This window comes from Delphinapterus leucas, chromosome 1 (genome assembly GCF_059928025.1).
Source record: "Delphinapterus leucas isolate spDelLeu-1000000601 "Yukka" chromosome 1, BTC_Dleu_Yukka2, whole genome shotgun sequence".
Taxonomy (NCBI): Eukaryota; Metazoa; Chordata; class Mammalia; order Artiodactyla; family Monodontidae; genus Delphinapterus; species Delphinapterus leucas.
The window spans coordinates 74,173,759-74,245,847 of NC_143129.1; the positions used below are offsets into that span (position 1 = coordinate 74,173,759).

Genomic DNA, 72,089 nt, shown 5'->3' on the forward strand with positions numbered 1-72,089 from the left:
CCATTTTCTTAATTGTTTTGGGTTGGTTATTTTCGGTCTTTTCCTTCTCTTGTGTTTCCTGCCTAGAGAAGTTCCTTTAGCAATTGTTTGGAAAGCTGGTTTAGTGGTGCTGAATTCTCTTAGCTTTTGCTTGTCTGTAAAGGTTTTAATTTCTCCATAGAATCTGAATGAGATCCTTGCTGGGTAGAGTAATCTTGGTTGCAGTTATTTCCCTTTCATCACTTTAAATATGTCCTGCCATTCCTTTCTGGCTTGCAGAGTTTCTGCTGAAAGATCAGCTCTTAACCTTATGGGTATTCCCTTGTATGTTATTTGTTGTTTTTCCCTTGCTGCTTTTAATATGTTTTCTCTGTATTTAATTTTTGATAGTTTGATTAATTTGTGTCTTGTCGTGTTTCTCCTTGGATTCATCCCGTATGGGACTCTGTGTGCTTCCTGGACTTGATTAACTAGTTCCTTTCCCATATTAGGGAAGTTTTCAACTATAATCTCTTCAAATATTTTCTCAGTCCATTTCTTTTTTTCTTCTTATTCTGGGACCCCTATAATTTAAATGTAGGTGCGTTTAATTTTGTCCCAGAAGTCTCTGAGACTGTCCTCAATTCTTTTCATTCTTTATTCTGCTCTGCAGTGGTTATTTCCACTATTTTATCTTCCAGATCACTTATCCATTCTTCTGCCTCAATTATTCTGCTATTTATTCCTTCTAGAGAATTTTTATTTTCATTTATTGTGTTGTTTATCATTGTTTGTTTGCTCTTTAGTTCTCCTAGGTCCTTGTTAAACATTTCTTGTGTTTTCTTCATTCTATTTCCAAGATTTTGGATCATCTTTACTATCATTACTCTGAATTCTTTTTCAGGTAGACTGCCTCTTTCCTCTTCATCTATTTGGTGTGGTGGGTTTTTACCTTGCTCTTTCTTCTGCTGTGTGTTTCTCTGTCTTCTCATTTTGCTTAACTTATTATGTTTGGGGTCTCCTTTTCGTAGGCTGCAGGTTCCCATTGTTTTTGGTGTCTGCCCCAAGTGGTTAAGGTTGGTTCAGTGGGTTGTGTAGGCTTACTGGTGGAGGGGACTAGTGCCTGTGTTCTGGTGGATGAGGCTGGATCTTGTCTTTCTGGTGGGCACAACCACGTCTGGTGGTGTGTTTTGGGGTGCTTGTGACCTTATTATGATTTTAGGCAGCTTCTCCGGTAATGGGTGGGGTTGTGGTCCTGTCTTGCTAGTTGTTTGGCATAGGGTGTCCAGCACTGTAGTTTGCTGGTCGTTGAGTGGAACTGGGTCTTAGCATAGAGATGGAGATCTCTGGGAGAGCTTTCACTGTTTGATATTATGTGGAGCCAGGTCTCTGGTGGATTGAAGTCCTGAACTCAGCTCTCCCACCTCAGAGGCACAGGACTTACCTGCCCAGAGCACCAAGACCCTGTCACCCACATGGCTCAGAAGAAAAGGGAGAAAAAAAAAGAAAGAAAGAAAATAAAATTTAAAAATTATTAAAATTAATATAAAAAAATTAAAAAGTAATAAAAAAAGAAATAAAAAAGGAACGAAAGAGGAGAGCAACCAAAGCAAAAAAACAAATCCACCAATGATAACAAGTGCTAAAAACTATCCAAAAAACAAAAACAAAACACAAACAATAACAAAAAAACTGACAGACAGAACCCTAGGACAAATGGTAAAAGGAAAACTATACAGACAAAATCACACAAAGAAGCCTACACATACACGGTCACAAAAGGAGAAAAAAGAAAAATATATATATTGCTTCTTCCAAAGTCACCACCTCAATTTTGGGATGATCTGTTGTCTATTCAGGTATTCCACAGATTCAGGGTACATCAAGTTCCTTGTGGAGATTTAATCCGCTGCTCCTGGGGCTGCTGGGATTAATTTCCATTTCTCTTCTTTGCACAGCTCCTGGGGTTCAGCTTTGGATTTGGCCCCACCTCTGAGTGTAGGTCACCTGAGGACGTCTATTCCCGCCCAGACAGGACGGGGTTAAAGTAGCAGGTGTTTAGGGGACTCTGGCTCATTCAAGCCGGGGGGAGGGAGGGGTACGTAGTGCGGGGCGAGCCTGTGGCGGCAGAGGCAGCATGATGTTGCAACAGCCTGACGTGTGCCGTGTGTTCTCCCGGGGAAGATGTCCCTGGATCATGGGACCCTGGCAATGGTGGGCTGCACAGGGTTCCAGGAGGGGAGGTGTGGATAATGACTTCTGCTCACACACAGGCTTCTTGGTGGCTGCAGCAGCAGCCTTAGCGTTTTATGCCCGCACTGATAGCCGTGGCTTGCGCCCGTCTCTAGAGCCCCGAAACAATGAATCCCCTTCCCTCGTGCACCCTGAAACAATGGTCTCTTGCCTCTTTGGTAGGTCGAGACCTTTTCCCGAACTCCCTCCTGGCTAGCTGTGGAGCACTAGCCCCCTTCAGGCTGTGTTCACGCCGCCAACCCCAGTCCTCTCCCTGGGATCCGACCTCCGAAGCCAGAGCCTCAGCTCCCAGCCCCCGCCCGCCCCAGTGGGTGAGCAGACAAGCCTCTCGGGCTGGTAAGTGCTGGTCGGCACCGATCCTCTGTGCGGGAATCTCTCCGCTTTGCCTTCTGCACCCTTGTTGCTGCGCTCTCCTCCGTGGCTCCGAAGCTTCCCGCCTGCCATCCCCACCCCCGTCTCCGCCAGTGAAGGGCCTTCCTAGTGTGTGGAAACCTTTCCTCCTTCACAGCTCCCTCCCAGAGGCGCAGGTCCCATCCCTATTCTTTTGTCTCTGTTTTTTCTTTTTTCTTTTGCCCTACCCAGGAACGTGGGGAGTTTCTTGCCTTTTGGGAGGTCTGAGGTCTTCTGCCAGTGTTCAGTAGGTGTTTTGTAGGAGTTGCTCCACATGCAGGTGTATTTCTGATGTATTTGTGGGGATGAAGGTGATCTCCACGCCTTACTCTTCCGCCATCTTGAAGGTCTTTCCATTTATGATAAAGGGATGAACAGCCAGAGAAAGAGGTGGAGGGCGAGGTCGGGGAGGGTCCAGAGTCCAGGAGCTTCTGTCACCGTGGAGTTTAGGGTCCGCCACTCTCCCAAATTGTGGATGGGTTCCCCAACCCAGAAGTTCTTGGAACCCCTTTATTTAGGGTTTTTATGGAGCTTCCATTAGGCACTACTGATTAAATCCTTGTCCATCGGTAACAGCTCAATCCCCTGCCCCTCTGCCCTCCGTGGAGGCTGGATCAACAGATATTTGTAATGGAGTTCCTGGCAGGACTTTTCCAAATGCCTCTCATTTAGAGCTACAAGAAAGAGACCTCACATTCTAAATAGAGCTGCAAATAAATCATGGATAGCACAATGTCTAGGTTTAGTCATGGGTGACTGAACTGACTTTGCTATCCCAGCAATCACCCCAGCACTCTTCATCCCCCTTCTATATAAGCAGAAGACTAGGGAGAGAAGAGAAAATCATCAGGATCAAGATTGTTGGAGTTTGGAGAGACCTGTGACTTTCTCCTCCCCTCCTCAGGAGTGTGGTCCCCTTTCCACAATGCCAGATGAAGGGGGCCCTGAAAGTACTACATGAGAGATTTAAGATGTGAAAAGGAAGTGTAGATTAACATCTTACTCTCTAGTTGGGCAGTAGGTCCATTGATCTTCCCTGAGGTAGAAACACGACATTGGAGCTAGATGAAGAAGCAGCCTGTACACTTACTCCTTGACATGTATGAGCTTCCACAGTGGACTCTGCAGACAGTACCAGGTTTCAGTTGTCTTGCCACCTTGGCCACTAGGAAGGCAGGTCTCAGAAGCAGGAGGCTGTATGGTACATCATCAGAGGGAGTTGAGTCGGGGGAGGGCAGGAAGAGGCGAAGCCAGAGAACATCTCCCACATCAGCACTCTTCAGTGGAGAACTCCTTACCCCCACCACCGCCAAGACATTCAAACCCATGCTCCACCAAAGAGCCAATATTCAGATATCTGTCAGAGAAGGCATCTACAGTGGATTAGTATTATCCGGAGAAACAGAGATAACCAAAAGAAGCCAAGTAACTAAGAAAGAGTTTGGCCCTTTCCTCCCTGACCTAAAACCACTTGAGAAGCTGGAAATGGGCGAGGTACAAGAGGAGGGGTGTGGGGGAGTTTAAACCATATCCCCCTCCCTATTATAGACTTTTTGGACCATGAGGCAAACCTGAGCTGGAGTGACAGGAAGAGGTTAAAGGGGAGTTTTACATTGAACTGTACTGTTAAATTACTAGAAGTGATGAAAATGAAACTGAGGGATTTTCCCAAAACATCCTGAAGTGACAGAAGGCAGCTTGACATAGTCCTGATGTAAACGGGGGGAAAAGCACATCCTTTGATGTTAGTGTCCAAACAACCAAGTTCAGACGATTTTAAAAAGTGGTTATATATATTTATTGAGCAGCTGCTATGATTCAAACACCATTCTAGATATAGCATGTAGAAAGACAGACACAGTTCTTGCCTTCATGCAGATTACATTCTACTCTTAGTTCCCCACCAGGGATCATACCTGCGCCCCCTGCACTGGAAGTGTGGAGTCAGCACAGAGGAAAATTGGTAATTTAATTTCAATTATGACAATGAGACAGGTGTCAGATATGACAACTGCTAGACAGATGAGCTTGTGAGAGCTGAGCATATGCAAACCAGGATGACTGGATCTGGTTTTGAGGGTCAGAGAGAGCTTCCCCTTGGAATCAGAGGCTGAAAAATGAGCAGACATTAGATAGGTCAGGGACGGGTGTGTGGAGGAGCCTTTAAGAAAGAGGAAAGGAGCATGAAGCAGGGATGCTCTGGAAGAAAAAACTAACCTGGCTGCTGGAGGGGTCTGAATTTAAAAGTATCTAAAATAAGCTATTGCCACATTTCTAGGTGGGAAATAGCTATCTTGGGCGGTAGCTCTTGAAAAATAAACCCGTTCTCAAAGAATCAAATGTTCCTTAGCACAATAATTCTGGGACTTTAATTTCACAAAAGTCAGGGTCAGATCAATAAGAAAAGTCTTATTTTTCTGGGACTTCCCTGGTGGTCCAGAGGTTGGGACTCCACACTTCCAGTGCAGGGGGTGCAGGTATGATCCCTGGTGGGGAACTAAGATTCCATATGCCACACAGCACCCCCCCCCAAAAAAAATCTCATTTCCCTAATGTGACTGATGTCTGCTTATTTCTTAGGAATACTAGTGAGAAAATCAGCTGCAAAATTTCACTGACAAGGCAACTCAATGAGAATGGAATGGACCCATTTTCTCCCTCACCCTTTAGACTAGAATTTACCTTTCTCCACTTCAAAATCAACTTTGATTGAGCAAAGGAGAATTTCAAGCAATGTCAGGGCAAAGCCAGGGCATTTGTATTTGCAAAAGATGAGAAAGGACTGAAAGGGCAGAAACTGTGCCTCGTGTATCAGCTGGTTGTATGCAAGACACCCAAACAAAAAAGGTGGGAGAGAATCTCACTGAAGGGTTTTGGAGTAAATTGAAGAATCAAAAGAAAAGCTAAACACTGGCATCTAGGTGGCAAGATTTAATGGGCAAATTTTTAGGGTTCCCCACCAAGGTGAATCAGCTTCGCTTGCAGACTTTGTGACATTCTGCTTTATATGGAAATTCTTATGACCGCTGTTTTTGCTAAAGTTCCTTGGGCTTTTGAGATCCCGTGGACAATTCAGTAAAGAAATTTATATACATCCATAGTAGGCTGGGGTGTTCTTTTTATGAGAAAAACCGGAAAGGCAGGAGGTACTCTGAAAAGACCCAGTGATCCCTCTCCAATCTCTTGTGAGGGCTCTGGAGAGGTGAGGCTGGAGGAGAATCAGCCCCATCCTCTTATGAATTTCCAAGTAGAGTCGGAGATAGTTATTGGTACCATCGGACAGATCCATAGACCAGCACCTATAGAGACACTGCTCTAATTCCCACCTCCTCCTGCCTTGCATCAGCACCAAAGATACAAAACTGAATTCAGGAAACCATAATTCATGAGAAGCTTGCCACTCCTGAGATTCAGAATGAGAGAAGACCAGTGTGTCTGGGAAAGCTAGAGAAAGTGTAGCAGGAGACAAGACTGATGGGGTAACAGGGACCATATCATGCAGGGTCTTGGGAATTTTATCCTAAAAACATTAGCAAGCCATTGCTTGGCTTTGAGCAGGAAAGTTGCACAGCCAGTTTTGTGCTTTGATAGGTTGTTCTCGCTGATGTACGGGAAATTTCAAGGATGTTACAGGTATTGATAGAAGTGTTTCTATGTGAAATTTCTGCAGGGTGAGTTGGCAATTTAGAAAATTGTGAAATTTGAAATATTTCATTGAAAAATTCTGAATATTAATTTGTTTTTATTTTATAAAATTTTTTCTAGATATGGGATAATTAATGTAATGTAATACCAAGGTTTTATAGGTAGATGTGTGGGCCTCAGAAATGATCCTGATAAATATATATACTTATATAAATTTTATTATGTATTTATATATGATAATAAAATAATATAAATATATTTATATGCTAAATAATAGTATATTTCTATACAAAGGGGAGAGAAAATAGGTTCAAAGTGTTGTGGCTCAAATGGATAAAATTAGGGAAGGATTTGAAACAAAACTTTAAAAGTCAGTATTTTCTCCCAGTCACTATTTCTCATTATCTTTCCTTATTGGAATATTACATACATTCTGAAAAGTGCTTGGTAAATTTCTACAAAGTAAACATGCCTGTAAAATTAGCACCCAGACCAAGAAACTTGCGTTTAACTTTTAATAAATGTGAGGGATAAATTCTATTGTGACACTGTTCTCAGAGAAAATGAGATGAGCACGTAATGTTGGTAGATGTCCTCCCCATTCTCCTTGACTGCCGAGCAAATGTTCATGCAAGCACGTACACCTTCACCTTCTTCCCATACATCTGATTACAAATATGTCCTCTCTTCCATGATCAAACCATTCTCTGGGTGGTAGAGACTCCTAATTGCTTATTAAATAAATATTTATCTTCCTTTTTTTTCTCAAACTAACAAACCCTGATGTTTAGTTGGATGTGTTCCGTTCATCTAAAGGGTGCATTTCCCAACTCCTTTACACATAGCTAAGTTTTAGCCATTGCTATATAAGCAGAAATTGTGTGGGATTTCTGAGAATGAATGGGAAAGTATTTTTCATTTCTTCCTTCATCCTGCTGCCTGGGACAAAAATGAATGGATGGAGCTTCAATAGCCATCTTGGACCATGAGAACAAGCGTTACAATATAAGGATAGTAGATATCCTAGCGCTATCCCAGATATTCTAGAGATATCCAAAGAATCACCATACTAAAATAAACTGCCTACCTCTTGTCTTCTTTTAGTTTAGTTGAGGAAATAATAAACATGTATCTTGCTTAAAGCACTCTTTTTCAGCCTTCTTCAACTCATCTAATCCTAACGCTAACTGATTTGCCATGTGTAGCCTCAAATGGATTTACCTACTTCCCAAGAGGAACCAACTAAAAGTTACAGCCAACTCTTGTACACGGAAGTCACGTCATGGTTACTGACTTTTCTGAGTTCAGTTGTCCAAATGATAATTATTCTTCTTTTATTTCTCTGTATTATAGACCGAGCTCAATTGTGGATAGAAATTCTAAATAAAATATTAACAAATGGAATTCCTTAACCCAATAAGATATACCATAGGTTTACCCCAGGAATGCAAAGATGGTTTCACTTTGAACAATCTATTTATGCAATCACAATGGCTCATTAAAGGGGAAAAAGCATACAATCACTTCAATAAACAAAGAAAAGATGTAAAAATTTTATGACAATTAAAAAAATCAACCTAGTAGATGACAATCCCCTTAATAGAATGAGAATTTCACACCCCCCCAATTAGGATGTTAGCAAAAATGGCAGAGTATGGACCTCCGAAAATTCTCTCATCTGTAAAAGCAATGAGAAAACTGGGGTGGGGGTGGGGGTGGGGAATGATCAGAATCAACTTTTTCAGAATTCTAGAAATTAACCAAAGGCTTACAACAATTCAAGGAATGTTTATTCAAGAAAAATGGCTGAATCCCAGTAAGAACAGTGAGCTCTGTGGCATTTTAACTTGCCCCATTCCCACTCCACTCTAGCCTCTCTCTTGCCTTTAAAACCAGAAGTCCACAATCATGGTGAAAACTAACAGCCTGGAAGCCACTGGAGGGGTAGAAAGGGATTGGAACTCTTTCAAAACCTCATTCCCAGAGAACTGTCATTATTTGATCTGTCTGGTGGTTCCTTGAAAGACCCCATCTGCAAGCCTGTCTTTATTAAACCTGGCTAGAAAATCACACAGTGTGAAAGTCTTTCCCCTGGGGGTGTTTGTCAAAAACAATAGAGGTAATTAATTAATTCTGCAGCTCTATGAGGTGTGGATAACAGTGTTCTTCTTACCATTTTTCTGTCAAATCAATCAAGAAGAGAAGAGGGCTGTCATGAATAACAGATAAGTAGGGGCTACAGGTTGGCTGTGGCTCTGGATGGTCTGTCCCAAAAATGTCTTTCCATTGCAGTTCCCAGGCAATAGGAGCAGCTCCTTTCTTTGCTGTGCTATATTCTCTGGTAGAGGGCAGAAATCAGAGCAGAAGGGTCTTTTTAAAACACAAGTTTGACTGTGACATCTCCATGCCTACAATCTTCAAGGATAAACTGTTTAGAGGGCCTCAAGGTTACTAATTAATGTCTACATGACTTGGCTTCTGTGGATGTCTCTTGTCTATTTTGTAACCTGGCTCCTCCCTTGCAGCAAGTGCTGTAACCTTCCTGAACTACTTGCAGTTCCCCAAACTCACTCAGCACCTTTGCTCAATCTTTTGTACTTCCTGGAATCTCCCCTCCCCCTCCTTGTTTGCCTAACAAACTCCTACTCATTTGTTAAGATTCAAACTAATTGTTGCTCCTCCAAAGCCCTCAAACCACTTCTTAGGGATGAGTTTCTCTCTTTCCTCATACATCACCTCTTTCCATACCCTGTGTGATGGAGATGATCATTACAGAGAAGACTTGGAAATCATCAGCAGGGAAGCCCAGAAAATTTGCATTTCCCATATTTTCTTCAATCTTAGAAGACCAAGAGAGGGAAGTGATATACCCAAGGCCACGTAACAAGTTACCAGCAGAGTTGAGGCTAGAAGTCAAAAATGTTCTCTCCTTCCTTTGGGATTTCCTGATGCCCACTAGGCACTCCCTTGGGCTCGACCCATTACCTATTTTATGTTCATAAATGTCTCCTGGATTCTCCCAGACCCCAGAGCACTGAATTCTGCAGGGTCTGCTAAGATGGGAAAATTGAAAGGCCTATTGGTACCTAGAGAAAGCACTGGAATGGACATGTTTGGTATCCATGCTTATACTTAAGACCTGGAACCACACACGATGGGAGCCTCTGGAAGGCTGCATGGTATGAGGGAAAGAGCATAACCTTTGGAGCCAGACAGTCTTGGGTTTGAGTTCCAAATCCACCAGTTTTAGAACTTCAGGAAAAGTAAACTTTCTAGTCTCAGTTTCCTCATGTAAAACAAGTGGCTGATCTTTTCACCAGGATTAAATAAGATAACCTCAATAAATCATCCAGAACAAGGTCTTAGCCTAAGTTTTTCCAAATGTAGAATAAAAAGGAATTGATTACATGATCTCTGTGCCCCCAAATAATACCTTCTTTCTATTCTTCTTGCTTTTATCAATTTTCCCATTCAGGTCTGTGGACTCCACAGAAACCCTGCCCATGGGTGTGACCTGCACAACAGAGATCTGGCTCTCAGAGGAAGTGAAGAGGGGTCAGGAGGTACCTGGGGAAATGTAAATTTGGTGGCTTAATAGGACTTCTCTGGGTCTGATGATTTCCAAGATGCCACTGAGGTAAAATTTCAGTGATGATGTGGAGAGGAGAGGCCAGCCCTACCTCAAAGAATGGTTGCAATTAGTATGTTCATTCCACAAACACTTTTAACACCTACTGTATAGTAGGCATTGTTAAATTGGGGAAACATAAATATAAATAGAGCAAAATGAAACTCAGTTAAGGAATGGGTACACTGACCCAAGAGACCTGATTTCTGGTCATGGCTTTAAAAAACTGGCCACGTGGCTTCGGCAAATCCCTCAGAGGTGGTAACCTCTAAACCTCAGCTTTCTGAGCGTGAGATGAGGAAGTTTGAAAGGTGGTTTCTAAAGTTTTTCTCCAGATTATACCTCTCCTCTGAAATTCAGCTCTATATATTCAAGTACTCCTTGGAAATCTCCATCTGGGTGAACCAAAACCACTTCAACTGTACCTATCCCAAACCAACAAAGTAATCTTATGCCCTTGCTCCTAATTTTGATCCAAAGTTATCTCCGTCTCCTATACTTCTTATCTTAGAGAATGACATTGCTATATGCCTGGAAACTACACCATAAGTCTAAACGTCACTTTAGAGGTCCTTCTCCTTTAGACCCCATGTCCTAACAGTCACCAAACGCTACCAAACCCAACTATAAAATGTCTGCAATGGACCTCTTTCTCTCCCACCTCATTGCCACTTCTTAGTGGAGACCATTTTTTCTGCTAATCATTTCCCAGCCTCTAGTTTTACCTAAATTTCTCCCACACTATGGCCAAAGTAAGCTTTCTAAACAGAAATATGACCTGGTCACTGACCAACTTAAAACTTTTGGTGGCTCCCATCAAGAGGATGAAAGCCTTTCCAAGAATGTTTTTAACCCTTTGTATGTGAAAAGGAGCTTTGATCAGGTGGGAAGAGGGACATTGCCTCCTGTTAGAAGGCCTAGGTTCACTAGGTCAAGTATCATTAGGAATCAGTGAGAGAAAAGAACAATAGGAAGGGGAGGGAAGTAGCAAATATTGAGTGACCATGCTATATCAAATACTGTGCTTTATATACCCTATGTTGTTTTAACATTCAAAAAATATATGCTATATCTTAGGTCAGTTCTTCCCAACATAGACTGAGATGGAGATGTGTATGCAGGAAGTTTGTTGGGGAGTACTTGTGGAATCAATGCCTGTGGGAAGCAAAGGATGTAGGACTGAGCAGACAAAGGAGTTGAACTCTGAATGCAGTTACAGCAAAAACTTCAGTTGGCTCCATGAGGAACTCTTGACCTGGGATGCTCCTGAAGGGCTGCTCTAAACTGAGGCAGAGGGACTGGTCTTCTATATCCTTTCATTGACCAACTGACCAGTTGTTAGATGTGGGTGGCCTTCAGGGAAGGGACTGGCTGAGGGCAGCTCCGGAAGTGGGACTCAGCTGAGAGCTGTCAGTCACCAATGCTTCCAGCAACTGGGGAATGATTGCTTTTGTTCGAGGAGGTCTGAGCAGCACCTTACAGTATATACTAGGTAACTTGTAGTGCACTACATTATAGGTAGAAAAGCTGCGTTCCATCAACAAGGTGACTTATCCGAGAGGTTATACAAGTAGTGAGTGAAAACTCTATGGTTCAAATTCATATTTTTCTGATCCCATTCTCCTTTGACTACATACACCTTTGCAATTTGGAAAAAAATTTCCACTAGTGTAAAGTCAAACTCAAACCCTCTGGTACTTGGGTGGCAGTATAAGCTGTCACACACATTAATCCTTTGAGGAAGAATTTGAGCAACAGTGAGGTCAAGTATTGAAAGTCCTAGATACAAATACCATACAATATCACTTACATGTGGAATCTAAAAAAATGCTACAAATGAACTTATTTACAAAACAGAAACAGACTCACAGACTTCGAAAACAAATGTATGCTTACCAAAGGGGAAACTTGAGGTAGAGGGATAAATTAGGAGTTTGGGATTAACATATATACACTACTATATATAAAATAATCAACAGGGACATACTGTATAGCACAGGGAACTCTACTCAATATTCTGTAAAAACCTACATGGGAAAAGAATCTGAAAAAGAGTGGATATATGTATATGTATAATTGAATCACTTAGCTGTGCACCTGAAACTAACACAACATTGTAAATCAACTATACCCCAATATAAAATAAAAATTCAATTGAAGAAAAAGAAAGTCCTAGATAGAGATTTCTGAGAAAAGACAGAGTAAGAATCAGGACTTGTGGAGACTCGATGTAAGACTGAGGACAAGGAAAGCAGAACCATGCTTATGGCATGCCCAGAATGAGTCTTTGTAGAAAACTGGCAGCTGAAAATGTTAGCAAGGCAGCAATCACAGACCTGGACCAGTGGCCAGAAATGTCCTGGGAGATGGAGAGCTCAAAGGGCTAATGGGAGTGGGACAGAGGGAGGGGGAGAAAGAGGGAGCCTAAGGTCAAAATGGAGGCAGTTCCTAAGAAAAGGACAGGAAGTACTAAGGAAGTCAAGAGTCATAGATACTTATGGATAAATATATAGAATACAGGGTACAGAGTCCAGAAAGAATGTGATAGAATGACGGCATAGGGTCATAGCCGTTCTCTTCCCCTGATCTCTCCTTATGTGGCCTTCTTGTCCCTAGACATTAAGGGCTTTGATAATGGCTTTGCTAGGAAGCATGTATTCCAAGCCAGTGTGGCAGGAGGTGGTAGAACTTATATTCAAGTGCTATACTTGTCACTTATTTACTGTGTGACCTCAAGCAAGTTATTTAACTCTCTAAGCTTCAATTTCCTCATCTGTCAATTGGGGATAATAATTGTAATGTCTAGGCCTGGTGCAGAGCTCATGGGAGAAATAAGCTGTTTCTATTTTAGAATTCTCATATTCTTCCACGCCCATGACCTAACACACCTGTGTGGACAAACCAAATTTAGAACCCAGGCTCTTAAAGTAGATTCTTGTATTTTAAAGAGTTCAGTAAACAACACAGGAAGCAATATGATTGCCTGTCTTTCTCCCAGCCTTCTGTCCCAGTGTGGGTCTCCCCAAGGGGGAAGAGTGGACACTTTGGGATTCAGGGGGGAACATCTGCAGAAGTTCCTGCTGTCGGCTCTAGCTGGTGGGAAATTTGAGAAGGACAGCCGGAGCTCAAGTTGCCATCTGAGCAAGTAGGACTTAATATCTCAGCCACTTGAGGCCCAATGAGACCAAGATTCAGCATTTTAATGTCTGTTTCCCTGCTCTGTCATCAGAACTGGGAGCTATGAGCCATGCTTCAAGTTTAGAAACAGAAAAACTAAAGAAGGCAACCTCTGTCTTCGGGTACAGTCTGTACTTCTTTTACCCCATAGAATGCCTTCCAAAACCTAACAATTTAAACAATCCTTTGCTCTCTTTTCAAGGCAAGATAATTAACATGAAATTCTTTAAGAAGTCTCTGTTCACAAACTAAGCAACACATATAAAAATACATTTTATGTATTATGTTAAATTAAAAAAACACAAAACTGTTTGCACACCAGTCGTTTTAGTTACATATGTGCTTATAGAATAAGTAGTCCACTGAAGCAAGAAAGTACTTGACTTAAGTCACTGCACAGTAAGGAGTATTCCTTCCACTGTCTCCACCCTGTCTTGATTGTAATTATTTGGAAGTAGCCCAACTATCAGACGTTTACTTGTGATGATACCCAAAGGCATTTTTGACTTGAAATTGCTTAATACAGCAAAAGAATAAATTGAGCTGACCAACCCACACTACAATGAGAACCCTATAGGTATTTTATACAGTTACAGTTAAAATAAAAAATAAATGCAATTATTATACTGTGTGATTTTGATACTGACTTCAAATCCTCCCACACATGAATTTTGCAAAACTGAATCAGGTGTGGCTATGGGTTCAGTTCATATTGTCATTCTGCTTTACATTTTCAGTTCTGATTCATATTTTATTTTATTGTTCTTATTCTGTTTTATACACTGATATTGTTCTTTATCAAATGTGATGGTCTGTGCTGAGAATTTTCAATTGTTTTATAACAGGGCTTTTAAATACTGATTGCAGAAGATCTACATTTCTGTCTTCAATTGCTAAAAGTTCTTAATGGTCCATGATGTGCTTTGTCTCTAATTTATGCTGCAGATTTACCATTGGTCTTATGAAGAAACCCAGGAATGACATCCCTTTCTGGGGTGCCTGAGGCATTCTGTTCCAGGTGTCTGAGTATTGCCCTTGATCTTGACCACAAATAGCACTTCCTGTGCATCACCTGCTGCAGCTACATGAGGTTTGTCATTTAATCACTTATGCCTACTTTCCAGAAATAATGAAAATGACAGATGCCAAATGCAGTATGGCCACCATACTCCAGACACTGCACTGAACACCTTACTTGCATTAGTGTCATTTAGTTCTCCCAACAGCCCTATGAGATGGTTCATCTTAACTCTGTTACTGCTGAAGAAAGAAAGGCTTAGAGAGATTAAACAGCTTGCCAAGGTCACATGATCTATAACTAACAGACTGGGGACTTAACCCCAGGTCTCCCTGACCACAGAGCCAGAGTTCTGAACCAGTCACTCTAGTACCTTATAAACAAAGATTTACATGAGATTTGCAAACTTGAAAACAGTTGTGACAAGATTGGAAAACTATGGAAGATTTTATTTTCTTTCTTTTAAAATTTTCTTCACTGCTGTGAAGAATTTTCTTCACTGCTTCTTCATTTGCAATTTTTAAAAGAGGAGACAGAACCCTAATATTTAAAAATCCCATATTCTAAATGTCCTGCTCTTAACTAGAAATGATATCTGATAAAGTAATTTGAGTGGTGGATAATTAAATGTGTTAGTCCTTGTATGATTACATCATTAAAGGATGTTTGGAGTCATTATGTTTTAAGCCAACGGAATGGTTTTCTCAGGGTAGTGTTGGGGCAGGCAAGTGGATGGAGAAAAGGAAGTTACTGGACACTTCCTCTACCATATTTCATCTGGGGCTGTCCCCACAATTCATTGCACTCTCCAGTGATCCCAGCTAGAGTTCTTCACTGAAGCTTATTAGTCTATAGCTTGTTGTTTTGTTTTTGTTTGTTTGTTTTTTTGCCTTTAAGAGCCCTTCTTTTATTGGGAAATAAATACAGAGTCAAATAGGTGGGCCAGCCAACATCTGTATTTCTGGGGGCTAAGAGGAAGGAGTCTGACTTTCTCAGAACTCAGTATCCTAGTTTCCCTATCCCTCTTGCCTGGACTCACTTCAAGTCAGCCCACTTCTTTGGCATGACAGCACAGGAATCCCTGTTCTGGGCTGCATACATGACCCATGAGCATCTCAGAGCATCATTGAATGACTTCGTGGAGCATGCAGCCCTCATTCCCCAGCTGTCTCTGTCTCCCAGGGAAGGCTTGGTTGGTTGGGGACTGGAACTATTCAGAGACAAAGGAGAATCCAGCTCTGTGCCAGCCTTTTCAGGAATAGTGTTCAGTGGATATACCAAAGAGTCTTCTAGAATGGCCAAAGATGCAGCCTTGGTTTGAGCTTTGTACAGAGGGAAGAACAAGGCTGAATGTGGTTAGTTAGGGTTTCTAGGGTACTTTGCAAATTATTGCCATATTTACCACTCTTGTCTAAGAAGGTAGATCAGAGTTACGGGAGGTAGTTTTTGGTACACAGAAATGGTTTGAGGTTGGTGACTCAACAGTCATGGTTACTGGTCCCTAAACGCTGTTCCTTCCTAGAAGGTGTGGAATGGTAAGGACACTTCCCTCTCTCAAGTGGCTTATGGCAGCAGAAAGCAAGCTAGCCAACTACGTGGCTTGCCATGTAGGGTAATTTGAGGGACATTAAAAAGTACCCCCAACCCTACCAAGAATGTTTCTCAAAGAGCTGTGGAGACTGTGGGGACATGAGAAGTTCAGGGTCAAGTCCCAGGAAGGCCCCAGAAGGGGAGAGATTCCACATATTGGCCCTGGGGTCTGGAAGGATGGCAGGAGCATCAGGAAAGTGACAAGGGTTCGGGGAGAAAATCCTCAGATTACAGATGCTCATGAATCTCTCTCCTCAACCTCCAAACTCCAGTGCTCTGAACCAGATCTGAACCCTGGAGGAGGCACTGATGTGGGAAACCTGGTAAAAGCCTTGGAGTGGGCTTTCTGAGTAGTACAGATTGGGTAAGGTCTGGAAGGCACTGCCAGTGGGCATCATCACAGGCCATACTGGGCTATGTCCCCAGCTCCCTTCCTTGAGCCTGGGCACAGCTATCTGCTCAGGAAGGTGACTTCCTGAATTCTCAGGGGAAAGATGCTGGATAAAACCTGGGCCTAGATCTGAGAGAGAGCCACCTCATAGTCTCATTTTCGCCCCCATCTCCTCTCAACCTTACAACCCCAGCCCACGGCAGGGCTGTTTGGTACACTCGTCTGCTCAGCCTCCATATCAGACACCTGTCCCCATGGGCTTCCTCATCTCACCCAGCAGGGCTGACCCCAGGGTGTTTTTCCCAGTGCTTTCCCCAGGCCAGTTTTAGACCCTGCAATCAGATCTCCTAGGAGATGTTTCAGAGTTTGGGGGAATTTTATACTTTCATTTTGTTTTTGTGGGGTTTTTGTTTTTTGATTTTCTTGTACTTATCCAGATAAGTGTGCTCATCATGGGCTCCACGTGGCCGGGTGGTCTGTGCTGCTTCTCCGTGACCCTTCACTGTGGGGCTGGCTTATATTATAGGGACCTCTGGTCGGAGACCGTGATGAGAACCGTCATTGGCTGGGAAGATGGGATGCTCAGGGGCAGCCCAGACCCAGGCACCTTCAGGCAGGTCACTTTGCCATCCTAGGCTTTAAAATGTCAGAAGAGAGAGCAACAAGTCTCAGGGGGATATTTAGACTCTCTTGTTTAAGAACAGGAGGTGACCTCATTGTGCAGCTCACCTGAGATTGTTTAGGGAGGGGTTTTTCCCACAGACACATGTCCTCTTTGCTCTCAGGAAGGGGGTTCCACATAGCCAAAGGGAAGGAAGTGATGCTTTGTCACAAGTGATGAAGGTGTGGGTCAGGAAATAGTGCTCACCCGGGATGCTCTTGTTGCCTATACATTTCTCTGTGCCAGATGGAATGTTCCACGGATAATGGGTTATTGACCAACACAAGTTTGAAGATTGGTTAAGGTTCTTGACAGTGTAATAAGTGGTATGGTGAGTGGATAGAGCACTAACTCTGGAGTCAAATTAGGATTGGATCCAATCCTCCCATTTTTTTGGCTATGAGCCATTAGATAAATTATTTAGCATCTCTGTTCCTCAATCTGTAAAATAGTGATAAATATGCCTGCTTTTTACTATCACAAAGATTAATGGAATAATGTATGTGGAGGCCCTGGACATTTAGGAAGTTGAGTTAGCAGAAGTTTCCTCTTCCTACCCTCTTGAATATTCATGGGGGAAATTAGTACACTCCAGGGGAAGAGAAAGACGTTCTTGACCCAGAGTCAGGATTCCCAAGTTTGGTTCAGACCCTGCCTTATACCACCACCAGCACTGCCTCCTTCATTGGGCTGCTGTAAAGATCAAATAAGCCTTTGAAAACAGCTTTGTAAATTCAAGGCATTGTCACCTGTGTATCTTTTGCTGTTGGTCTGCCAAAGTCTGTTCTTTATAGCTGATGAAGCAGCTTGATGTACCAAGTATAATAACTGCAAACCTCAGGTTAGTCACCTTGCCTCTTAGGTCCTGTAACTGTTCCCTGTGGCTGCTATAACAAATTACCACAAACTTGATGGCTTAACTGTAGGATTTTGTGGATATTCTTTATCAAATTGAGAAGTTCCCCACTATTTCTAGCTGGTCAAGAGTTTTTATCAAGAAAAACTGTTCAGTTGGTAAATGATCTACCTGGGTGCTCTGGAAGTTTAATCTTCTGTGATCTCTAAGAGTAAAGGAGAAAAAAGAGCTTCTAGATTTGTGCAGGAGGACCTTCAAGATGGCAGAGGAGTAAGACAGGGAGATCACTTCCTCCCCACAAATACATCAAAAATACATCGACATGTGGAACAACTCCTACAGAACACCTACTGAACGCTGGCAGAAGACCTCAGACTTCCCCAAAGGCAAGAAACGGCCCACGTACCTGGCCATGTGGCTGACAGGGTCTTGGTGCTCCAGCCGGGTGTGAGGCCTGAGCCTCAGAGGTGGGAAAGCTGAGATAAGGACATTGGTTCACCAGAGACCTCCCGGCACCATGTAATATCATCGGTGAGAGCTCTCCCGGAGATCTCCATCTCAATGCTAAGACCCAGCTCAACTCAATGACCAGCAAGTTACAGTGCTGGACACCCCATGAGACAGGAACACAACCACACCATTAGCAGAGAGGCTGCCTAAAATCATAACAAGGTCACAGGCACCCCAAAACACACCACCAGATGCAGTCCGGCCCACCAGAAAGACAAGATCCAGACTCATCCACCAGAACACAGGTACCAGTCCCCTCCACCAGGAAGCCTATACAATCCACTGAACCAACCTTAGCCATTGGGGGCAGACACAAAAAACAACGGGAACTATGAACCTGCAGCCTGCAAAAAGGAGACCCCAAACACAGTAAGTTAAGCAAAATGAGAAGACAGAAAAACGCAGCAGGTGAAGGAGCAAAGTAAAAACCCACCAGACCAAACAAATGAAGAGGAAGTAGGAAGTCTACCTGAAAAAGAATTAAGAGTAATGATAGTAAAGATGATCCAAAATCTTGGAAATAGAATGCAGAAAATACAAGAAACGTTTAACAAGGACCTAGAAGAACTAAAGAGCAAACAAACAATGATGAACAGCACAGTAAATGAAATTAAAAATTCTCTAGAACGAAAAAATAGCAGAAAAATTGAGGCAGAAGAATGGAGAAGTGACCTGGAAGATAAAATAGTGGAAATAACTACCAAAGAGCAGAAAAAAGAATGAAAAGAATTGAGAACAGTCTCAGAGGCTTCTGGGACAACATTAAATGCACCAACATATGAATTATAGGGGGCCCAGAAGAAGAAGAGTAAAAAAAAGAGATTGAGAAAATATTTGAAGAGTATATAGTTGAAAACTTCCCTATTATGGGAAAGGAAATAGTCAGTCAAGTCCAGGAAGCACAGAGAGTCCCATACAAGATAAATCCAAGGAGAAACATGCCAACACACAAATTAATCAAACTATCAAAAATTAAATACAAAGAAAAAGTATTAAAAGCAGCAAGGGAAAAGCAACAAATAACATGCAAGAGAATCTCCATAAGGTTAAGAGCTGATCTTTCAGCAGAAACTCTGCAAGCCAGAAGGGACTGGCAGGACATATTTAAACTGATGAAAGGGAAAAACCTACAACCAAGATTACTCTACCCAGGAAGGATCTCATTCAGATTTGACAGATACATTAAAATCTTTACAGAGAAGCAAAAACTAAGAGAATTCAGCACCGCTAAACCAGCTTTACAACAAATGCTAAAGGAACTTCTCTAGGCAGGAAACACAAGAGAAGGAAAAGACCTACAAAAACAAACCCCAAACAAGAAACTGATAATAGGAACATACATATCGATAATTACCTTAAATGTAAATGAATTAAATGCTCCAACCAAAAGACATAGAATAGCTGAATGGTACAAAAACAAGACCCGTATATATGCTGTCTACAAGAGACCCACTCCAGACCTAGGGACACAAACACACTGAAAGTGAGGGGATGGAAAAAGATATTCCATGCAAATGGAAATCAAAGAAAGCTGGAGTAGCAATTCTCATATCAGAAAAAATAGACTTTAAAATAAAGACTATTACAAGAGACAAAGAAGGACACTACATAATGATCAAGGGATTAATCCAAGAAGAAAATATAACAATTGTAAATATTTATTCACCCAACACAGGGGCACCTCAATACATAAGGCAACTGCTAACAGCCATAAGAGGGTAAATCAACAGTAACACAATCATAGTAGGGGACTTTAACACCCCACTTTTACCAATGGAGAGATCAACCAAAATGAAAATAAATAAGGAACCACAAGCTTTAAATGACACATTAAACAAGAAGGACTTAATTGATATTTATAGGACATGCCATCCAAAAACAACAGAATACACTTTCTTCTCAAGTGCTCATGGAACATTCTCCAGGATAGATCATATCTTGGGTCACAAATCAAGCGTTGGTAAATTTAAGAAAATTGAAAGTATATCAGTTATCTTTTCAGACCACAATGCTAGGAGACTAGATATCAATTACAGGAGAAGAAAACTGTAAAAAATACAAACGCATGGAGGCTAAACAATAGCTAAAAATAACCAAGACATCACTGAAGAAATCAAGAGGAAATCAAAAAATACCTAGAAACAAATGACAATGAAAACACGATGGCCCAAAACCTATGGGATGCAGCAAAAATGGTTATAAGAGGGAAGTTTATAGCAATAAAATCCTACCTCAAGAAACATCTCAAACAAACAACCTAAGCTTACACCTAAAGCAATTAGAGAAAGAAGAACAAAAAACCGCAAAGTTAGCAGAAGGAAAGAAATCATAAAGATCAGATCAGAAATAAATGAAAAAGAAATGAAGGAAACAGTAGCAAAGATCAATAAAACTAAAAGCTGGTTCTTTGAAAGATAAACAAAATTGATAAACCGTTAGCCAGACTCATCAGGAAAAAAGGGAGAAGACTCAAATGTACAGAGTTAGAAATGAAAAAGAAGTAACAACTGACACTGTAGAAATACAAAGGATCATGAGAGGTTACTACAAGCAACTATATGCCAATAATATGGACAACCTGGAAGAAATGGACAAATTTTTAGAAAAGCACAACCTTCAGGCACTGAACCAGGAAGAAATAGAAAATATAAACAGACCAATCACAATCACTGAAATTGAAACTGTGATTAAAAATCTTCCAACAAACAAAAGCCCAGGACCAGATGGCTTCACAGGCGAATTCTATCAAACATTTAGAGAAGAGCTAACACCTATCTTCTCAAACTCTTCCAAAATCCAGCAGAGGGAGGAACACTCCTAAACTCATTCTACGAGGCCACCGTCATCCTGATACCAAAACCAGACAAAGATGTCACAAAGAAAGAAAACTACAGGCCAATATCACTGATGAACATAGATGCAAAAATCCTCAACAAAGTACTAGCAAACAGAATCCAGCAGCACATTAAAAGGACCATACAACATGATCACGGGGGGTTTATTCCAGGAATACAAGGATTCTTCAATATATGCAAATCAATCAATGTGATACACCATATTAACAAATTGAAGGAGAAAAACCATATGATAATCTCAGTAGATGCAGAAAAAGCTTCAGACAGAATTCAACACCCATTTATGATAAAAACGCTCCAGAAAGTAGGCATAGGGGGAAATTACCTCAACATAATAAAGGCCACGTATGACAAACCCACAGCCAACATCATTTTCAATGGTGAAAAACTGAAACCATTTCCACTAAGATCAGGAACAAGACAAGGATGTCCACTCCCACCAATATTATTCAACATAGTTTTAGAAGGTTTAGCCACAGCAATCAGAGATAAAAAAGAAATAAAAGGAGTCCAAATCAGAAAAGAAGTAAAGCTGTCACTGTTTGCAGATGACATGATACTATACATAGAGAATCCTAAAGATGCTACCAGAAAACTACTAGAGCTAATCAATGAATTTGGTAAAGTGACAGGATACAAAATTAATGCACAGAAATCTCTTGCATTCCGGTACACTATTGATGAAAAATCTGAAAGAGAAATTAAGGAAACACTCCCATTTACCATTGCAACAAAAAGAATAAAATACCTAGGAATAAACCTACCCAGGGAGACAAAAGACCTGTATACAGAAAACTATAAGACACTGATGAAAGAAATTAAAGATGATATAAACAGATGGAGAGATATACCATGTTCTTGGATTGGAAGAATCAACATTGTGAAAATGACTCTACTACCCAAAGCAATCTACAGATTCAATGCAATCCCTATCAAACTACCAATGGCATTTTTCAAAGACCTAGAACAAAGAATTTCACGATTTGTATGGAAACACAAAACACCCCGAATAGCTAACGCAATCTTGAGAAAAGAAAAACGGAGCTAGAGGAATCACGCTCTCTGATTCAGACTATACTACAAAGCTACAGTAATCAAGAAAGTGTGGTACTGGCACAAAAACAGAAATATAGATCAATGGAACAGGATAGAAAGCCCAGAGATAAACCCACACATGTATGGTCATCTTATCTTTGATAAAGGAGGCAAGAATATAGAATGGAGCAAAGACATCCTCTTCAATAAGTGATGCTGGGAAAACTGGACAGCTACATGTAAAAGAATGAAATTGGAACACTTCCTAACACCAAACACAAAAATAAACTCAAAATGGATTAAATACCTAAATGTAAGGCCAGGCACTATAAAACTCTTAGAGGAAAACATAGGCAGAACACTCCATGACATAAATCACAGCAAGATCCTTTTTGACCCACCTCCTAGAGTAATGGAAATAAAAACAAAAATAAACAAATGGGACGTAATGAAACTTCAAAGCTTTTACAATGCAAAGGAAACCATAAACAAGACGAAAAGACAATCCTCAGAATGGGAGAAATATTTGCAAATGAAGCAACTGACAAAGTATTAATCTCCAAAATTTCTAAGCAGCTCATGCAGCTCAATATCAAAAAAACAAACAACCCAATCCAAAAATGGGCAGAAGACTTAAACAGACATTTCTCCAAAGAAGATATACAGATTGCCAACAAATACATGAAAGGATGCTCAACATCACTAATCATTAGAGAAATGCAAATCAAATCTACATTGAGGTATCACCTCACAGTGGTCAGAATGGCCATCATCAAAAATTGCAAACGATAGAGTAAGCTGTGACAAAGTGAGAGAGTGGCATGGACATATATACACTACCAAACGTAAAATAGATAGCTGGTGGGAAGCAGCCACATAGCACAGGGAGATCAACTCGGTGCTTTGTGACCACCTAGAGGGGTGGGATAGGGAGGGTGGGAGGGAGGGAGACGCAAGAGGGAAGAGATATGGGAACATATGTATATATGTAACTGATTCACTTTGTTATAAAGCAGAAACTAACACACCATTGTAAAGCAATTATACTGCAATAAAGATGTAAAAAAAATTACAAACAATAAATGCTGGAGAGGGTGGGTAGAAAAGGGAAACCTCTTGCACTGTTGGTGGGAATGTAAACTGATACAGCCACTATGGAGAACAATATGGAGGTTCCTTTAAAAAGTAAAGTTAGAACTCCCATATGACCCAGCAATCCCACTACTGGGCATATACCCTGAGAAAACCATAATTCAAAAAGAGTCATGTACCACAATGTTCATTGCAGCACTATTTACAATAGCCAGGACATGGAAGCAACCTAAGTGTCCATTGACAGATGAATGGATAAAGAAGATGTGGCACATATATACAATGGAATGTTACTCAGCCATAAAAGGAAATGAAATTGAATTATTTGTAGTGAGGTCGATGGACCTAGAGACTGTCATACAGAGTGAAGAAAGTCAGAAAGAGAAAAACAAATACTGTATGCTAACACTTATATATGGAATAAAAAAAAATGGTTCTGAGGAACCTAGGGGCAGGACAGGAATAAAGACGCAAACATAGAGAATGGACTTGAGGACATGGGGTGGGGGAAGGGTATGATGGGACGAAGTGAGAGAGTGGCACGGACATATATACACTACCAAATATAAAATAGATAGCTAGTGGGAAGCAGCTGCTTAGCACAGGGAGATCAGCTTGGTGCTTTTTGTCCACCTAGAGAGGTGGGATAGGGAGAGTGGGAGGGAGACGCAAGAGGGAGGGGATATGGGGATATATGTATTCATATAGCTGATTCATTTTGTTATACCGCAGAAACTAACACAATAATGTAAAGCAATTATACTCCAATAAAGATGTTAAAAAAAATAAAAGATTTGTGTAGAGGGAAGAAAAAATCTGTTCAGTTTTGTCAAATTATTTTTCTGTGTCTATTAATGTGATCATGTGATTCTTCTTCTTTAGCCTGTTGGTATGATGGATTGTTTTTCAAATGTTAAACCAGTCTTGCATACCTGAGATAAATCCCACTTTGTTGTAGTATATAATTCTTTTTGTACATTGTTGGATTGGAGTTGCTAATGTTTTGTTGAAGAGTTTTCTGCCTATGCACATGAGAGTTATTTGTCCGTGGGGTTTCTTTCCTTGTATAGTCTTTGTCTGGTTTTGTTATTAGAATGAGTTAGAATATGGAAAATAATGAGTTCAGAAGAATTCCCTTTACTTCTATCTTCTGAAAGAGATTCTAGAGAACTGGTATGATTTCTTCCATTAAATATTTGGTAGAATTCACCAGTAAGCCCATCTGGAACTGATGCTTTCTGCTTTGGAAGGTAATTAATTATTGATTCAATATATTTAATAGATGTAGACCTATTCAGATTGTCTATTTCATCCTGTGTGAGTTTTGGCAGGTTGTGTCTTTCAAGGAGTTGGTCCATTTCATTTAGATTTTCAAATTTGTGGGCATAGAGATGTTCATAGCATTTCTTTATTATCCTTTTAATGTTTATGAGGTTGGTAGTGATGTCCCCTCTTTCATTTCTAATATTAGTAATTTGCATCCTCTTTTTTTCCTTATTTAGCCTGGCTACAGATTTATAGATTTTGCTGACCTTTTCAGAGAACCACATTTTGGTTTCATTGATTTTCTCTATTGATTTCCTGTTTTCAATTTCATTTCTTACTGTTCTAATATTATTATTTCTCTTCTTCTGCTAACTTTGGATTTAATATGCTCTTCTTTTTCTAGTTTGATGAACTGGAAGCTTCAATTACTGACTTTAGTCCTTTATTCTTTTCTAATACATGCATTCAATGCTATAAATTTCTTTCTAAGCACTACTATTGCTATATCCCACACATTTTGATAAGTAGTGTTTTCATTTTGTTCAAAATATTCAAAAATTTCTCTTGAGATTTCTTCTTTAACCTATCTTATTTAGAAGTGTGTTGTCTAATCTCCATATATATTGAAGTTTTCCATTTTTTTCTGTTGATTTCCAGTTTTATTCCATTGTGGTCTAAGAGCAGACATTGTATGACTTGTATTCTTTTAAATTTGTTAAGGTGTGTTTTATGGCCCCAAAGGTGGCCTATGTTGGTGAATGTTCCATGTGAGCTTGAGAAGAATGTGTGTTCTGCTGTCGTTGGATGAAGTAATCTATAGATGTACATTTATACAGTTGATTGGTGGTGGAATTGAGGTCAATGATGTCCTTATTGATTTTCTGCCTGTTGGATTCGTCTGTTTCTGCTAGAGGGGTGTTGAAGTCTCCAATTATGACAGAGGATTTATCTCTTCCTCCTTGTAGTTCAAACAGCTTTGCCACACATATTTGAAGCTCTGTTGTTAGGCACATACATGTTAAGGGTTGTTATGTCTTCTTGGAGAATTGACCCCTTTGTCATTATGTAACATCTTTCTTTATCCTGATAACTTTCCTTGCTTTGATGTCGGTAGATCTGAGTTTCTGACCTTTATTATTTTCCTTCTCTATAAAGAACTTCTTTTAACATTTCTTACAAGTCAGAACTACTGGCAACAAATTCCCTCCATTTTTGTTTGTCTGAAAAAGTCCTTATGTCTCCTTCACTTTTGAAGGGTAATTTCACAGGGTACAGAAAATTATAGGTTGGTGGTTTTTTCCTCAACACTTTAAATATTTTACTCCACTCTCAATTCTTGCTTGCAGTTCATTTTTTTAAGTTAAATAAATGTGGAGACATTTTGAAGACATATATCGTGGCCTCACTTGCTCTTCAGCGACACTACTGACTTTACGCTGAATAAGATGACAGTTTTTAAGCGCTAGAAAACATTTCCTCAATTTTTTGTGCATTTCACAGTGACCTGATATCTTATTTCCACCACAGAGATACAATAGATGTAAATGTTCTCAAGAGCATAGAGAATAGTAAAGTGTAAAATAATTAAGAAGTAATGAGTTTTTATTCCCTTAGTTTTTGATATAATTTATTTAATTGTAAGTTTATATAATTCAATTTTTAATAATGTAATATTTATCAATAACCAGCTCATAAGGTTTCTGAAAATTTAACAATTGGCTCTCATGAGTTGGTAGGTGCTGGCTCCAGCACACCACTGGGTAGTGCTGTGGGGAGGGTAGTTGGGTGTCAGGTGTTTGAGTGTGTGTGTGGGGGGTGATGAGAATAAAGAGCTCTTTCGCATATATCACCAGTTCTTATTACCCTTGTCCTCTTAGGGAGGCCCATTGGAAAGTGCTTTTGACCTGTTAAAATGGACTTTCAGTTTCCTTGTGAGCCAATAATAGCATCTTTCCCATGTTTCATATTTATAGCTTAACTTATGGAAAAGCACAAGATCTTTCTTCTGTCAACTCTAGTCCCTTCTCCTCAACAAAAAATTAGTTACAAATTCTAAAATAAGGCAGCCCCTCCAAACACAGCACAGGGCTCACTAAATTCTACCACAATGTACCCAGCAGGGAAATTGGGTTTCTGCCAGCTGACCCACCCTTGCCCACCCCCATCTCTCTGTGACTTTGGCACCAGGACCTGACTGCATGGAGAGGTGTTCTCTGAAATTATGGAACAAATCAGAAGTAAAAGGTCCATCAGCTCATTAAAGGTCAGTCATCCAAGTTCAACTTTGAACTAACACATCCAAATTTGGGGTGGCCTGACATGACTACATCTTTTTCTTTGTATAATAAGAGTTACCAGACAGAACCGCCCAGAGAGTCTTAACATCCCTTTCCAGAAGACAGCTAAGAAAGGGAGTGGGGAGCACATTTCTGCCCAAGGCTGGGGTTTGACCACAGCCTTGGGTGATTACACAGCTCCCTTCTCGGCTCTTGCAGTCTAAGCACCTGATTTTGACTTCTTGGGAACAGCAGAGTGACTTAAAGCCTGAAAGGAGATGAGCAATCCTCGAGGCACAGGCAGAAAAAGTCCCAGTGAGACAGGAAGCCTACTGGTTCCTGATGCATAAACTAGACAGTAGAGGCAGCACTGGCCCGACAAAGAGCTCACTCTGTCGTGGCGTCTGCGAGCAGCTGCCGGGCTCCTCACGGGGCTCCCTTCCCTCTCCTCACTGGCTGATGGATCCCAAGGGGCTCCTCTCCTTGAACGTCCTGCTGTTTCTCTCCCTAGCTTTTGAGCTGAGCTGCAGAACAGGTGAGTGCTCATCTGTCTGAGGGCTTGGGTCCCATGATTACCTGCCAGGAATCAGCTGTAGCCCATGGATGGAGAGAAGATGCAGGGGTGGCGGGTTGTTTTTCGGCTGCCTCTTCCTCAGAGACTGACTCTGAGTTCTTCCTGCCTCTTTTAAAGAGGAAGGAACATTGTGAGTTACTGGGGTCCTGGCTTCTGAGGCTAAGCCCCACCAGTCCTAGTTTCCAAGGAAACCAGGAGCTCTAAGCCAAAGGCACTGGTCACATTCTAGACCAGCCTCTCTGGGTGAGAGGCTCCAGTCAAAGTCCTGGCTGAGTGGTTGGTTTTGCATGAGTATCCTTCTGGCAAAGACCCAGGCTAAGGGAATGAGCTGTAGGGATGGAGCTCTGGGAGAATATTACTCCTACAACCCTGTCCTGGATGGGGATCCTCACACATGCAAGCAGACAAACGAAAAACATGATCCACCTACACGAAAAGGCTGTAGTGCGAAGAGAGGGTAGAAGTGAAAACCCCAGGCACTGGTTGAGAACAGATAGTGGCCACAGTGTTGTCATAATGGTGGCTACTTTCCTGGAAGAGAAGGCTCCAAGGCAGCAAGAGGGGGAGAGGCCAGGATTTTTGGAGCCCAGGGCTGGTTACAGTAAGTGAGAAATGCAAATCAGAAATGCTCAGGGTCAGGGCAGCTCCAGTGTAGGGCCAGACACAAGACAAAGTGTTTGGAGCTGGGCTCTACTCCTGTCTTTCTGGTTTGCTGGTATTCTCTGTTTAGTAATAGCTGAGCTATGAGAAAAGGTGTTTGAGAAAGAAAAAGCCAAGCAAGGGGCAGACTTTGGGCTCACTGTGGAGTGGGTGAGAATCTCCTTTCTGCTTAAATGCCTTGGGACTGTGGGAAGCAGTCTGGAGTAGAAGCGGCATTAAGGAAGGGGGGATGTCCTGAGGCTCCGGATGTTCTGTTCTTGGGGTTTTCAAGACCACAAATCCATTATGGACTTTTCCAGGAGAAGCCCAGAGATATGCTAGGATTGTCAGAGGGGCTGCACTTGGGATCTGTCTTTTGTCAGATTCCCAGATGAATAGGCCTTCCTTGGCCCCACTTTTCCTCAGAATCAGGCAGACCCATGGCTCTTGCTACCCAAGGTCTCAGAGAGCAATAATTGAACTGAGGGCTCAGAAAGCCAAACGAAACCACTTTAAGCCATCACAGGGAGAGTCAAACTTTCCTGGGTGCACCCCATTTGTGACTCCACCATTTTTGGAATTCTTCTTAGTGACTATCAGGCGTGATGGGTTTGAACAGTGAGCTGGACTTTTCTATCTCTGTGCTGGCTTGCCTCCTGGCCAGTCTGGCCCTGGCATTTCAGGTTCTGCTGACAGCTGCTGCACGGAAAGCTTTGGAGGTCACTGGTCAGTGAGAAACAGCCCAGCCCCACAGGCATGGCTACCCAATCAGTAGTGTCTCCCTTCCTTGCCTTTGTCTTCTCTGAAATATGTACAAAAATTTTAGTGTTTTTATTTTAAAATATGCACCCTTTTGTGAAACCCCAATAAAACCCAGAAGGAAATGCTTTGCAAATGGGACAGGTCATTCATGACAGATTCACCCAACCAAGAAGCCCCATTCTTGTAAAGTCAGTACCTACTCCCTTTCCCATCTCTACTCAGCTCGACTTCCAATTCCCAGTCAAAACTGTAAAAATCAAGAAGTCCACATGTCCCTCCCCCAAGTAAAGTGAATTTTCCATTTCCCCCAATGATACATTTTTTAATAGACTTCAGTTTTTTAGAGCTGTTTTGGGTTCACAGCAAAAGTGAGCAGAAGGTACAGAGATTTCCAACTACCTCCACACATGCACAGCCCCCCCCATTAACAACATCCCCCACCAGAGTGGTGCATCTCTTACAACTGATGAATCTACCCCAGTGGGATTTTTTATTCCTTCATTCAGGTCCTCCTCACATCCTTCACACACATGAGGGGAGAGGTGAGGGACAAGTGGGGGCATCCTAGATTTGGCCCAACCTTGTTGTTCACTGGCCCATTGTACCCCAAGATGCAGATCTAGGCACTTCCATCTCTCAAAAGCTTTAATACTGTGATATAATGCCACTACCTTCACTGTCTCCAGTGTTGGACTGGAAATCAGAACCTCAATGCTATTTGGTTTTATCCATAGATTGCCTTTGAACAATGCCATTCAGCAACGGTCTACTAAGGACACACGATGTGGCTAGCACTATGTGAGGTGTGGGGGAAGTAAAATGAACAACCACAGCCTCTGCCTAGCACTTGACACAGTATCTGTGAGAGCCCTTCCATGAATGTTTGTTGAATGAATAATAATAGTATGTACAGCATCCTTGCTGTATACCAAGCACTGTTGTAAGTGCTTTGTGTCTGTTATTCATTTAATTATCATACCAACCCTATGAGATATGTGTAGTTATTGTTACATTATGATTTTATAAAAGAGGAAAAAGAGTCACAGAGCAGTTAGCAATTTCTCTTTAATCACCCAGCCTGACTCCCGAGGCCTGAATGAATGAAACTAGATAAGCTTATGTTTAGGGAGGAGGAGAATCCTAAAATTTGTTTCCAGGTCCCATGGTAAAAATTAGAATATGCTGTCTATAATTGAAGGATATGAGTTGATTTTAATTGAACTGAAATGAAGTATAGGAATTTTCAAAAGGTGAGAGAGGTTGACAAAACCAAAGAAGGAAGTGCAAGGCATATGGAGGTATTTGATATGGAATTTGAAAAGTGGATAGAAACATCTTTCATCATGTAGCTTTCATTTAATTTTTTGTTAACTAGTTTGTTTATTGGAAGAGTATCACATGTATGTCTATAAAACTTCAACAGTGTAAAAGGGTACAGAATTGAGACAAATCTCCCTTCTATACCCCTCCCTACTGTTACCAGTTTCTTGCATGTCCTTTTTAATGTATACATCAGGTAGGTTGGATTTTTATATAATTTGAAAAGAGTACTCTAGATGAAGGCACAGATGCAGAGGTAAAATGCTGTGACTTTTCAGGGGGAACTGTAAGTGGCCTGCTGCACCTGAAACAGAGGTTTCATAGCTAAGGCACTTCTAGCTCCTCACCTGGCAAATAGGGATAAGGGTCCCCTTCATCTCCCTACATAAACAACTCTTATGGATGTTATAAAGATAAAGGAGAGTACATTCAGATTTTGGAGAGAGAAGAAATTAGACTCTGCTTTGTCATTTGTTCATTCATTCATTCATCTCATTCAGTTTTTTCATTCTCTCGGGCAAAAAGGATTTATTGAGTTCCTACCATGTCCCAGGTGGGTATTAAGATTACAGCAGTGAACAAAACAGACACAGTCCCTACTCTTGGAAACTTATAACTGAATAAGGATGACAAGCATTGAACGAGAGTTAAAAATGTGTTGAGTGATATGAAAGGAGAGACGCAAAGTGAACTGGAAGCATATGGCAGAGAAACCGAATCTAAGCCGAGGGTCAAGGGCAGAGGCCTGAAGGACAGAAGGAGTTAACCTGGCAAATAAAGAGCAGTGACAGGCTTTCAGGCTGGGGAACAGTGAGTGCAAATATTCTAAGATAGAAAGACCCAGCAGCGTCAAGGAATGGGACTAGGAGGACAGCTGGTAGGACTTCTGTTTAAAAATGAGACTTATTAAAGACACATTATCTTTTCTTTGTAAGCCTAGATTTCCCATAAGAACTGTGAAGGCTCTGAGTCCTACCTGAAAGAAATGTTGTAGCAAGATGCCCAGTAACAGGGCTGGGCCAAAAAAATGTTATCATTAGGTAGAATCCCATTTTGTGAAAAGTTTGGCTAAATGCTACTGATTTCAGGAAAATATCCACGGGCCCACGTGAATCACTCTACTTTCTAAGTAGAATTGCCCTGGAAGGAAAGTGAGTTGGTGTTAACAGCTACAAATGTTTCCTCCAGACTCTCTTAGTAACCAGGGGCTGACTGAATCACAGACTTGCTGGAAAACACTCATCAAGCAGTAGGATGTTTCAGGAGCTGGGACTCTACTTGAAGTGTTTTATGAACCACTTTAAAGTCCCCACTTATTTTTCCACTCTTGCTTAGGTGACAATGAGTTCACGTACCCCCTGCAGACCTGACCACGGACACGCTTAGTCGTTACATCATCATTCTTTATGTGGGTTGTAACGTGTGAGGGTCTCTTCCTGATGAAGTTTTGATTCCACTCCCCATGACTGAGTCTGCCTAAACCACTCAGCCTTTTCTTCTCATCTGCCCTCTCTTTCTTTCCCTCTTTACCCTCTTCTTTTCTTTTTTCAAAAATTTTTTTCTTTGATTTTTTTTTTTTTGACTACTTTCTGCCCCATCCTCTATTTCCTCTTCCCCCGACTCCCTTCCAATTCCAAGTTCTGAAAACAGCCATGGTGTAAAGAGTTTGTTGAGTTACAGGGACAGAAGGGGCACACAGGAGACATGGCAGGGTGGAGACTTATGGTCTATAAATGGGTATAATTTCCATTTCTTTTTTCTCTATATTAAAACTGATCCAAAAAAATCAACAGTATGATGGCAATTCTCAACCTTGATTTGAAGCCCAGACTCCTTTGAGAGATGACATTTATGGCTATGCTCCCAGAAAAATGTACATATGCTTATTTATTCCGCTTTTGTACACAATTTCAGGGGGCCTATGTACCACATGATGTTTCTCCTTGCATGGATGGTTCTAGTTTTCTGTCATCCCTTTATTGGTAGAAGTTTAAGTTCAGGATTCAAGAGGTTACTCTCTTGGGTACTGTACCTACCACATTATCTGGACAGTCAGGCATCCATAAGTGTGGCTGGAAGGAATTCCAACATGCCCTGCAGTTTATCTTTATAAAAACAGCAACACCAGCACCATGAACAGCAGGCCTTATTGAATCAATTGAGCAACAAGGGAGAGCACTCTGTTTCAAGAGTTGATGTATTGGCAATAGGTAAAAGAGCAAATGCCTAATTGTCTTTCTCACTATTCCTTAATAATTATAAGTGTCAGGAATTCTCTGGCAGTCCAGTGGTTAGAACTCGGGGCTTTCATTACCGGGGCCCAGAGTTCAATACCTGTTTGGGGGACTAAGATCCTGCAAGCTACATGGCATGGAAAAAGAAAAAAAATGTGTCCACCACTCAAATCCTGATTTTTCTTTTTTCCCAACCTCTGAATCTCTAGTCTGATATCAGCTGGGCCCTTTACAGGATCTCAGAGCATGTTGGTATCAAGAACATCTGAATCAGTTTGCCCAAATTTCCAACATCCATCTTAACCACGAGTTATTGTGTCTTTTCTAGATGGCTGCGCTACTCAGGCAGACAGTTTTATTGTACTCTTCTGACTTTCTTATTAACTAGAACAATTTGTGCTCTCTCTGACTCATGGGCTCCTTCTTTTACAAACATTAGCTTATGGTTAAGTTCAATTATTAAGTTCAGTCACATATTGGGCAGAGCTAAATAAGAGAGGTTTTAGTCAGGTAGCATGGCTTTCAGCATTCATAAATTGAACAGATATTTATTTAAAGCCTACTATGTGCCAACCACAATTGTGAGTCCTAGGGACAAAACAGTGAACAAGATCAAATTCTTCCTCTTGAGAAGTTGGCATTCTAGTGTTAAAAAATAAAATGAATAATATATACAGTATAACGTCAGACAGTGATAAGCACAACAAGAAGGGATAGGATAGGATAGGTAGGGTAGTCAGAGCAGGTCTCTCAGAGAAGATGATTTTTTGAGCAGAAATCTAAAATAAAATGAGGGAATGAGCTCTTCAGATATGTACGGGAAGAGATTGCCAGAAAGAGAGAGAGAGAACAGCAAATGCAAAAGCTCTGAGATGAGAATGTTCTGGATGAGTTACAGACCAGCCGGAGCCAGTGTGGCCATAGTGCAGTGAGGACAGGAGAAGGAGTTGGAGAAGTACCAGGGATTGGGTTATTCAGTCTTTGAAGCAATAACAGGGACTATGGATTTTATTCTATGGGTGCTTAGAAAGCCCTGGAAGATTAAAAGCAGGAGAGAGACAAAATCTGATATAGTTTTAAAAGGTTACACTGTCCATTGCATGGATGCAGGGAGATTAGTTGGAAGACAATGGCAGGGCCAGGCTGGTGATGATGGTTGTTGAAAGTCCTGAGATGCCAGATATATTTTTAGGGCAGAGTCAACAGGATTGCTGATAGATTGAATGTGGAGTATCAGAGGAAGAAAGGAGTCAAAGATGATACCAGTGTTTTGGCCTAGGAATTGTAATGTTGTTTGCAGAAGGGGCTATAGAATCAAGAGTTCATTTGCTAAGTTTGAGATGCCCTTTAGACCTCCAAATACCAATACCAATCAGTGTAGGCAATTTGGAGTACTGTGAAGGGTTTGGGTAAGAGATATATCTCTGTAAGCATTCCAGAAACATGTAAAACTATGCAACTAGATAAGTGTGGCTGAGAAAGAGAAGAGGTCTGAGTACTGAGTCCTGGGATGCTCCAGTCTTTAAGAGCAGAAAGTTTCAGGCAAGGAGACTGAGAAAGGGCAGCCAGTGAAATAGGAAGAAAACCAGGAGAGTGTGTTGTTCCCCAGGCTAAATGAAGGCAGTGTTTCAAAGGGGGAATGTGAACAATGCCAAGTGAAAGCAAGATGAGAAAGCAAGGATGAAGATGGAGAAGTGACTTAGTATCATGGAATATACGGTGACCTTGACAAGAGTGGTTCCAATGAGTAGTAAGGAGAAGGCCTGTCTGGAGTGGGTACAAGGAAAAATAAGTCAGGAAATGGGGACAGAAGGTATAAACACATATTAAGGGACTTTGGGATAAAAGAAAACAGAGAAATGGGGAGGTGTCTGGGGATGGACCTGGCACCAGGGGAGGGGTTTTTAAGATGAGGGAAATTGCATGTTGGTATGTTGTGTGTTAGTAAAAATAACCCACAACATACCACAACAATAACAAAGTTGATGACACAAGGGGTGGGGGAAGTTGCAGAAGCAAAGCCTTGAAGTAAGTGAGTGCTCCGTGAAGGAAGAGGTTAGCCTTATCTGGGAGCAGAGACCATCCATCCAAGTAGGTAGGTTGACTTGGTGGTAGAAACAAATGGAAGTCCTCTTTTGTTTCTTCTCCTTTTTCAGTGAAATGAGAAGCAGGGTCATCAACTGAGGTTGTGGGTTTTTTTTTTTTTTTTTTTTTTGGTTGTTGTTGCCTCAGCTTTTTTGAAAAAGAGAAGTAAAATAATTTCTCACCCTTGACATTGTTAAATATCTTAGCTTTTTGGGGAGTTAGGATTCCACAGTTTGAATATGAGGCTCATCTCCTCCTGGACTCCACATCCCTCAGACTTTTCTCTTTCCTCCTCATCTGAAATGATGCTTCTTAACCTTGGTCTCTTGGGCTCACAAGCTCAGAATTAGTTTCAGTTACTCTCCATTCTTCATGCTATATATACAATGGTGATGGGAAGTCTGGCTGAGGAATTAATCCAGTTACTAGTTATATGACTTTAGGCAAGTCATTTAACTTCTCTATGCCTTAGGTGCCTTAACTATAAATCTGAGTTGATAGAATTCCCTCCTAGATCAAAGAAACCCAGAGTCCTAATTAGTCTATACAGCTCTATCATAAGTGATTTTAAGATTTCCACTGCAATTTTTGAATACTGAGAATATAGTGGGAAATACTGAGAATACAGTGGGATCCTCATGACAGTCCTTATAAACTACTAAGGATCTGGCAATCCCAGGGATTGGCCAGGAGGAAGAGGGAGATCATCCAGTCTATTATTCCTGATCCACAGACAGGATGTGAGTCTCAAAGGCTTCCATAATAAGGGACTTCGTTCTCCTTCCTCCTGCAGGTGAGGGCTCAATGAATTGCCCAGTGATGATCCTTGGGCGGCTGGGAAGCAGTGTGCTGCTGCCCCTGACATCTGACGGGATAAGTAAGAGCATGAATAAGAGTATTCACATCCTTGTCACAATGGCAGAATCACCCGGAGACACCATCAAGAAGAAAATAGTGTCTCTGGATCTGCGGAAAGGTGACTCTCCACGCCATCTGGAGAATGGCTATGAGTTTCATCCAGAAAACCTGAGCCTGAGGATCCTGAAAAGCAGGAAGGAGGATGAGGGCTGGTACTTTATGAGCCTGGAGGAAAACATTTCAGTCCAGCAATTTTGCCTGCAGCTGAAGCTCTATGGTAATGACGGTGGCTTCCCCAGTCCCCACTGGAGGGATGAGATAGTTCCTTGCCTAAGAATTTAGGCCTCTCTCAAAAGCAAAGGGTATTCAGAGTTGGAAGGAACTTGAAAGACATCTCAGTCCAGGGGCAAACCGTCCTTCAGGAAGAAGTTTTAGAAGTTCACAAATCTTTTTTTCATCCAAATTGCACGTTAGTGATAGCTGATTAGCACAAGTTACCCTTAACCCCATTTTCTTGGGGCTCCAGGCCCTCTTGCCTACAGCCCCTCTGCCTGTTGACAAGAGGGCCTGGAGCCCCAAGAGTCTCAATTTACAAATAAGATTTTATTTGAAAAAAGGTGTTTTTTTAATTTAAAAAAATTTTGAATACCACTGATCAAGCTCAATCTCGCTTTCATAGATGAGGACACTGAAATCTAGAGATAAGTGGTTTGCACGTTCCTACTCACATCTGCGTAGGTGGGTTCGCTGCACTAGGAGTCCTGGGAGAAGGAGGGCTGAAATTCAGCCCACACATCACTCACCAAGCCCCGCATCCTGACAGAGGATTGCATCTACCTGGTGGAAGAGGCATATTTTTCTCATTTAAACAAATGCTCTGATTATAAAATTGCTTAGTTGCAGAACTTAAACTAGAACGTAGGTCCACCTAAATCTAAGGCGAGTGCATTTTTGAGCCGCTTTAACTGCCAGCCCCTCTTGAACACACCCAGAGTTTGTCTCTTAAGTCCCAAGGCTCCCTTGAATTCCCAGGGATCCTGGCAGCCATGCGGGCTACCCTGCTTCTTCAACAGTGAGTTTCTTATCTCTGAGGATGGGACAGGAGCCCCAAACAGCCAACATTTCTTTAAAATCCTCAGGTACCGACAAGAGAGACAGAAATACCCTCCCTGCCCTTCCCCTGCCCCTAGCATTCCCTTCCCTCCAAACAGTGTATGCAGAATTCCCACAGCCCTCCACCAGGTATCAGGGTGTCCTGATCATTCCAATAGTGTTCCCGGGGCAAGGCTGCCATGAGCACAAAGATTACATATGCATTTTCTAGAACAGTTCACTGCCTTTGTCACATCTTGTCTTTTATGATCAAATTCTTACCTTAGAAAATATGGTTCCTGCAACCATGGTGTTCTTCTCAAGTCAAAGAAAGAGACTGGATCTTGGAGTCAGAAAGACGTAGTTTCAGATCTCAGTTTGGCTGTTAGAAGCTGAGTGGCATTATGTAAGACACTCCACCTCTCTGGGTCTCAGTTTCCTCATTTATAAAATGGGAATAATTATAACTAGGTTCATAATTGTTGAGAAAGTTGTTGAAAAGATTAAAAAATATTACAAATGTGAAATCTAGCGTTATGCTTGTCCTGTAGTATGCACTGAATAAATAAGACTTTCCCTTTTACTTTGTCTATTTCACAGCATTAGAGTGAGATAAGTTGGTGAGGCCTGTGGCTATCCCAATTTCAGACACCGTAAAGCACTTGCTATAACACACACACACACACACACACACACACATACAGAGTATAGATGAAATCTCACCAGTAAAAAGTCATTCTTTTCGATCTGGAAGGTAATAATTTAGCCAAGGACAGTTAAAACCCACAGGGGAGTTAGCTGACAGCAAACTCCACGGGTAGAATACAGAAGAGCAACCTAGATGAGGAACAACAGAAAGGCAAGGGGAGCCCTAACAGTACTGGTTGGGGGGAACTAAAAGACAATTTTTTCTTCTCTATTTTATCCCAAGGTGATCCTGGAAAGAAGTATGGGGGAGGGGCATATGAGAGAGGGATGGTGCGAAGCAGTAGGTCCCCACAGAAATAAATCACACTACAGATCCACGGCGGGGTGGGGGGAAAGATGCCATTAGGTTGCATTTTCTTCTAACAAGAAGGTTAAGTCAGCATTCCAGAGGATTCATTTCAGTGATGGCTGCCTTCCTCCTCCTCCTGACAGAGCAGGTCTCCACTCCGGAAATTAAGGTGTTGAACTCCAGCCAGGAGAACGGGAACTGTAGCCTGATGCTGGCCTGCATGGTGGAGAAGGGAGACCATGTAGCTTACAACTGGAGTGAGGAGGCGCGCGGCGCCCTGCTGAGCCCCACCAAGAACTCCCACCTCCTGTATCTCACCCTTGGCCCTCAGGATGCCAACAACATCTACATCTGCACCGTGAGCAACCCCATCAGCAATGGCTCTCAGACCTTCATCCCGTGGTCCAGATGCAGCCTCGGTTCCTCAGGTGAGTGCCCTTGTGGTGGCTAGTGTGCCACATTAACGATATGGGCTCAGTCCCCACCTGGACCAATTGCTCTTCTTCCATAGCCATGGTCTTCACCTTGGGAACAACACTTTATATTTTCTCTATAGTTTGTAAAAGCCTCCCATGTGCATTCAGTGAGTGGTTACTGTTCATAGTGACCAGGGTGGCATTATGCTCAGTTCAGAGTTGAAGAAACCAATGAGAAACGATGGAGCCAGACCCGGAGCCCAGGTCTCAAGTTATGATCCTTCCTCTCCCCTCCTGCCGTGGCACCAACCTGAAAGGCTGGCCGGGTGAGGGAGTGCAGGTGGCAGGTCCTGACTCCCAAGTCCATGCTCTACCAATGGTGGGATGGTTCTACACCATCAGTAAGAATTTATCAATCTATTTATCTATTTATCAATTTATCAATCACCTATGCTGTAGAAAATTGGGAATAGATATAACATGCTGCTCTCCGTCAACATGTTATAAAGATAAGACATGAAACATGTGCTCAATAATGAAAAGCAGGATGTAATAAAGGGCCACATTTCATGAAATGTACTGTGAATCCCATAGCAGGTCAGAGGGCCAGGGTAGTCAGTTCTCTGACTAAGACCTAGACTGTGAAGTCTGGGAAAATGATAAGTCATAGAGCACTTTATTATTGGCAAAGCGCTTTCAACTGTATGATCTCCTTTGATCCTCACAATGGTCTTATCAGATAAATGTCATCATCTTCATTTCACAAATTAGGAAGTTTAAGCTCATAGCATGTAAGTACCCTCCTCAAGTTTCTTCAGCTTATAGATGGTAGAGTCAGCACCTAAACCTAGATCTTCTGACTGATCTTTCTCTGGAAAGATAAAGCATCGTTATTCTGTTATCAAAAGGAACGAAGGGCTGATTAAGTAAGCTCAACTAACCACTTGAGATTGGAAACAGGATAGACCACTGAGCCTTTTCATTAATCGATCTTGTGTCCATGCCTCAGGTAGGCTCAGGGACAGAAGAACCAGGGTGCTGGCCCTGCAAGGTATTACCTGTGCTCTGACATTCTTCCCTCCGCAACCACTGGGGGGAAACAAGAGTCATTCCAAGGGGACTCCTGCCCACAGTAGACTTGGTGTATACGTGGACGGCTTTTCCAGGTGACCAAGGATCCAGGGACAGGGGAACGCAGCCAGGTCATGCCCTTCAGCATAGCACGTCCAGTCAGCGACTCCCCTGAGGTATTCCAGAGGGACTGCTGGGAAAATCTACCTGGTCTCTTCATCTGAGAGCTCGTTGGTGAGCCTAACCAACTGCCTGTTTCCTCCCCCAGCCATTCATGGCAGAGTTGGCCACCTGTCCACCCACTCAGTGTGTCTGTCTGCTTGCCCACCTTGCACACAAGCCACATTCACAGGCTCCTCCCCCAGTTCAGACCTCTCTCTCTGCCCACAGCTATTCAGAATGTGCCGGTGGGATCAAGAAAGCAGTCTTGCATGAGTGCAGAGTTTAAAGAATGTGGCCCCAGTTGTCCTAGATCCAATATTACCCTTTTTACTCACAAGGATAAGCCACTTAACCTGTCTAAGACTTAGATTCTTCATCTAAAATACTAACAGCTGAAAGGTCTTAATTGTTTACTATGTGTCAGTATGTGGCATCTCATTTAATCCTCCCAGCAACCAAATAGTATTAGTATCCCCACCTTACAGATGAGGAAACAAAGATATGGAAAGGTCACACACAGTGCAAGGGGCAGAGCTGAGCTGTCTGATTCTGAGATCCTCATAGGTGCTAGTGGAACAGATAATACACTTTTTAAATGCCTTATAAATCATAATAAAAATGTGTGTATTTCCCTCAGGGCTGAAGAAGTAGTAGCCCTTACCCCTGCACAGCCTTCTCTGGTCATAGCAACCCTCTTAGAGTAAAGACAGGGCACCAAATGTTTTACCCTGACCCACCTCAGAAAAGAGGAATAATTCTCTTCATGCTCCTCAATATAGTTTAATGAGAATTTAATCAATGTTTTCCAAAGTCTTGGCCATAAAGCTTCGCCTAGGGGCACTTAGCTCAGGACATTCTTAAGAAACATATAGGGACTCCCTGGTGGCGCAGTGGTTAAGAATCTGCCTGCTAACAGGCAGGTGACACGGGTTCAAGCCCTGGTCTGGGAAGATCCCACATGCTGCGGAGCAACTAAGCCCATGCGCCACAACTACTGAAACCCACGTGCCTAGAGCCCGTGCTCCGCAACAAGAGAAGTCACCGCAATGAGAAGCCCGCGCACCGCAACAAAGAGTAGCCCCCGCTCGCCACAACTAGAGAAAACCTGCGCATAGCAACGAAGACCCAACGCAGTCAAAAATAAATAAATTAATAAATTAATTTTTTTCAAAAAGAAAGAAACATGTAAAGGTACTTCCCTGGCGGTCCAGTGGTTAAGACTCTGTACTTCCACTGCAGGAGGCGCGAGTTCGATCCCTGATCAGGGAACTAAGATCCCGCATGCCGTGCAGTGCAGCCAAAACTAAAAAAAAAAAAAAAATGCTCTTACGCATCTAAGCCACTTTGAGGACCAAGTATGCCCTAGTGTGACCAGATTTACTGGGTATGGAGCAGGCTTTTGTGAGATGGGGAAGGAAAAGAAGAAGCGGAAACATGGCACCATGGGAAAGCCCTGTCAGGACCTCAGCTCAGGCATTAAGACAAATACCCAGCAGCCACTGCACTTTCTTGTGCCTCTGTTTCATTACATGTGAAATGAAAATGGTGAGCTAGTGACATTCTTTCCAGAGTAAATATTCTATGATTCAGTGTGTATGTACCTGAATAAGAAATGCTAATAAAGCGCTACCAAGGTATATTAGTTTGCTCGGGGTGTTGTAAAAAGATTCCATAAACTGAGTGGCTTATATAACCAAAATTTATTGTCTCACAGTTCTGGAGGCTAGAAGTCCAAAAGTAAGGTGTCGGCAGGGTTGGTTCCTTCTGAGGGCTGTGAGGGAAGGATCTGTTCTAAGCCTCTCTCCTTGGCTTGGAGATAGCTGTCTTCTCCTTATGTCTCTTCACGTTGTCTTCCCTCTATGTGTATATCTCACCCGTAGCATCTCTTTGCGTGTCCAGATTTCTTCTTCTTATAAGGACACCAGTAAGACTAAATTTGGGTTCACCCTAATGACCTCATTTTAACTTGATCACCTCTGTAAAGACCCAGTCTCCAAATAAGGTCACATTCTAAGGACTTCAACATATGAATTTTGGGGGAAACACATTCAACCCGTAACACAAATAAAGATCCCCTCCCCTGCCTCCAGGGATGGGGAACCACAGCATGTCAGAAACAAATCACACAGCTAGTTTGTGGCATGCCGTTCACAGTAAACCAGGTTGCCTAAATATGGAAAACAGAGTTTTGTTAGTTCATTGATTCGTGTTTGCAAATGAATGTCACTAATTTTTAAAATACTGTGCTTAGTTAGACAAAACATTTACTGAGGTTCTACTATGTTCCAACATTGTGTTAGGTGCCGAGAACACAAAGACAAAAAAAGACACAGTCCTTGCCCTTAAGGAAGGAATAGTTCTAAAAATAACTAATTATCCCAGGTCTGGTAATGCAACAGGTGCAAAACAGAAGTACGTGCAAGTTAAGCAAGAGGAGGGGATGATTGACACTGTCTCAGGGAATCAGAAAGAGCATCACAGAGGATGTGACATAAACAAAGTTTTGAAGAACAAGTAGGAATTACCCAAGCAGATAAAAGAAAGACATTCCAGGAAAAGGAAAAGGCAGATATAACTGGGTCTTGTTCTGTATTATCCTATAGTATCCTGATGGGAACTAATAGATAGTTTTATGTAGAGGAGTAACACGATCAGCTTTGCATTTCAGAGAGAAAATTCAGTGGTGTGGAGAATAGATTGGGGTGGGGAAGAGGCAGAAGAAAGAGAAACTAGTTATGAGGCGGGCCCATTATTTCAGTCACCCATCAAGGGATGATGAGACCTGAACCAGAGCAGTGGCTGTTTGTTTAACAAAGACTCCGTTCAAGGGAAAACCCAGCCTTGGGCTGAAGTGGTGGGGTGTGAGGGTTTATTAGAGGTCACTTCACCATCTATAATGAGGACAGTGATTTTAAGATATTTTTCACTTTCATTAATGAAAAACTCAAAGTGGTTAATGATGTGATGAGAGCAAATGAGACATGATGTCAGCACTGCTTCTCATCAGGACTCAAAATGAACAGCAAAAGAACATATTCGTTTCTCAAAATCTTTTCTTTCTTTTTAAAGGTAAATCTCTTTTTATTTTATTTATTTATTCATTCATTTTTTGGCCACACTGCATGGCTTGTGGGATCCTAGTTCTCCAACAAGGGATGGAACTAGGGCCCCCTGCAGTGGAAGCGTGGAATCTTAACAACTGGACTGCCAGGGAATTCCCTGTTCCTCAAAATCTTTTCTTTCTAACAACTGTCTAGGCTCTCCATCATATACAAATCTTTATTCCAACTGTTATCTCAGTGTTTTACAGCAAGAAACACCTTCATGTCTATTGTTATGATGCCTCTTTACTGCAAAGTCCATTTCCAAGGGTGCTACCAAGCATTCTCCTAGGTCATGCAGCGCATGTCGATGTGGGTCGGCACTGGACAGTGTGTGACATGCTGCCGTCCTTCATGACCATGTTCTGAAATAGTTCTCTCTGTGCAAGAATGAGTAATACTAAACCTTAAATAGCCCAACTCAAAGGGAATACCCCTGGAAGCTCATCTTGAAAAGAGGACCCCTTTCTGCAGATTAGCAAAAAGTTGGCTCAGCAAGTCTGGGTTAGCTCAGTGGAAGGAAAGAAAAGCTGACACCTGCCAGTATGTTCTGGGGGCTCCCCCTTTCTAACAAGGCCATTTCATCAAAAGGGAGCTCCCATTGTTACAGAGTCACCTAGCTGTTCCATGCACAGAGCAGGTCCTTCTCCCTGGTACTCCCAATCCAGGAAGCATGGCAACAATCTTGGAAGGATGGAACCTGGACACTTCTCATGGACCAGAGCCTTGTCACGTGGCCACACCTGCTACACAGGATGCTGAGAAATGTAATCCTTAGTTGGGCAGCCATGTGACTGGACAAGACTTGCATTGTCGTGGGAGAATGAAAATGCCCCTGGAGGCACAACTAGTAGCCCCTGCAACACAGTGCTGGGTAGGATAGGCAGTTGTAAGGGATTTTTCTGGAAGCTGTGAACTCTGTAATAATTTTTACCTCGATGGTCCCAGATCTTAAATTAGTGTATGGTATGGTTTAGGACCACCCTTCCCCCACTAACAATTCTGAGAGGAAACTTCCACCAACAAAAAGATGTCTCTCGAAGATGGTTGACTCTTCAAGTTGATGTGCTCCAGGCAGGCGGCCTTTCTGACAGAACCACATGAAAGGCAGGAAAGAGATCTGGCACTCTCAGACGGTTACGTTAGCATCTCAGTAACTCCTGGGGTGAGCTACATTTGTTTCTCAGATTCTTTTTATTTTCTTCTTTACCTGCCTTAAAGAATAAAGGTTTGGGAACTTGAGAGAGAGGAGCTTTTGTGTTTCTGTGGCAGCAGACTTTCAGAGATAAAAAAGGCCCTTCAGCATTTTCCTTGGATGCATGTCTATGTGCCAAGTTATCAGGTTTAAACCACAGCCAATCTAATAGAAGACCAGGGGTGGAGACTTGTGCAAAGAACTCTTCATAAAATGTACTGGAGTTCTCAACCAGCCTGCTCAGCTACCTCTAAGAGGCTCCAGGGGAGAAAAAGTCCCAAACCTCCTGTTTAAGAATGTTAAGATAACATTTTTTTGTGGACGAAGAATGGGACCTGTGGACTCCAGAACAATATTGGCCTGATTTTCGAGCATTGCCATCCTGAGGGGCCTCACTACATGACTGAGCAAAAAGAAGGAGAGCTGGAGATTCTGCCACAGGAAATGGTGGTTTGAAATAGGAGCACAGATGGTGCTGAGAGCAGAGTTGCACACCTTCTTCCTGGTTCCATTTTGTTATAATAAAACACATGCCAAATAGGTCATTGCTTGTTCCCTTCTACTCCTGCCTTGGGCCATTCAGAAGGTGACTCTGCATTCCTTCCCAGACTTTCTCATACTTAGTGCTCTGATAATTCTCAACAAAAGGGGCATGACAGAATTCTCCAAGCTTCATTCTACTGCCTCTAAATTAACTTAGTTCATCACAGTTATATTGAGTGCCCTCCTGCCCTACCCTGTGTCATGTGGAAAGGGTAATGCATATGAAGCATAAGGTACAGCATCTACCTTCAAGGAGTTTACAATCTAGATAGGACTCAGAAGCTACTAGGTAGAAAAACATGGTCATATTAAGGAAACTGCTACTAGAATTCCTCTTTGGAAGGCAACAGAGTTTGTTTAGGATAGTAGCTTCACAAATGCTAGACTGCAGAAGGTGAGACCCCTCCCCCTAAGAATCCAGCTGTAGGTTAGATAGTTCTGTATTATAATGGGGGGAAATGTTGCTTGTGCAGATACAGGAAGAGAAAGAGAGGGTCTGAGCCTGTCAGAGGGTGGGAAGCTGCCTGGCTCATGATGGAATCTGCTCCTTGTGACCTTTCAAATCTACACTAGAGGATTTGAACCCACAAAACTCTTAGTGTAGGTTTTTTGGTTTTGTTTTGTTTTGTTTTTTGTAGAAACTGATGAAGGCACTGTACCTTGCACCCAGGACAGCTGAGACTAGAACAAGTAGAGCTGCAGGAGAGAAAACCCAGAGGACCACGAGGAAGTTATTCCCAGAAATTACAGGAATCATGGGCAGCCTGACCCCACCAAGCTGTAAAAGTAGCATTTTGTCCATATTTACCCAAATTCCTGACAGCCTAGAGTCTCTGACATTTAGTTTCCATTTACATATCATAATTGAATAAGAGCACCAAAAAGATGATCACCAAGTGTAGAAATAGTTGGACCTGGTAGACAGATAGAGAAATTAAGTCATAAGCAAATGACACGATGGTACTGAAGCATCCATCCTTTACTGATGTTCAGGGACCCCTCTGGACTTGAGATCAAACCTATCTCCTGTCCTTATAATCAACCAGCAAGAATTTACCAAGGACCTCTATGTGTCAAGTAGTAAGAGAGCTGCAAAAGAGGTAAAGAGGTGGTCTCTGGCCTCCAAGACCCCAGCAGCTGGTTAGAGAACTGAGGCAAGTGGAGTTGACATTTATTCACCACATGCTGGATTGCAGGCACTGCTCTGAGCACTTTCCATACATTATTTCATTGGTTCATCAGAACAACTCTGTGAACTGAATACTTTTATGTTCATTTTGGAGATGAGGAAACAGGGGCCCCAGAGAGTAGGAGCAGCCTATCTGAGGTCGCAGAGCTATCAAGTGCTAGACCCAGAATTTGAATCCATCTGTCTGGCTCCAAATGCTCTCACTGAGAATAGTCTCCACAGCAGACATAATTCTAAGATGTAGGGCATAAACCAAGGTGCTTCAGAGTCCAAGGGGGAGGGAAGAACGGGAGCTGGAATGGTCAGGAAAAGTCACACAGAGGAAGTAAGATTGGCCTGGGGGGTCAGGACTCGGCAGTGGCGGCGGGGGCACCGCTGAAGGTGCAGCGGGAGGGAGAATAGAGGACCGAGCATATGCACGGGTGTTGGATGGAAGATGGTGAAGGGACTAGTTGGCACCTCAGAGGGCCTTTGACTCACGAGGTCTCCCAGGCAACCCAGCCTTCTGCTGCTTTCCATGTGGAGGCCTCACCACCACAGGCTAAAACACAAACTATAAATTCTGTAGGTCTTATGTCACCTGGCTCGACCATCACCTTCTTCTGTGACTCTAGGTACACTTGTCTGAGTCTCAGTTTCCTCAACATAAAATTAGTGAGCTGGGTGAGATAAGCACTACAGTTCCTTTAAGGTTACAAAAGCCTATGGTCCTGTAACTTAAATCCTCCAGTAGATTCATATTACTTTGTATCCAAAGACTAGGAGAAAACTTGGACTTCTGAAATATCTTTCAGGACTGTGGCCAGGTTGCCTCTCAGATCTGGCTGGACTGGCCGAAGCTGGTCATGTACGTCATAGGACAAGTGGAACACATAGCTTTCAGCCTCCTGAGACCCTGAAAAGAAAGAGAGGGCTGGTGTCATTGTGTCCCCTGGGCCAGTTATATGTCCCCATCGTCTTTAGTTTATGTGAGTAGGTGGGCGGCTGAGCTGTCAGCACCAGGAAAAAGTCTCACTTGGCAGAAGTGTTACAGATGCACTTATGTCATCTGCTATTTCCTAATTTTATTTTATGTATGTATCTATGTATTTATTTATTTTGCTATTTTCTAGTTTTAGATGCACCACCTTGTTGGTTTTATTTTATTTTTATCTGAATGAAATTTGAGAGAACTAGTATTTTTTAAAATGACTTAAATAGTTGCAGAGTTTGTTCTTAACTGTTGTTTTAGAAGGTCTCAAAATACATGAAGGAAGAAAAAAGAGGAAACAGTCTTGAAATACTAAGTGCTACTATAACTATTTCCTGGGTCACTTCCATGGGCTGATGAAACCTGGTGGTACTTAGGCTTCTGGCTCTGCTTCTTTATCTCAGGATCTGAAAGCGTTCTCCATGGGTTTCTGGTGTTGGCAACATCAATCTGAATAAACAGTCTCTCGCTGTTTCTTGGACAAAACACACACACGCACACACACACACCTGTGAAGTGAGTTCTCAGCAAGCATAAGCCATTCAGAGTGGTTACTCAGGGTACAGCTGCTCACAGGGCAATTCTAGCCTCAGCAGTGATTTTGTGCTCATATTTCATTCTTTATATAAATCCAGGAGTCTTACTACAGCTCTCTGCTTGCCCCCTAGCTTTTTTGATCAGGGGTCAAATGACTGCTGAAGTTGGTGTCTGGCAGGGTTAAAACATGTTTAATTCTGGGAAGAGACTCTTTCGTCAAGATCTTTACAAAACCAGTTCAGTGAGATTCCCTGGGATGACGATGTGTGAAAAGCCTAGAAAGAAAAAGAGAATATCTTCAAACCCAGGAGGCAACCTCTGGTTATCTGTCAGGCTGAAGGCCCACTTGGATCTTGGTGGGGTGCGTTTTCATCAATTTGTTGAGACTTCAGTCTGTATCTTTGGTTAACTCTGTAAACATCTGAATTGTGTCTGCAAGCACTCTACCCCTTTGTACCCTACCTATTTCTTCCTTTCAGTTTCTTCCCAGCAAATCCATCATAAGTTCAACAACAAGCAGGCTGATTCCACAACCATCCTTATGAGTTACCTTTACACATTAATGTTACCTCCTGGTATTTAGAAGGTACATGCTATTACTTAGAACCCTAGTGGTGCTTCGGGTTGTCCCTCACCGTTAATTATCCTGGTGTATCTTACCCCAAGCCCATAAGTCTCCCTGACTCTCCAAGAAGTCTGTCTTCAGTATTCAGCCATGTTTCTACTCCTAGACCAACCTCTAGTTCTTGAGGATCTCTGTGCCAGCTTCCTTATCCATAAAATGGGAGTAAGAAGAGTATCTACCTCATAGGATTTTTGTGAGGATTAAATACACTACTAAACAAGATACACTAAAAAAAAAAAAATGCCTGGCCCATTGTAAATGCTCAATAGTTGTCTGTTATTATCTTATTGAGCTAAACGTCTTATTTACTGGGGTAAGAGGTCTCGTCCACTGTTTTCCAAAGTGCTGCTCCTGGTTCAGAAGGATTTGGTAAAGGGAGCAAAGAAGAAAAAATGAAAACTGACTCTCTGATTTTTAGCCTGGGTGATGTACTCTAGTGCTAATATTAAACACAGGACTGATTCAGAGTAAAACTACATGCCTTTCTTTCAGTTCAGGTCTAGTGGGTTCAATACAGTTATTTGCATGGAAGGACAATAATAGCACTATTATGTTTATTTAAAAAAAAAACATAAGTAGATCCTCCTTCCTCCCAGTGTCTCATGAGAATGGTGTGGGAGTATGGGGACAGCACATGCAGCCATCATGCTCTTTCTACCAAAATGGATACAGAACACATTAGAAATTTAAAAACAGAGAAACTGAGCAGAGAAGTTGACTTAGAAAAAACAAAGATAAGTTTAATTTTAGTCATGTGGTAGACTGTCTAAAGTGAAGTGAAAAATAAAACATTTGAATAGAAGAATCTTTAAAGAAATTAGGAGTATGAAAGTCAAAAGTAGTGAGAGAAATCGGGATAAGAAAACAGACCTGGAACTCTTCAGTGGTCTAAAGCTGATCTCTAAAACCATAAGATCGAATGTCTCCCTTGAGGAAGAATGTAGACAGAAAACATGAGGCTAGGTCTCCCCACTTCTGCATGGGATGTTTTTAAACTCACAGCACTTTTGAGACTGCCCTTTGACTTTTTTTTCAGAATCAAGACAATGGGCACTGTATGCTGGGCTCTTCTTAGGGGTCATCGTTGGTGTCATCATGATTCTGCAAGTGGTAATACTACTGTTGAGAAGAAGAGGTAGGTGACAATAGATTCTTATCAGACTCCCTGTGGCAAGCAGGGGACCTCTCCCCACAAGCCTTTGCTCTCACCACTGTGGCTTTCTGCAGGCAACGTCTTTGCAAAAACACTACATAAACATATCCTGGGACCTTGTTCAATTCAGTTTCATTCAACATGTCTTGCTTGATCCCGCCACACTAGGCTGTGGGGATAAAAAGATAGATGAACCACAGGTATTTCATATGGGAGACATGACACAGATAATTTAAATTCAGTATATATGACTAACACTGCAGCAGAGGTGCGTACAGGGTGCTGAAGGGATCCAGATAAGAAGCTTAAAATATTCACTAGGAGCAGAATACAGAGGACCCTTGAATCTTGTTCAACAGAAAAGTTATAACTACTGACTAATAATAAAAAGGATGCTTTTACCCAAGGGTTGAAACCTTTCTATAATTTCTTTTTTTTAATTAATTATTTTATTTATTTTTGGCTCCATTGGGTCTTCGTTGCTGTGCACACGGGCTTTCTCTAGTTGCGGCGAGCGGGGGTTACTCTTCGTTGCGATGTGCGGGCTCCTCATTGCGGTGGCTTTTCTTGTTGTGGAGCACAGGCTCTAGGCGTGTGGACTTCAGTAGTTGTGGCTCACGGGCTGTAGAGTGCAGGCTCAATAGTTGTGGCATGCAGCCTTAGTTGCTCCACGACATGTGGGATCTTCCCAGACCAGGGCTCGAACCCATGTCCCCTGCCTTGGCGGACGGATTCTTAACCCCTGTGCCACCAGGGAAGTTCCTAAAATTTCCTTTTATGCTTACAATATCCCTCTGAGAAAAGGAGGGTATAGTTGTTTCTATGTGACTTAGCAATGGGGTAACCAAGGCACAGAGAGGCTGACTCCTGCAAAGTCACCCAGCTGATTGGTGAGGGAATCAGAACTGCAACTATGTGTCCCAACTACCAGGGCGTGTTCCTCTAGGAAGGCCCACAGCTTATCAGAAGACAGCAGAGAGAACACACTTTACTACCATTTTAGCACAAATTCTGACTCACCTTGGACAAGTGTGCAATTCATGAGGTCACTTAAAGCCAAACTAAATAGTTACGGAAAGTTACCCAGGGTAGACTGAAACAATTAGGGCCCAATTACTCCCTTGCAGTTTCAATGCCTAGAGTTAGTATCTCCTGGCCTCCCCTCCAAGTTGTCCTATGATTCAATATCCTGGGCAGTGTGCTCCCCTCAGCCACACTACCCACCACCCACTCACATTAGCATCAGAAGGTCCTGCCCCACGATCAGGACAGATCCCTGGGCTGGTCTTCCCATGGGGAGAATAGAGCTTGATCCTCACACCACAGATCTGATGGCCGATCTCATTCTCAAGTAGATCAGTGTTCTCCACATATAACCTTCTTGGAAAAGCCCTGTCTCAGCACTCTGATGTTGGTTTTGCTTATGTAAAAAAATCTAGGTCATAGCAAGCCGCCTACTTTGTCTCGTTTCCTCCATTTAAGAGGTAGCTGGGGAGGAGTGGGGGGAGTGCGGCAATGCAGACAGAAATCACGATGAGAGTCTATGGGGATGGGCCAGGGCAGCCACATTTGTCTTAGACAATAAGGAAGCAGTGAAATACCAGCGATGAGAAAACTGAGATTAACATACCTGCATTAACCCGGCTAGTGAAGGTCCTGGGATCCTAACCTGCACTCTTTCCTCGACTACATCCTGCTCATCACATGGTTGTCTCTGAAGGGAATAGCGCTCCCCACCCCACTACAATTCTTTACTACTTTTCCCAAACACGTACCCATCCTTGTTTCTAATCACCGTGTATTCCTTGTAAGCCAGGAACATATAGAACCCTGCCTTAAGTCTGTGGGAAAAGCTTATACTTAATTGCTGTACCCCCATAAGACTTTGCTCAAGAGATTCTGTTGCCAACTTCTATTGGTGTCACCTCCAGAATGCAGCCTGACTCTGAAGGTTTTCAGATGGACTCTCTGGAAATTTCGTGTCCAGGAGACACACTAGATAAGAACATAGATTTTTAGCATTCAAATGCGGACTTTGCCACTGACAAGCTCTGTGATCAAACGAAAGGCAAACAAATCTGCAAAATGGGGATAATATTATGTACTTCATGGTATTGATGTGGGGATCCATAAGTCAATATACTGAAAGCACTGAACACGATGGCTTCCATGGATAGATGATGGATGAGAGATGGATAAATAGATGGATACACACACACACACACACACACACACACACACACACACAGAAAGACTAATCTCTTAATGTAAGCATCAATATTTAATCTCTATTGCCAGCAGAGGGCAGCGCTGGAAGGATCTGGGAAGAGCACCTAGAACAGATTTAAAGTACTTGAGGTTAGGGTAACATAAGACAACTTTATGCCTCAGATGACAGCTGAAAAGGATATTAGACCGACTATGCCTTCATTTTACAGTTATGGTAAGAGAAGAGACCCATTGAGATGACATGTTGTCCAATGATGCACAGCTAATGAGGGCTAGAAGGTGGATGCCCCAATTCTAAGGTCAAGACCTTTTTCATTAGATCTTAAGGCCTCAGTGACTAGAGTTGAGCTGGCTCCTGAAAACCTGTTTCTGCATTGGGGAAGAAAAGCATGAGACTGAATTATCTTGGTCCAGTGGTCTTTTTGAGAAGCAACATTCAGCCTTGCCTTTTCCATCTCTTTGACCCTTTAGGACTTTCCTCTCAATTGTAATTTTCAGCTTGAGCTGACCTGAAAGACTGAAAGTCCTTAAGGACCGAGGTCTGTTCTCTACACTATTTGTTCCCCTACAACACCTAGGACAGTGCTGAGTGGGGGCTTCTAACTGTGCAAACATTCATGGTTTTGAACCGAAGGATGTATGTCACAGAACTAACTTGTGCCCCCTCTGTTATCTCCTCTGATTACCCCAAACCCTATCCTCCCTCCCTATCCCCCCCCCACACGCATCCTCAGCCAGTTATCAACCCTGACCAAAAAAGTGAAGTTGGAACCACCAGGCAGGTACTCCATGCCCACACATGCACAGGAAAACCATACGTTGGCTTCTTTGAATTCTTTGAGCTTCCCAGCAGCTGCCCATCATTTCCTTCCCAAGTGTCACACCCTCATGCAGCACCTTCCACCACCTTCATCACGTACATACATACAAGGCCTTTCCCTTCCAAATAAAAATATACCTCTCCTAAGTGCTATTCCCTCAGAGACATGCTCCTAGATTTTTAAGAGAATAAATTAATTGGTGTTAAAATAAGTCTACCCTAAAGACTTCACGTAATTTCCTCTGAATCAAGTCTCCATTGTTTTTGCCTGGACTTTGCAATAGTCCCAAAACAGGCCTCCCTGTTCCCATCTGTTTTTTACCCTCCATCCTTCTCACTGCTACATGATATATCCAAAGAATACCACAAAACATTAGAAAGAATGAGATAGGTCTACTGCACTAGCATGGAAAATGTCCTCAACACATTTTAAGTGAAAGGGTCAAGTTACAGAGAAGTGTATGGAATGACTGCATTTGCAGAAGAAATATCTGTATAAGTATAGCAAGTGTCCAGAACTGCACCGTCTAATACGGTAGTCATCAGCCACGTGTGGCTGTTTAAATTTAAATTAATTAGAATTAAACACAATTTTAAATAATTTTATTGAAGTATAGTTGATGTACCATGTTGTGTTAATTTCTGCTGTATAGCAAAGTGATTCAGTTATACATATATATACATTCTTCTTCATAGAATTAAAAACAATTTAAAATTCAGTTTCTCGGTTGCATTAGCCGCAGTTCAAGTGCTCAGTAGTGACTTGTGGCTTGCAGCTACCATAGTAGACTGCAAATATGGAACATTTCCATCATCGAAGATGACGTTCTATTGTACAGAGCTGATCTGGAAGGATATACATGAAACTGTTAAAAGCAATTACTTCTGAGAATGAAATTGTACTGGTTAATGGGGGAAGGAGGACATACTTTTTACTCTCTATTATTTAAATTTTTGTAACAAGAATGAATTATTCCTATAATTTAAAAAGAAAAAATTTAAAAACTGGTTAAAAATTTAAATGTTCTGCAACATATTAATTTCCAGAGACCCTAGGCTCTGAGCAAAAAAAGATGGTAGGCATTAGAATGACATTGCAGCTTTATTCCAAATAGTCCCAGGCAGATCATCCCTCTTACACCCCTTCCACCTACACATACACCGTCCCTCAGAAACAGGGAGGTGAGAAAGCTGTGAATGAAACAACATGCTATGAGCTGAAGAATTCAAAAGAGGTATAAATAACTTGCCCTGCCCCTAAAGAACTTAGAATTCTATTAGGAGATCAGATATATACATCAAACAATAGAGATCAAAATAATTGAATGGCATATCAATTACACCTAACAATTGCACCTAACACTATGTGCCAGGCACTGTTCTATACACTTTACAAGTAATATCTCATGTAATCATCACAACAGCCCTGTGAGGCAGGTATTTCAATCCCATTTTACAGATAGGGAAATAGGCCAAGAGAGATCAAGTAACTAACCTAATGTCATATGACAAATGTACACGGGGTTTGGGACTCAGTGCTTTGTTCCTGTGGTACTTCTGGGGAAGGTGGGTGTGCAATGGGGGGTAAAGACCAGGCAGGTCTGAGCAGAGGGTTCATGCTGGGGACCAGAGGGAGATAACCACTATGGTTTCTTTTCCCCAGGTAAAACAGACAATTACCAGCCAACAATGGAAGCAAAAAGCCTTACTATCTATGCCCAAGTCCAGAAATCAGGTGTAAGTCCTATACTGTCTTTGTCTGGGGTGGACCTGTCATGTTTCCCATGGAATCCCTGGCCATTCAGTTCACTTTGCATGTCTGACATTCATGGTTCTACGTGGGTTCTGAAGCAGAGGAAATTAAGAAAGCAGAAGTCAAGAACAAGAGCTCTCTAAAAGGACATTAACTTAGGTGTTAGATGGGACTATTTATTATTTGAAATAATGGGAACCACTGGGTAATTTTCTGGTCATCTGTTTCTTCGTAGGAAAAATTGAGGAAGCTAGAAACACGTGATGTATGACTCCTTCCAGCTCTGGCATTCTAGGAGTCTATGGTTCTCTGTTATCAAACTCTTTCCTTCTCTATGGAAGAGGGTGCCAGCTTGAGGAGAGAGGGGAAGATTGAGAAAGGCTATTGTGTGACATGTTGGTCTGATCCAAGCTTAAGAGTTTGCAAACATCAAAGAGACAAGGAAGGAAGATCTTGAGGATTCTGCCTAGAGAGTGGTTGGTGAGATGGAAGATGATATGTAGGCAGCAGATGAAAGCAAAACTGTGACGGAGTGATGGTTGGGCTGAAACAGAAGAGATGGATTTAAAAAACTAGAGTCATGATGAAGTTGAGGAGCAGATAAGTTAGAAGTAAGAGGGAGGCTAAAGAATGATGGCTAGATATGAAGATATTATAGTTTTTCAGGCATGAAGGCAATTCTAGGCGATGTATAGGCCAGAATACGGCCATTCAGGGTGTAGGGGAAGGCAAATTCTTGAGTAAAAGATGTGAAGGTAAAGACAGCTTTGATTAGCACCTTGAAAAATTGCATCAGATGACAGTAAATGCATTTCTGATAACCAGAGATAAACTCTTGGACGAAGCCCTTCTTTCTGCTGTCCCCTAGTGGCCTGGAGGGTGTATTACACAGGCCATGACCACCGTTGAGAACCAAACTCCATTTAAATATATGAGTCCCAAGAGCAACCTCTTTTGCATATACATATTTAGGTAATCAGGTTCAACTTAACCATGGTGCCTTCCCTATCTATTCTATCCCATGTTGCTAGCACCCCTCTTTTTACTGTAAAGTATGACATCCCTACCAAAAAGTGCACAATGTATAAATGTCAGCTCAATGAATTACCCCATCTTGACACCTAGTAAAGCAAGTCCCCCCAGCTTGTTTTTCTTCAAGAGCTTTTGGCTATTATGTCCCCTTGTACTTGCATATGTATTTTCGAATCAGCTTCTCAAGTATCACAGAAAGGGGAAAAATCCTATTAGGATTACATTGAATCTGCAGATCTATTTGAGGAGAAATTATATCTTTCAGTATTGAGTCTTCTAGGACCATAAAACTACCACCCAGATCAAGGAACAGAACATTGTCCCCACCCCCAGAGACCTCCTGGTGTGCCTCATAATCACTATCTTCTCTCTCCTCCCCAAAGATTCCCTATCCTTACTTTCTGAAAATATAGTTTACTCTTTTTTTTCCCCCCCTTTGGACTTTATAAAAATGGACTCTTATAGCATTTTTCCTCCTGTGTACAGTTTATTTTGCTCGATATTACCTTTTATGAGATTCAAGCATGTCTTTGAGCTTAGATATAATGCATTCATATTCATTGCTTTATGGAATATCAATGTATACACATACAAGAGTTTATTTTTCCAGTTGACTACTGATGGACATTTGTGTTATTTCCAGTCTGAAGCTATTATGAAAATTGCAGCCATTCATATTCATATGTGTGCTTCTTGGTAGATATGTGCACATATTTTTGTTGGGGATATATCTAAATGTAGAATTGCTAAGTCATAGAGTATGCATATCCTCAAATTGATTAGATAAGGCCAAACTGTTTTTCAAAGTGGGTGTACCAATTTACTTTTTTGCAACTACATACAAGAGTTTCAGTTGCTACACATTCTAATCAAAATTTGGTGTTATTGGTCTTTTAAATTTTAGTCATTCTTTTGGATGTGTCTTTTTATAGTTCTATTTTGCATTCCTCTAATTATTAAGAAAGTTGAACAATATTTCATATGTTTATTGGCTGTATAAATATCCTCTTTCTTAAAGTGACTGTTAAATCTCTGGCCAATTTTCCCTTGCATTTCAGTCTGTTTTGGGTGGGATTATTATAAGGCCTTTAAACGTTTTTAGCAGTTATATTTTAGCAAATACCTTCACCCATCTTGTGGCTTGCCTCTGCAATTTCTCAAAGATACATTCTGATAAAGGAAAGTTCTCAATTTTAGTGTAGAACAATTTCATCATCTCTTCCTTTGTGTTATAAAAAGATAACACTTTTTGTATTCCAGTTAAGAAATCTTTCTTTACTCCCAGGTATGAAGATATTCTTCTATCATCTTCTAAAAACTGTATGGTTTATCTTTTCAACTTATATCTGCTATGCACCTGAAAATGATTTTTTGAGTGTGGTGTGAGATGGGTCAAGTTTTATTTTTTCCCATATGGATATCCTATTGACTATTTATATTTAAAAACTGTCCTTGCCTCACTGCAGTGCCACCTCATTATAAATCAAGGGTCCATCTGTGTGTGGATCTATTTTGAAGTTCTCTATTCTGCTCCATTGGTTTATTTCTTTACAATTGCACCAGAACCATACTGTCTTAACAAATCTGTGATTGCAGATTTATTACAAGTTTGATATCTGGTAAAACAAATCTTTTTACTTGTTCTTGTTCTTCAAGTTCTTGGCCATTTTTGATCCTTTGCATTTTCATCTATATATTTTAGATTCAGTTTGTAAAAATCCTGCTAGAATTTTAATTAGAACGGCATTGATCAATTTCAGAAGACCATATATGTTTTCCTATTGAGTCTTTCAATTCACAAAATGATATATCCTTTATTTAGATCTTCTTTCATTTTATCCTATCACTCCTTGAATTATCTTTTGCTACATTACTTCCAAAGTGCTGGCTAGCTCCTTTTTACTAAAAGGACCTTTTTACTAAAAGAGCCTTTTTACTAAAAGGACCTTTTATTAAAAGCATTACCTGGGACCTAATTAGAAATGCAAAAAGTCAGGCCCCACCTCAGATCTTCTGAAATAGAACCAGACTTCTAACAAGATTTTCAGGTAATTCATATGCACATTAAAGTGTGAGAAGCCCTGCTCTACCCCAAGCACTTCCAGTAATGGGAAATTCACTGCCTCTCAAGGTAATTCATCCCACATTTGAGCACTTCTTACTATTAGAAAGATCTTATTATATTGAACCAAAATATTACCCTAAAAATTCCAACCTTGGTTTAAAGCTGACAGACTGTACAGAACAAATGTAATTCCTCTTCTGCATGGCAACCCATCAGATATATGAAGAGAAAGATCATGTCTCACCTTGAATCTTCTTTCCTCCAGTAAAGTTTTCCAATTCCTTATCTCTTCCACCAGATGACAAGATTCCAAGTTCTCTCCCATTATAACCCATGTGCTTCTGTTTTAAGGCTTGTTCTATGTCCAGGAAAGACAGAGAATAGCATTATCCTACACCAGTGCCCCCAAGTGTGTTGAAAAGATGACTTTCCAGGCATAAGATATGTCGTCTCCATCTTAGAGGGACAGGGTCTCAATTTATGCCTACACTGACTTCGTCCTGGTATTGTGGATTTAATTCATTCTAAGTAACATTAACAAACATCAGCTGAAGGTTTTTATGTGCCTAGCACTGTTACATGGGGAATGCAAAGAAAAAATAGGCTATTTCTCAAGGAATTGATGGTCTGTTTGGAGAAGCGATGTGTAAATATATCAGAGTGTCTTAAATACAGTGTACAGTTAAGTGCCGTAATGTGTGAATTAGACTTTAGGTACCTGAGGAATTTAGGTAAAGGAGAGGTCATTATAAGTTGGGGTAACAAAAGAAGAACAGTATAATGGAAAATACATGCGCTTTAAGTTAAAAGATATTTTAAGTTAAAATCCTGGCTTTGATACTTCTTGCATGTTCACATTAAGAAAGTACTAAATCTTTCTGGGCTTTAGCCTCTTCGTCTGTAAAATGTGAGTAACAGTCTTTAACATAAAGAGTGGTTGTGAGACAAATGGGAAGATATATGTGAAGGACTTGGTAAACTTATACACACTCGCACATGTGTGGTTATTATGAAGTTCAATGTTTGGACAGGAAAGAGAGTTGATGAGAAACCATATTAGAGGGAGTAATACCAGGACTTCCATGTTGTGGGTGATATGAGTGAGACTAAAATACTATAAAAATCGCGTTCCCTTCAGCTGCCTATGTAAGAACCACACCAATTTCAGTTCACTGTGAGGAAGATGTTTAAAACATCTGGGAAGCGATGGTGATGAATCAGGCTGCTTCACAAGGCTGTGAGCTCCAAGATGTCACTTGGGGAGTCTGAGCAAAACCCAGAGAATTGAGTTCCAGGGAACTTGGGGGAGAATTTTCACCTGGGAAGGAGGCTGGACCAAATGACTCCAAGGAGCTTTCTAACTCAAAATTTCTTGACGCTACGCTTCTCCATGGGGAAAGTTGAATGGGAAATAACTTGCTGCTCAGCTAACCTCCTGCTGTCTTTGCTTCCCCTGTAGTCTGTTCAGAAGAAACCTGACTCTCTGCCAGCTCAGGACCCCTGCACCACCATTTACGTTGCTGCCACAGAGCCTGTGCCAGAGCCTGTCCAGGTGAGGCATTGCTCTGTGCCTCCTCTCTGTAGAGAGGGAATAGGTGGAGGAGGGGAAAGGGTGGAACCTGTGTAGAGCTGAAATGGAGGACGTAGGCCCTTGCAAGCAGGTAGCAAGGGGCCTCTGCAGCCTCAGTTGCAGGGCTTCTGGGAAACCCCTCGTGGCTGCTTACATGGGGTCTCTGCTCACCAGGCTTTCTCTGAGAGCTGTCACGTCAGAATCAACCAGCATATTTGTTAAAAATAAAGGCTCCCGGGACCTTCTACCTAGGATTCTGTTCAATCAGAATGTCTATGGTGGGTAACCAGGCATCTTACACGTTAAAAAACAACATCCTCCTGGTGATCCTGATGCACATTTAAGTTCAGGAATCGCACCTTGAGTCCAGGAGTTCTCCAGTCCAGCTGCATAACAGAATTGCCAGGGGAGCTTTGTAAAAATGCTCATGCCTAGTCTCCATTCATCCCTGTTTAATCAGAACATTTAGGAGTAGAACTCTGCATAGGTGTAAAGCCTAGAAGAGAGTATGACACATGGCCCGCCTGTTCTACCCCATTGCAAGATCAGCATGGATGAAGTTTACTTGACAGGAATCTTTCCTTTTACTAAACAAACAAAAGTAAATTCTGGGCTAAAATCTTGGCTTTAGTTGGACCCTATTAAATAAAGCATTTTAGGAGACAATGGAGGATCAAAAGGCCACAGAAATGCCTACATTTACCCATTTTCCTCAAAGCTCCTACTGAACACATACTCAGCAATGCTTGGGAGGATGCCTCACCTTTATCTTGAGGTGTATTCACAGACCACTCTCCTATCCAAAGGGAAGTAAAAACATAAATCTGACTTTAAAAGCTTTAAATCATGGAGATTTTTAATGATGTTTTCTTGGGGAAGAAACACAGCACTCGGTATATTTCACATTTTACAGCAAAACCACCTAAATTCCCTCATTCCTGTCTCTTTCTGTCTCAGACTCTTGAATCTCCTCTCCCTGTGAGAAGTCTTTGCCCACAATCTTCATCTCTTCCCCATCCCTCTCTTGCAGGAACCACTTCTTTCTTCTCCCTTTGGGTCTCATTAATCCCCCCCTTTTTAGAGCTCAGTAATTTAGAACTCTTTTGGCTTCTCTAAACTGAGTGCAGGTCCTCAGATGACTGGGACAGGTCTCCTAGTCTCCCTGATGACATGCGTATGCTTGAAGGGAGCTGTAACCCATCTTGTGGGCGAGCAGGCAGTCTGGGAAGCTGAGTGCTACCTCTAGCAATACCCAGCTGTGGCAGACCCTGAGCAAGCTGCAATGCTACATGATTCTTGAGATGCTTTCCTTTTTCTAAGCATCACTGCTTCCATTTGTAGCCTGTGAACCTAGTGCTGGTCCCTCCACCCACAGACTTGTTCTCTTTCGCCCCCCAGGAATCAAGCTCCATCACAGTATATGCCAGCGTGACACTTCCAGAGAGCTGACACCACAGATCCAGTGAAGGGACTTTCTGAAGGAATACGGAGGAGCCAAAATAAACACTGAACTTGGTCCCAAGTCCCAAGTTTCTTGTGACATTTACACATCTGTACTCTTCTCGGATCGACTCCCTGGTGATGTTTCTCCCACATCTACCCGCGAAAAAGATAAGGAAGTGAGGCTTCCCAAGCACTTAGCCTGCTCTGTGGGAGACACAGGCTCAGAACAGAGAGCTGCTTGGAATAGCTTTCCATCTCTGTGGTGTAGCAGATGAAATGGATAATGCCAGTCCAGTGAGGTGTCTCGCTCTTTGCTGCAATTGGGTAATAAAAGCCAAAGGCAGAAAGTCAGGACAGGACATCTAGTACCTATCTCAGACAGCTGACCACCAGCCACAAAGTCTGGAACAGCGTACACTTGGGCTGCCTGTCCTTGGTCTGGGAGCTGCTCCCGATCACCATGCAGACTTGATCAAGACTCTGGGCCTCAGTTTCTCTCTCTAGATAGACAATGAGATTATTGTCTCAATGAGATTAATAAACACTCTGAGATTATTCCATAAAAGAAGCTAATAAAGTATTTTATTTGTAAAACCTGGAAGCTAAGAGTCAATAAACTGAAAATATGACTTTGAGGTCTCTGAGCTTTGAATAATGGAATGAAAAAAAACTAAGATTCTTAAAAGTACAGTTTTGTGCAAATGATGTTCAGATTTAAAGAAAAGTGGTAGGGCTTCCCTGGTGGCGCAGTGGTTGGGAGTCCGCCTGCCGATGCAGGGGACACGGGTTCTGTGCCCCGGTCCGGGAAGATCCCATATGCCGCAGAGCAGCTAGGCCCGTGAGCCATGGCCGCTGAGCCTGTGCATCCGGAGCCTGTGCTCCGCAGTGGGAGAGGCCATAGCAGTGAGAGGCCTGCGTACCGCCAAAAAAAAAAAAAAAAAAAAGTGATAAGTGTTTGGTGATACTGTTACAAAGGAATTTGGGATAATCAGAACTTGTCCCAGAGTGACTTTTCACTTCCCAAAATGATTTTTAAATCCTAGTTCTCTGCTTACTCCGTTGAACAACAAACGTGGAGCCTCAACTAAGACTCTTCAAACTGATTCTGAGTCCATTTTACATCCATGGCCTCACATCCTCAGGGCCTCTACCAGACACTTCTTAATCCTTGCATACCTCTCCCCGTCACTAAATGTATCTTGAAGTAGACAATAACATATATTGGCCCAACAGTTTCAAGTAATTGAATGCTTAATAACTTAAATTATTGGCTGCAGACAGCAAGAGCCTCTTCCATTAAAGTCCTATTTCCCTTCTATTCTCGCTTTCATATAGGCCTTCTTCAATTTAAGCACTTCTGTCTGATAGGGTCTTGTGTGACCCTAGTGAGCACTTTAAGAAATCACCATAAAGAAGATGTGGCACATATATACAATGGAATATTACTCAGCCATAAAAAGAAACAAAATTGAGCTATTTGTAATGAGGTAGATAGATCTAGAGTCTGTCATACAGAGTGAAGTAAGTCAGAAAGAAAAAGACAAATATCGTATGCTAACACATATATATGGAATTTAAGAAAAAAAATGTCATGAAGAACCTAGGGGTAAGACAGGAATAAAGACACAGACGTACTGGAGAATGGACTTGAGGATATGGGGAGGGGGAAGGGTGAGCTGTGACAGGGCGAGAGAGAGTCATGGACATATACACACTAACAAACGTAAGGTAGATAGCTAGTGGGAAGCAGCCGCATGGCACAGGGATATCGGCTCGGTGCTTTGTGACCACCTGGAGGGGTGGGATAGGGAGGGTGGGAGGGAGGGAGACGCAAGAGAGAAGAGACATGGGAACATATGTATATGTATAACTGATTCACTTTGTTATAAAGCAGAAACTAACACACCATTGTAAAGCAATTATACCCCAATAAAGATGTTAAAAAAAAAAAAAAGAAATCACCAACTGTCTTACACCCATATAATAAGAGTCACCAACTTTCCAGCTCAAAACTCTGAGCTCCTTATAGCCTTGTACTTTATCCCCTCTATTCAATCAGTTCACATTTTAGCTCTGTTGTTTGGAGCATCCCACTTCCTGGAACCAATGCAGTAGTATTCTTTTTTGTGAAGACAGAAACTGACTCTGCATTTTTCTATGTAGAAAAGGAATCTACGGAAAAGATACTGGTTGGTTCAGATAACTGCTAGGACGTTCTGTAAAATGATGGTTTGAAAATGAGCAAACAAGGGGAGACTTGGACTGTGAGTAGGGCCACAGCCCAAATCACAAACCCAGCCCAGGGATGACAATGCTGGGCACCAGTTGTTTTGCTATTGTCCTCCCAGCACTAGACCCAGACTCCATCATTCCCTCCCTGCCTCAGCTGGACTTGAAAACTCCAAATTGCTGTTGTACTATCTGTACCAAAGTGACATCTCCAGGGTCCATTCTTCAGCTTTTCATCTCTAGTTTCTAAATCAGAGTCCAGGACCAAGCGGCCAATCCTAGCTATACATATCCCATCCATGTTCTACCTCCAAGGGAGGCTGGGAATTGAATGCATGGCATTTTCCATGTTCATAGCAGTGGTGGTGGTGGGGTCTGTCTCTTATGAATTAGGGAATTCCCCAAACACAAGCAGTGAGATTCCATGCTGGACAGGCACACACACACACACACAATGTCCACTATACCACCCTTGTATAATCTTAAGCTCATTAGCTGTCTATACTAAAAAACCAAGGAGCTACTAACCAGGATTTGTAAACCCTGGGGTTATGAGCGATCATTCTTTTACTATAACTCAGATTGTTTTAACAGCTCAGTTCCCACCATTTGGGTTTTTCCTGTGGCTGAATTCTACCTGATGGAAGGGCAGAAACAAAGGGGGGAAAGAAGAGGCTCTCCCCTCAAAATTCCCTGACAAGACTCGATAGCTCACTGGGAAGATGGCTGTGATTAGGAGTCTTTGGAGCCATTCTTCAAACAACATTTGACGTATGTCCTGCATCACCAGGTCCCAGGTTCAAGTGGGAAAGCAGAGAACCCCTCAGATTATTCTCTTACCATTCTCCAATTTTCCCCTAAGGCACTGTGCATGAGCTGAAGTTTTCTTCTTCCTCAGGCTTAAAATAAAACTGATACTTCAATTTCTGGTTTCCCCGTGTTTCTTCTCTGATGTTTTCTTTTGACTGAGCATATCTGAATTCTGGAGAACTCAGGAGGAACAGGCCCGTTCTCAGTATTAATGGGTTGGGGTTCTGAAATACAGCTGGACATAACCTTGAGCTTCCTCAGGACACTAACTCTAGTCACACGACCAGGGTGTGATTGGTAAAGTGTCCATATGCTGACTGAGAACCCACTTATTACAGTAAGTTACTTCTCTTCCTGAAGATTTTCTTTCTACCTCCTGGAAATGAGTAAAATATGGACAGTCCATCCAAGAAACTGCACTTTTGTTTTTGTGTTGCCCAGAGAATGCATAACATAGCGGTGTGGCAAAACATGTTTCATGACCTTGTGTCTCTATAGCTATGGTGTGAAGCACTGCAGGTGGCTGATTTGATTTGATGAAGTACGAGGTTGTCCTTATCCTAGGGGGAAGGTCAGAAGTCATACTCCACGTGGAGAGGATAACTTGTTTTTAAAGGATTGTTTAATTTTTGTCACTGCCAGGGTAATTGCCTTCCCTGAATTTCTCCAAATTCCCCTTGTGGAACAAATCTAGACTGAGTTTCTCAACTGCAGCACTGTTGACATTTTGGTCCAGATAATTGCTTGACATGGGGGGTGTTCTGTACATCTATGATGTTTATCAGCATCCCTGGCCTCCGCCCACTAGATGCCAGTAGCACATCCCCTGTCCCTGGTCAGTACAATCAAAAATGCTTCCTGACATTGACGGATATTCCTTACTGGGCAAAATCTTCCCACTGATTGAGAACCCCTAAATTGAGAGCTGATGATCTAGAAACATACTGGCTCCCTAGTCATCTTTGCATAGACTAAATATACATCAATATACCAAGTAGTAGATCTATCAAAAATCATATTTTGAAAGTGGCCACCTAGTCACTTAAGCATGACCCACATCTGCCAATATTACCAAGGTTATCTAAATATTAGAGCTCCCTGCCCAAACCCTACCTCAAACACAAATAAAATCTGGGTGAAGATCTATAGCAGAAGTCCCCAACATTTTAGGCACCAGGGACCAGCTTTGTGGTCCTGGGATGGGAGGGGTGGGAGGTAGGTGGGGGGGAGGGGTTCAGGCAGTAATGCGAGCGATGGGGAGCGGCAGATGAAGCTTCGCTCACTCGCCTGCTGCTCACCGCCTGTTGTGCGACCCAGTTCCTAACAGGCTGCGGACCAGAACCGGTAAGTGGACCGGGGGTTGTGGACCCCGATCTATAGAACCACGAACTTAGAGGCTATGGTTATAACCAGAGGATTTTGTGAAGAGTTCCACACAACAACCACAAGAGGGAGATGTAGCAATATGGTCCATCCCACACCAGCATCTCCAACACCACTTCGCTTGCATCTAAAGGATGTGGACTTAGTCATAGACTTGCTGAAATGGTGGCTGGATTCTCATCAATTCACAGCACTTACAGGCTGGAAGGAAAGTTGACCCCTCCCCCTAGAGATAAGGAGGCCCAATGTGAGTTGATAACAGACTGTAATCAAAGTTAACTGCAATAAGTTTCTTTCACAGAAGACTCCTAATTCTACTCAGTGCTTCACTCATTTAACAAATAGTTATTAAGTTCCCACTAAGCATTAGGGGTTGTCATCCAGTAGGAGATACAAAAAATACAGGCAATTAAAATACTACAATATCCGATATCTGGAGAAAACCATAATCCGAAAAGATACATGCATCCCAATGTTCATTGCAGCACTATTTACAATAGCCAGGACACGGAAGCAACTAAACGTCTGTCAACAGAGGAATGGATAAAGAAGATGCGGTACATATATACAATGGAATACTACTCAACCATAAAAATGAGCAAAATAATGTCATTTACAGAAACATGGATGGACCTAGAGATTATCATACTAAATGAAGTAAGTCAGACAGAGAAAGACAAATGTCATATGATATCATTCATATGTAGAATCTAATTTTTAAAAAAGATACAAATGAACTTATTTACAAAATAGAAACAGGCTTAAAGATATCAAAAACAAACTTATGGCTACCAAAGGGGAAATGTGGGGGGAGGGATAAATCGGAAGCTTGGGATGAACACACACAAACTACTATATATAAGATAGATAACCAACAAGGACCTACTGTATAGCACAGAGAACTATACTCAGTATTCTCTGATACCCTATATAAGAAAAGAATCTAAAAAAAGAATGAATATATGTATAACTGAATCACTTTGCTGTACACCTGAAACTAACGCAACATTGTAAATCAACTATGCTCCAGTAAAATTAAAATAAATAAATAAAATACTACAGTAGGTAGACAACCATATGCTCTACTGGGACTGCTTGAAAGTAAAAGGAGGTGCTGTTAATAATTATACTGTGGCAATGGCTAGGCAAATCAGAATGTGTAGTCCCCCTAATGACAGAGAGGGTAAGGGATATTCAGTAAGCACAGAGGAGGTGCACAAAACTCAGACTTCAGGAGTGAGGAGAGTAAGCTTATTTAAGTTAAAATGTTTTAAGTAACAATGGAAACGAAGACCTCCTTCTCCTAAGATTCTATTGTGTCTAAGTCACCTTTTTTTTCAATTATCTCTTACACGACACACGCCCCTTACATGTCCCTGTCCTGACTGCTCTCCTCTGAACACAGTCCAGTTCGTCAATGCCTCTTAAAATTTACTGCTCAAGATTGAACTCTGCTTCAGATGTACCAATGCAGACAAGAATGGAACTGTTATCTTCCATGATATGGGCAATATACAGTCATTTTGGTTTTTAAGTTGGACTCAGGTCTACAGAAATGGATGAATACATTTAAGCATATTCCTCAATTCATGGTATATGATAATCACTGGCCCATGTACCACACCTCTTTTATCTCATTTTAATTTTATTCTTATTTTTCCCCCTTCATACCACATCCCTGTTCTCTTTCCCACCTCCATGTCCCTGAATAGAATTTATCTAATGTGTGCCCTTTTAGTTCATTATCTATATATTTATTTATGTGTGTGTTTATAAGTATACATGAATATCTAGAATTGTTTTCAAGTTACGTATATAGACATCTCATTCTGCTTCTCAGCTTCATTTTGGTTTTGTTGCTCAATGTTGTGATTTTTAGATCTTTCTAGGCTGAAACATGTAGCTTTGGGTAAACCTTTTTCAATACTGTATAGTATTACATCCTCCAGACACGCTACATTTTCACCTATCCATTTCCCTATTGATAGACATTGAAGTTTTTCTAACTCTGTTATTTCAAACAATGCTATTATGAATGACCGTATATCCATCATTTTATACCTCTTTTGCCACCCATATAAGTGATTTTCTGGGTAGTAACGGGTGGAATTGCTGGGTAGTAAATTATGCAAATACTCAGCTCTCTAGATATGTGCAATTGTTCTGAAAAATTTATACTCTCGCTGAGAGTACATTAGAGTTTCTCCTTTCCCCCTTCCTCAACAGCACTTGATATTATCTGTTTTGTTTGTTTGTTTGTTTTGGCCACTCAAGTATGTGATATAGCATAGTTGTTTTAACTTTCACTCCTCTGATCCCTATTGAGGGGTATTACATCTCTCCATATGCTTGTTTGCTGATCTAGTTTCCACTTTTATGAATTGCCTATGCATATTATGGACTCAGTATCATGAGATATTCTGTTCTGTTCTTGATAATATGCAGGTTATTCCTATATGTTTGGGATATTAAGTCTCAGTTGGTTATGTATACCTCTCTTTTAACACTGTGCATAGTGTCTTTCTCTAACTATAAAACTTAAATTGATGTAGTTATAAATTTTCACTTTTTTGTTGGTGTAACTTGATTTACAATGTTGTGTCAGTTTCGGGTGTACAGCAAAGTGAATCAGTTATACAGATACATATATCCACTCTTTTTGAGATTCTTTTCCCATATAGGCCATTATAGAGTACTGAGTAGAGGTCCCGGTGCTATACAGTAGGTCCTTATTAGTTATCTATTTTATATAAAGTAACGGGTATATGTCAATCCCAATCTTCCAATTTATCCCTACCCACTCCTTATCTCCTGGTAACCATACGTTTTCTTTCTACAACTACAATTCCATTTATGTTTTGTAGATAAGCTCATTTGTAAGTTTTTTTTTAGATTCCACATATAAGTGATATCATATGATATTTGTCTTTCTCTGTCTGACTTAGTTCACTCAGTAAGACAATCTCTATGTCAATCCATGTTGCTGCAAATGGCATTATTTTGTTCTTCTTATGGCTGAGTAATATCCCACTGTATATATGTACCACATCTTCTTTACCTATTCCTTTATTGATAGAGATCAGTGGAACAGGATAGAAAGTCCAGAGATAAAATCAAGCACCTATAGTCACCTAATCTATGACAAAAGAGGCAAGAATGTACAATGGAGAAAAGATAGTCTCTTCAATAAGTGGTGTTGGGAAAACTGGACAGCTACATGTAAAAGAATGAAATTAGAACATTTCCTAACACCATACACAAAAATAAACTCAAAATGGTTTAAAGACCTAAATGTAAGGCAAGATGCTATAAAACTCTTAGAGGAAAACATAGGCAGAACACTCTTTGACGTAAATTGCAACAAGATCTTTTTTGATCCATCTCCTAGAGTAATAAAAATAAAAACAAAAATAAACAAATGGGACCTAATGAAACTTAAAAGCTTTTGCACAGCAAAGGAAACTATCAACAAAATGAAAAGACAACCCTCAGAATGGGAGAAAATATTTGCAAATGAAGCAACTGACAAGGTACTAATCTCCAAAATATACAAACAGCTCATGCAGCTCAATATCAAAAAAACAAACAACCCAATCAAAAAATAGGTGGAAGATCTAAATAGACATTTCTCCAAAAGAGACTTACAGGTGGCTAAAAAGTGCATGAAAAGATGATCAATGTCATTAATTATTAGAGAAATGTAAATCAAAACTACAATGATGTATCACCTCACAACAGTCAGAATGACAATCATCAAAAAAATCTTCAAACAATAAATGCTGGAGAGGGTGTGGAGAAAAGGCAACCCTCCTACATTATTGGTGGGAATGTAAACTGGTACAACCACTATGGAAGACAGTATGGAAGTTCCTTATAAAAACAAAGCTACCATATGACCCAGGAATCTCACTCCTGGGCATATATCTGGAGAAAACCATTCAAAAAGATACATGCACCCCAATGTTCATTGCAGCACTATTTACAATAGCCAGGACATGGAAGCAATCTAAATGTCCATCAACAGAGGAATGAATAAAGAAGACATGGTACATATATACAATGGAATATTACTCAGTCATAAAAAAAAGAACAAAATTTTCACTTTAATATTTGCGTTTTTTATATCTCGGTTAAAAAATTTCCTCACTCTCAAGGTTATAAAGATATTCTTCTATTTCATCATCTAATAGGTTTAGTATGTCAAATTAATTTTTTAATAGACTCAAATTCTCTGTTGAAATTCTCCATCTTTTCATCTATTGTGTACATCTTTTCCTCTATTTTCTTCAAAATATTAATCATAGTTATTTTAAAATATTTAATCTATATCTGTAGGTCTGCTTCTAATGTCTATTTTCTCTCTTTATTATCAATCATAGTTTTGTCTGCATAGAATTTTTTCAATATAATACCATATATTATGTATAAAAGAACCAAAGAAGCTTCAAATTTTGTTATCTTTCAACAGAAAACATTCCCTTTTTTTTTCTGTTAGGCAGATAGGGTAAGAGGCTGATCACCTCAGTGCAATCAGAGAGTTTGCTTGATTGGGCTGGGCTTCAATTTAAACAAGACTTAATTTATCTCTGCTTTACTCTGTCCTTTGGGTGTGGCTCTCATGGGCCTTTGATTAAGGCATCCACCTCCTCAGATCTGAAAGACAGTGGAAGATCTAACTCTTCAGCCTCCATCCCACACAACTTCAAAGTCTAGCAATGAATTAAGGGAAGGACCATCATGGTAGGTCTCTTTCACAGGGCTGCAGGACTGTGAAAGTTTTCACTCTTCTATTAGAAGATGTCAGTCTAGCTTGTTACCCTCCTTTGTACTCCTGGAACCAAGCAAATGTCTGCTCAGAAAATCAGCCATGTGTTAGAGACTGCCTCAGGTTTCCAATTTTCCCTCTAGATTTTCACAGCCAAAAACCCTTGTTGTCTCTCCCTTACTCAACCTGGACCAAGTTCAATATTCAGCTAATGAATAGAGTAAACGAATCTCCCCTACCTCCAAGTGTAAAAATGGCTGGTGATTGTTAGCTTACCTCAGAAAAGTTCTGCCTCTCTGGAATTTTAAGTCATGGGTTCCCATCCTTTCCACAGTCCTCTGATGCCTTTAAAAATAAGACTTTTGTAATTCATCTGGCCTTTTAAAATTTGTTTAAAATGTTTTCAGCATTGACCTGGTGCAAACTGTTACATCCCACTTGGAAGTGGAAAAGTTATGCTTTGCAATATCTTGACTTCTGCAAAGAATTTCTGAATCAAATTCTTAATTTTTATTGTTCACATTTTTATTCTGTACTGGATTTGAATGAAATTAATAAGGCTTATAATTTTGTAGCACTTAAATTTAGCAAAATAACCAAAGAATTATAATTAGATATAATTTATTTGACAAACATTGTATCATAAATAATATTTGTAAAAGAAAATATTTTGAATGGAGGTACTAATATGGAATTTGAAAATATTTGGGCTAAAATGTTCACGGGTTTTCATATAAAAATTTAGAATTCAGAGTATCCACTTAGCAGAATTTTCTCTGAGTTTACCATGAACCTCAGCACCTATGGAGGGATCAGCTTCTTAACTAAAAATATTGTATTTCTAGAAAAGTCATTTGAAGGTGCCAACAATTCAAAATAATAATAAAATGTAAATTTTAGGAAGCTTACAGGTCATTTTATAAGAGAATTAGCCTAATATGAAAAGATAAATGTTAGCTTAAAACACATTTTTCTTAAAAATTCCAGAGACCTGTCCTTAAAAATCTAAAGATAGAACCAGCATGACCCAGCAATCCCACTCCTAGGCATATATCCAGAGAAAGCCATACTTTGAAAAGATACATGCACCCCAGTGTTCATTACAGCACTATTTACAATAGCCAGGACATGGAAGCAACCTAAATGCCCATCAACAGGGGAATAGATAAAGAAGATGTGGTACATATATACAATGGAATATTATTCAGCCACAAAAAAGAATAAAATATGCCATTTGCAGCAACATGGATGGACCTAGAGATTGTCATACTGAGTGAAGTAAGTCAGACACAGAAAGACAAATATCATATGATATGGCTTATACGTGGAATCTAAAAAAGTGGTACAAACGAACTTATTTACAAAACAGAAAAAGAGTCACAGATGTAGAAGACAAACTTATGGTTACCAGGGGATAAGGGGTGGGGGGAAGGATAAATTGGGAGATTGTGATTGACATACACACTACTCTATATAAAATAGATAACTAATAAGAACCTACTGTATAGCACAGGGAACTCTACTTAATATTCTGTAATGGCCTATATGCGAAAAGAATCTAAAATAAGAGTGGATATATGTATCTGTATAACTGATTCACTTTGCTGTACACCTGAAACTAATACAACATTGTAAATCTACTATATTCCAATAAAAATTTTTTTCAATGATAAAAAATTCCAGTGACCTGATATTAGAGATAGATACAACTGAAAAACTAATGAAACTCTGTGGCTATGTTCCAGGAATAATTATTCTATTTATGTTATTTAAAAATTTTATTTTATGTTATTTTTGATGTTCAGATGACCAATAATATAAATATAATTTAATGTATAAATAGTAATAAAGTTTTTATTTTACTTCAATAAACATAAACATGTCTTTTTAGAAAAAAATTTCACTTTGAAAGTATTCTTACAAACCTATTTTACCAGTTCACCATTATAATAAAAATCAATTTGTCATCCAAAATACTAATATTTCACATAATTGAATAGTATTAAAGTGCCCCTTTAAATCTCAAACATCTGGTTTCGATGATAAATTATACAATTATTTTAAAAAGAAGAGAACAAAGAATCAACCCATACAGTTCACAATGTGGAGGTTACAGATTAACTTGACAGGAAGAGTTTTAGTGGAGTCGAGATTTATTGGAGAGGGCTGAAATAAGAAAGTAAAGTAAGGGCATGAAGACAATGACAATATTTTCATAGTTCAATAAGTCTTGCTTTTAATAGGAGGAAAGAAAATGAGATGGTATATGGTGGAGCAGTGGCCCCCAACCTTTTTGGCACCAGGGACCAGTTTCGTGGAAGACAATTTTTCCACAGACTAGGGTGGGGGTTATTGCTTTGGGATGATTCAAGCACATTACATTTATTGTGCACTTTATTTCTATTATTATTACATTGTAATATATAATGAAATAATTATACAACTCACCATAATGCAGAATCAGTGGGAGCCCTGAGCTTGTTTTCACTTGCCACTTACTGATAGGGTTTTGATAGGAGTCTGCAAGCAATTGATTCATTAGGGTCTCTGTGCAGTCAAACCTCTCTGCTAATGATAATCTGTATTTGCAGCCACTCCGCATTGCTAGCAACACTGCCTCAGCTCCACCTCAGATCATCAGGCATTAGATTCTCATAAGGAGTGTGCAACCTAGATCCCTCACATGTGCAGTCACAGCAGGGTTCAGGCTCCTATAAGAATCTAATGCTGCGCTGATCTGACAGGAGGTGGAGCTCAGGCGGTAATGCGAGTGATGGAGAGCGGCTGTAGATACAGATGAAGCTTCACTCACTCACCCACCACTCACTTCCTGCTGTGCGGCCTGGTTCCTAACAGGTCACGGACCAATATCGGTCCATGGCCTGGGGGTTGGGGACCCCTGTGGTAGAAGATGTGAGGTTAGGATATGATACTGTGGGGATTAGTTTATAAAGCATGTTTGTGTATTTACATTGCTGTCCAGTGATGAGGTAGAAATTGGTGATGCAGGATGGAGAGAGGGAAAAGGGTAAAGTCCAAATAACGAGGAGGAAGATTAACCTTTCACTCAGAGCCACCATACTGTCCCTTCTGAAAAGCATATTTGTTTTCTCTTCTTTATTCCACTTAATTTCCATGATTATTTGTCTTTTTTTAAAGTCACATAAATAGAATAACATAAATAGAATAATTATCCCTGGTACATAGTCACAGAATTTTTCTAGCTTTTCATTTGTATCTGTCTCTAATTCCAGGTTACTGGAATTTTTTAGAAGAATATATTTTTTAAACTAACATTGATCTTTCTGTTTTTAAGTTAGTTCTCTTACCTTCTCTTCAAGTAATTTTTGATAAAAAAGTGGGAGAGAAATAAGAGAGATGAGGAGAGAGGAAGAAAAAAATGAGTTGTATTTAAAAACTGAACCTCTCCCTATGCACAGAAGATATGAATTAGATGTTAATAATGGACTCTGAGCAAATAACTTAAGGAAGATATGCACTTGAGCATGTGTGTGTGTGTGTGTGTTGTGTGGTGTGTGTGTGTGTGTGTGTGTGTGTGTAGGGGGCTTACTGTTCTTCACATGATTTTTTCTCCAAACAACTGGAGAGAGAGCACTAGTAAGCTTCAGGTGTTTCACACTGCCTCTGATTAACAATTAAACATAAGCATCTTTGTTTTTCATGACCCCAAAATAGATTTCCATATGTTGATATAAAAAGTGATTGGTTTTAGTTTGCATGCTGAGAATTTCAAAATTGTTGCAGAATTTATCCCTTCCTCCACTGACATTTATCATTTTAGGTTACCCACAAGCTGCTGATGGTATTTTAAGCCAGCTAGAAAAACAAAATCTATTAAATAAACA

At 41.2% G+C, this 72,089-nt stretch overlaps 1 protein-coding gene across 5 annotated transcripts; it reads left to right on the forward strand.

Annotated features, from left to right (window-relative positions):
- Positions 1-26,834: 26,834 nt before the first annotated feature.
- Positions 26,835-59,666, forward strand: SLAMF1 (signaling lymphocytic activation molecule family member 1). 5 transcript variants are annotated; one of them, XM_022559514.3, is made up of 7 exons: positions 26,846-27,136; positions 35,009-35,350; positions 37,306-37,590; positions 48,008-48,106; positions 52,837-52,910; positions 57,483-57,575; positions 58,992-59,666. In XM_022559514.3, exons 1-7 carry the CDS (start codon positions 26,944-26,946, stop codon positions 59,040-59,042), a joined length of 1,137 nt encoding a protein of 378 aa, XP_022415222.1. In that variant the 5' UTR covers positions 26,846-26,943; the 3' UTR covers positions 59,043-59,666. The 5 variants fall into 5 exon arrangements, 4 of the variants coding, with proteins under 4 accessions (XP_022415226.1, XP_022415223.1, XP_022415222.1 ...); XM_089912718.1 differs by lacking the exon at positions 26,846-27,136 and adding an exon at positions 34,117-34,225; XM_022559515.3 differs by lacking the exon at positions 57,483-57,575 and having other exon boundaries at positions 26,836-27,136.
- Positions 59,667-72,089: the final 12,423 nt, after the last annotated feature.

What these genes read in the sequence shown, in the direction of transcription:
- SLAMF1 (XM_022559514.3), top strand. Translation starts at nt 26,944, where the DNA reads ATGCATAAACTAGACAGTAGAGGCAGCACTGGCCCGACAAAGAGCTCA. An exon ending in CCCAAGTCCAGAAATCAGGT is followed by an intron (nt 52,911 to 57,482) that starts GTAAGTCCTATA and finishes CTTCCCCTGTAG; the next exon opens with TCTGTTCAGAAGAAACCTGA. An exon ending in CTGTGCCAGAGCCTGTCCAG is followed by an intron (nt 57,576 to 58,991) that starts GTGAGGCATTGC and finishes TTCGCCCCCCAG; the next exon opens with GAATCAAGCTCCATCACAGT.